This window comes from Zeus faber, assembly GCF_960531495.2.
Source record: "Zeus faber genome assembly, chromosome: 5".
Lineage (NCBI taxonomy): Eukaryota > Metazoa > Chordata > Actinopteri > Zeiformes > Zeidae > Zeus > Zeus faber.
Window position 1 is genome coordinate 8,619,356 of NC_137192.1, and position 70,585 is coordinate 8,689,940.

General features: G+C 45.4%; 6 protein-coding genes across 7 annotated transcripts; 3 read left to right on the plus strand and 3 right to left on the minus strand.

Moving 5' to 3' along the window:
- Window positions 1-1,544: 1,544 nt before the first annotated feature.
- mafbb (v-maf avian musculoaponeurotic fibrosarcoma oncogene homolog Bb) lies at window positions 1,545-3,866 on the minus strand. Its single transcript, XM_080000129.1, has one exon. The coding sequence runs from the start codon at window positions 3,578-3,580 to the stop codon at window positions 2,588-2,590; it is 993 nt and encodes a 330-aa protein (XP_079856255.1). The 5' UTR covers window positions 3,581-3,866; the 3' UTR covers window positions 1,545-2,587.
- Window positions 3,867-4,883: 1,017 nt separating this feature from the next.
- Window positions 4,884-7,305, plus strand: LOC307229979 (DEP domain-containing mTOR-interacting protein; the record flags this gene model as incomplete). The annotated part of the gene is made up of 9 exons (XM_080000128.1): window positions 4,884-4,966; window positions 5,054-5,232; window positions 5,329-5,452; window positions 5,660-5,838; window positions 6,024-6,236; window positions 6,421-6,558; window positions 6,694-6,764; window positions 6,884-6,988; window positions 7,180-7,305. The coding sequence occupies 9 exons, from the start codon at window positions 4,884-4,886 to the stop codon at window positions 7,303-7,305; spliced, it is 1,218 nt and encodes a 405-aa protein (XP_079856254.1).
- Window positions 7,306-9,930: 2,625 nt separating this feature from the next.
- Window positions 9,931-14,479, plus strand: adnpa (activity-dependent neuroprotector homeobox a). Its single transcript, XM_080000112.1, has 4 exons — window positions 9,931-10,261; window positions 11,030-11,142; window positions 11,438-11,530; window positions 11,616-14,479. Exons 2-4 carry the CDS (start codon window positions 11,035-11,037, stop codon window positions 13,968-13,970), a joined length of 2,556 nt encoding a protein of 851 aa, XP_079856238.1. The 5' UTR covers window positions 9,931-10,261; window positions 11,030-11,034; the 3' UTR covers window positions 13,971-14,479.
- Window positions 14,480-15,370: 891 nt separating this feature from the next.
- On the plus strand, window positions 15,371-17,537 carry LOC307229983 (bcl-2-like protein 1). The gene is made up of 3 exons (XM_080000133.1): window positions 15,371-15,449; window positions 16,307-16,918; window positions 17,067-17,537. Exons 2-3 carry the CDS (start codon window positions 16,400-16,402, stop codon window positions 17,214-17,216), a joined length of 669 nt encoding a protein of 222 aa, XP_079856259.1. The 5' UTR covers window positions 15,371-15,449; window positions 16,307-16,399; the 3' UTR covers window positions 17,217-17,537.
- A 7,386-nt stretch (window positions 17,538-24,923) lies between these two features.
- On the minus strand, window positions 24,924-28,448 carry gata1a (GATA binding protein 1a). 2 transcript variants are annotated; one of them, XM_080000127.1, is made up of 7 exons: window positions 28,366-28,374; window positions 27,671-27,683; window positions 26,578-26,814; window positions 25,920-26,450; window positions 25,682-25,827; window positions 25,470-25,595; window positions 24,924-25,370 (listed from the first exon to the last, which is right to left on the minus strand). In XM_080000127.1, exons 3-7 carry the CDS (start codon window positions 26,795-26,797, stop codon window positions 25,080-25,082), a joined length of 1,314 nt encoding a protein of 437 aa, XP_079856253.1. In that variant the 5' UTR covers window positions 26,798-26,814; window positions 27,671-27,683; window positions 28,366-28,374; the 3' UTR covers window positions 24,924-25,079. The 2 variants fall into 2 exon arrangements, with proteins under 2 accessions (XP_079856253.1, XP_079856252.1); XM_080000126.1 differs by lacking the exon at window positions 27,671-27,683 and having other exon boundaries at window positions 28,366-28,448.
- Window positions 28,449-35,779: 7,331 nt separating this feature from the next.
- Window positions 35,780-47,036, minus strand: hcfc1a (host cell factor C1a; the record flags this gene model as incomplete). The annotated part of the gene is made up of 27 exons (XM_080000107.1): window positions 35,780-36,117; window positions 36,238-36,301; window positions 36,391-36,688; window positions 36,781-36,966; window positions 37,055-37,189; window positions 37,278-37,384; window positions 37,471-37,746; window positions 38,588-38,795; window positions 38,920-39,042; window positions 39,281-39,429; window positions 40,176-41,001; window positions 41,089-41,309; window positions 41,396-41,543; window positions 41,674-41,807; window positions 42,177-42,393; window positions 42,508-42,612; window positions 42,939-43,163; window positions 43,265-43,444; window positions 43,540-43,688; window positions 43,781-44,023; window positions 44,131-44,310; window positions 44,444-44,550; window positions 44,658-44,742; window positions 44,891-45,099; window positions 45,240-45,400; window positions 46,119-46,267; window positions 46,841-47,036. 27 exons carry the CDS (start codon window positions 47,034-47,036, stop codon window positions 36,078-36,080), a joined length of 5,121 nt encoding a protein of 1,706 aa, XP_079856233.1. The 3' UTR covers window positions 35,780-36,077.
- Window positions 47,037-70,585: the final 23,549 nt, after the last annotated feature.

Below are 70,585 nucleotides of genomic sequence, written 5' to 3' on the forward strand. Positions count from 1 at the left end.
ACAATAATAATTTTGTCGAAGTACTCTACCTATCGTCCTTCTAAATTGTATCCTTAAAAAGAAATTGGTTATCGGCATACATTATATTTCAAAGTCTGCGGACGCTGTGGAGTGGACACCGATGAGAGAACAAATAGAGAAAATTATAAGAAGATTCTTTTTTTGGAAGGTTTTTTTTTTTTGTACATTTTCCCTCAATATGTCCTCGATGAACACCCACACAATTGTCTGTTTGACTCGCCCGCAGACCTCGGCTGGCCCAGTTCGACAACCTCTGGAGCGAGGCCCGCTGAAGCAGGAAAATTGCTTTTGCACCTGTGGTGTGTTTTCAGAGCTGTTTGCACCGAACAGAGGGACGAGGTTAAAAAACAAAACAAAAAAACCCATCAGAGGTCACACACATGAGAGGGGAGCCTGGTGTCACAGCTGGAGTAGGGAGCCTGCATGACACATAACTTTCTGAGGCCGGAACGCCGCAAAAAGGGCTTTGAGGGAAAACAACAGCAAAATGCCAATAATACGGCAAGAAAAACGCTATATTTCCATCATACTACATCCACGTACAGCACGGGGACAGAGGAAAGGCTGCACTGTCGGTTGGAGGATTTCAAAAGGGTCACCGGTCATAAAAAAAAATAAAAAAATAAAAAAACAGAACACAATCTCGTGAGAAAAGTATTCTGTGGACGTTTCACCAGAAAAGTGCCGAGCGATTGTGCTGCGGTTGTTGTTTCGCTCTTCCTCTGTTGGACGCAGGCAGAGGTGACCTGTTTGTCTGAGGAAGAGAGCGGAGGGGAAGCCTGATTTCCACACGTATTATCTGAGCATCCCAGTCCCTGGCCCGTCAGTCCAAAAAAACGGGACGTCCCTCAGGAAGCGGCTCCTCGGCAGAGGGCAAAGGTCCGACGAGAGACGAGAGGGCCGCTCCGCTCGCTGTCCTCGCATTTAACACCTCCGTCGCAGAAACAAACAGGAATAGCGCACGCTGGTGCCGCTGCTTGTGGCCCTTTGCCCTCTTAAATTGGAATTTAGTTTTGATTGAGCACGTCGATTGGAGAGCGGCCTCAGCTCATTTTACTGCAAGAGTGGCTAAATCAAGCCATATAATCACCAGGCGCAGTGTCAGATTGACCTGGTGCTGCTTGTGGTAATGTTTAAAAACCTGGATCTTGAAGGAAATGGTGTTGCTGCTCTTCTGTTTTTTCAGTATTATCCCTGAATTACCTGGACTCTAGACTTGCCCAATTAGGAAATTGTTTGTTATTGTTGTTGTTTTATTTGCTGTTGGTGGTTTATTTCAAAATCCTGTTTACGTGCATAAAAGAAGAAAAGTCAGCAAAATAAGCGCCTACATGGATCTTTTTCTCAAGCGTATCTCTTCGAAGTGACTCAAAATGGCTGACCAGATTGTTAAATAATATCAAAATATACTTTAATTAAATGGTTAAGGGATATTATATGATTATGTTATTTTAATCCTCCGGCGATAGCTGTGTGCTAAGAGAGTAGCGCTGCTATTTGATATACATGACACACAGACTTACAAAGTCACAATGGCTTTATTGATCCATAGTTGATGAAAAACAATTTAAATACAAAACAATGCTAGTCAATGCTGCAAAAATCCCTATTGTTTCTTTCTTGTGTATGTATCTGCTATTATAGAAAGAACACAACGAGAGGAACAAATCTGTCCAGCAGAACCAACTTTATAAAAATGGAAATATGATCTTCAGTAGCCTATATCGTTATATTCAGTACGTTGTATATTTTCAATAAGTGTGAGCACAATATGTACAACACTTGAGCGAACATAACTGTAATGCAAAAAATAAAATAAAAAAATAAAAATCACCATCGACCATGTGAAACAAAGGAGTAATTGAAACAGAGAGACTAAAAATCAAATAGCCTGCATTAAAAAAAGAAAGAAAGTGGATATTCTCTGAGTTATATTAATTTCAAGTAGTTTCATTCAGATAAAATGAAGATAGGAGTAGCCTTTATGGAATCAAAGGTCTCATACATGTCCTGCATGCATGCTTTCCTGTGATTTTTCAGATAAGATTCCTTTATAATTATAACAATTGGAGTGGCAACATCTCATAACAATTATAGCTTGTGGTCTATAGATAAAATGGGTTAATTGTATGAAGCAGATGACTGTACAGGATGCCTAAGAAGGAAAAGAGTAATACCATTAGTGCTGGGAGATCAATTGATTATATCAATTGATACTATTGATATTATTATTATTATGATGATGATATTATTATTACGTCATTGTCATATAGTGATACACAATTTGGCAGTCTAAATTAATGAGGGTGAGAACATATGAGCGAAAAATCTGTCCCAATATAAGGCCTAATACATCACAGGGAGTTTGAAAACAAAAATAGACTTTTGGTCTGATAACTTGTACGTTTCAATTCGAGGAGGCGCAGTTGGATTCCACAGCCCTGGGGTGCGGGTGGTGGGGGGGGGGGTTGAGATGAAGAAATCGCGATATGTCGCGATGTATCGTGCCAATGTCCGTCGCGGTAATAAAACTCTCCAGTGCCAGTGGCTGAAAAAATAGTTCCACTCACATGAGATACTCGGGCGAGGACGGGCTGTCGCTCGTGGAGCCCGTTTCGTGGTAACCGCGCGCGCCGGTCAGTTTCTCGCACTTGAGTTTGTAGGCGTCGCGCTCGCGCGCCAGGCGGCCGAGCTCGTGCTTCAGCTGCTCCACCTGCGACGCCAGGCTGGTCTTCTCGTGCTCCAGCACGTGCTTCTGCTGCACGCGCTTGTAGCGGCAGGACTGCGCGTAGCCGCGGTTCTTCAGCGTCCGCCGCTTCTGCTTCAGCCGCGCCACCTCGTCCTTGCTCAGCCCCCGCAGGTGCCGGTTGAGCTCCCGGACGGACATGGACACCAGCTGGTCGTCCGAGAAGTGGAGGTCGGCGCCGGAGCGTCGGTGGTGGTGCCCGCCGCCGGGGGTGTGCTGCGACTCCGGGGAGTGCGGGGCCGAGCTGTCGAGGTCGTCGTTGCCGTACGGGTCTTGGCAGTGCTCGGTCGGGACGCAGCCCTGCATCTCGGCGTGGCCCATCAGCGCGTCCGGCTGGCGGAGGAGCCCCGGATAGTCGCCCATCTGTCCGAACCCGCCCTGTCCGTAGTCCGCCGCCGGGAAGGCGCTGGGCGGGTGGCCGTGGGGTGCCGCCGGGGTCCCCTGCACCGTGGCTCCGATCAGGGCCTCCATCGCGTCCTCCGGTGTGAGACCGAAGGACTGAGGGTACATCTGCTGAGAGTAGCCGCCGGTGGCGTTAGACATCCAGAAGTGGTCGCCTCCGGGATTGGGCCTCTGCTCGCCGGGATGGAAGTTCGGTGACGAGGGCACCGAGTTGCAGGGCGTGCTGCCGGGGGTGGACGACACGGAGTCCGGTCTCTGGAGTTGACCGATGAACGAGCGATCGACCCCCTGCGCCGCCTCCTTCTTGACGCCGAACTTCATCGAAGTCGCTGACAAGTCGAAGTCGCCGACGAAATCCATTTGGCTTTTCTGAACTCCAAAATGTAAATGCGCCTCGGCTGACATATTCATCGCGCAGACGGTGAAAATGGCCACAAGACGCGAACGCGGTCAAATGAGGAGATGTTGTTAATAAGAATGAAGTGTCCCCACGCGGGACTACCACATTACAGCCGCAGAGAAATAAACACATGCACGGCGTAAAGCTGCGACACCTTATGAGCAGCTAGCGGGCCATCTGTGCGTAAAAGTTATTCCACAGAGATGTAAAAAAAAAACCAGATCTTGTGCGTGTGCCACCTCTGCCTTTTCGGGAGAAGCGCACTTTGTTCATAAAGCTGCATTGACGTGATGTCACGCGTGGTGGACTACACCTCCACGCTGCTCTCCAATGAGACGGCGGACTGGCGCATTTGCATAAAGGCTGATGCGAGAATTCACAAGCTAAACATGTGATGGTGATCATTCTTGATAAAAATCAAAGGTGAAATCTTACGCATTGTCTCTTTGTCCTCTATGTTCTTCGCTCGCCGACGGATCCTATTTCACATCGCCGTTTGATTTTAAACTGTCCGATTGTATATGGTTTCTATTCATGTTTTTATGTGGCCGAAAATAAATAAATAATTACGATTATTTCTCAGCGCCTTTCAAGCAACCCAATGAGACACAGTAAAACAACCCATAAATAAATACATAAATAATAATAATAATAATAATAATAATAATAAATACATCGAATATAATAATAATTAACATTACTAACGCCGAGATATTCCCAACTGTGTCTCTCTTTGCCATTGGCGTGGTTTAGCAATCACTCTGGTTTTTGTTTTGAATAATCACGTGAGTGAATATTTTGTTGTTTTGTTCGCTCAATTCTTTGACGATTTACCCGTAACAACGTGAAATTAAGACCCAACTCGCTGACACACCACAAATCCTTGGTTCCTTTTCAGTTTTGGATTAAAGAAGTCGACCATTGCTGACACCTTGTGGCCATCAGCCTAATCAGGGCTGCAACGTTGTCACAATTCTCTCCCCCTCTCCCTCTCCCTCTCTCCCACCACCCCCCCCCCCCTCTCTCTCTCTCCAGTTGTAAATGTCTTTGCTTGTTAAATATAGCCAAAGCAGTCAAACGATTGGGCGACAATTAAACACCTTTAAAGTTGTGTCTTTCCCCATGCATGTTGTGTGTTCCTGCAAGTCTCTCTCTAACCCTCTCTCTCTCTCTCTATCGCTCCCTCTCTCTCTCTCTGTATACACAACATTTCTCCAACATGGTATTGGCTTCAGCGTGTTTGGCAGAATATTTGGTAAACATAAAGGAGCCTAAAGAGCGGCTGTCTGACCAGTCAAATGGTAGAGAGCGGACATGGAGCATTCGATTAGTATTAGGAGTAAAACCCCGATCCGGCTCCATAAGGCCGAAGTTATGATTGCCGGAGAACAACTCAGGTAGGGAGAGAGGCCGAGTGGGTCGTCATTTGATGCGTTAATTGAAATTTCTCGATTCATTGCTGATGTGTTGTCCACCGGTCCAAGGCTCAGGCTCCACGATGGCAAGCTGATCAAGGAGCGACGGTACCACTTGCGAACGTATCCAAACTGCTTCGTGGCCCAGGAGCTTATCGACTGGCTGGTGGGCCACAAGGAGGCTCCAGACCGGGCCACCGCCGTCAGCCTCATGCAGCACCTCATGGACCACGACATCGTCCACCACGGTAAGCACGGAGCCTCAGCCGAGGACGAAGGTTAAGGTTACGGTGTAGGAAGACGCGTCAATTTGAAAGGCTAACTGGGTTTCGCCCCTTTTGTAGTTTGTGACAAGAGGCCTGTGTTCAAGGATGCAAAGCTGCTCTACCGCTTCCGCAAAGACGACGGCACGTTTCCCTTCAACAAAGAAGTGAAGGTGTTCATGCGGGGACAACACTTATACGAGCAGTAAGACCGACTTCATTTGTCTTCAGAAAAGTTGACCTTGACCAATGCTATGCCGGCTTGTGGAGGGAGTTGAGTGTAGAAATTGGTTCAATGGAGAATACAGGTGCTTGAATGTTTCCTGGTGTGAAGTGAGTTCCCCAATGGGACACGTCCAGATTCATGTGTGCGTGCATGTGTGTGTGTATGTGTATGTGTGTGCATCTGCAGTCTAATTGCAGGTAAGGACTCGATTCTGCAGCTGAGAGAGGAGCACAGCGTCGCATATCAGCGCTGCTTTCCAGGCTGCCAGCTGATCGACTGGCTGCTCAAGAATGGCGAGGTGGAAAGCCGGCGCCAGGGAGTGGAACTGTCCCGGGCGCTGCAGGAGCAAGGCATAATACGACATGGTGAGGTCCATCAGCTCCTCTTGCCACTCTTCACCGCTGCTGTTGGAAATGACCAAGGCTGTCAATGGCCTCTAGTAGTGGGGTAATGAGCTGTTACACAACCCAAACTCTGGTGTCTCTCTCTATCTCTCTCTCTCTCTCTCTCTCTCTCTGTCTCTCTCTCTCTCTTTCTCTCTAAACACCAGTGTCGAAAAAGCACAACTTTTTCGACAGCGGCTTGCTCTATCAGTTCTGCATCAACTTTCGCCGTCGCCGCCGTCTGTCTGAACTGTTGAACGAAAGTGAACAGGACAACCAAGAGGGGATTCCTGCGCCCACACCGGAGGACAGCAACCCGGACAGTCCTTTTGTCCTGCATAAAACCCCACACCAGGAGGGCAACACGGGGTTCCACTCTGGTAAAAAAAAATAAAATAAAATAAAAATAATCAAGTTGGTGTACTGATACGTGTGTGTGTCTGTGTCTCTGGTGTGTCTGGTGTGTGTGTGTGTGTGTGTGTGTGTGTGTGTGTGTGTGTGTCTTTGCTTATGTCTCATTAAATGTTTCTTTATGTTGTTGTTGTTGTTTTTTTTGCCTCATAGAAGAGCCAAGTAATGTCATGAAATGGACAGTGGGCGGTCGCCGGGGCAGTTTAAATTCCCTTCAGCTTCATTCTGCAGGATTATCACCCCTTGCCACTCTGTCTTCCACCCCGCTGGTGAGATGTAATCCAAAATCAGGCAAGTTGGGGGGGGTTCAAACATGTAGTTCTTCAAGTTCGGGCTGACGAATTCTCCTTTGCTTATCAAATATTTGATTATTAAACAGAAAACAAAGGACATAATTTGTCGTTTAATGTCTTATTGGTTTCGCAGTGCTGACAAGAAATTTTACCTGCGAAGAGCTATTATCCCCTGGGGCTCCATTCATCAAAAGAGTGTTGACAGTGAGTAGTTTATTTAAAACCACATGCACAGAAAGAAACAGTCAACATTTGAGTCGATGAAGCGTTATTGAAGACCTAAAGAGTGTTCTCACACAGCATTGATATTTACCATATTTGAGGTGATGGGGGACGCGCTGGGCTGGGGCTTTGTCGTCAGAGGAGCGGCTCCCTGTTATGTTCAGGCCGTCGACCCTGGAGGTCCTGCTGCGGCGGCTGGCGTGAAGGTGACCCCTGCCTTTAAGAAATGACAAAGTACTGTATCTTCATTAAACTGGGAAATATTCACGTCAAGGCACCCATCAGCCAAAGGCAATATGTGCTACGAGTGTTAATGTTTAATTATTTGGCACATTCTAAAACCTGCAAAATAATAACAAATAATCTCATGCAAATAAGACGATAAATCTGTTTCCAGGTCCGTCAGTTCATTTGCCAGGTGAACGGACAGTGTGTGCTCCACCTGGAATACAGGACGGTGTCGTGGCTGGTGATGACTGGACCTCCCACTGTGGAGCTGGAAGTCATGGTGCCCCTTGAATAAATGTATCCACTGATCAGCCACAACATTAAAACCAACACTATTAACCACTAATATGGTGTAGCCCCCCCCCATCCCGCCAAAACAGCTCTGACCTGTCGAGGCATGGACTCCACAAGACCTCTGAAGGTGTCCTGTGGTATCTGGCACCAAGACGTGAGCAGCAGATCCTTTAAGTCCTGTAAGTGGCGAGGTGGAGACCCCATGGATCGGGCTTGTTGTTCCAGCACATCCCACAGATGCTCCATCGGATCGGACCCTAACCCCAGCCATCCACATGATGTAGAAGAAAATGTGATTCATCAGACCAGGCCACCTTCTTCCATTGCTCCATGTTCTGTTTTGATGCTCACAAGCCCATTGTAGGCGCCTCCAGCAGTGGACAGGGGTCAGCATGGGCACTCTGACCGGTCTACAGCTACGCAGCCCCATATGCAGCAACCTGTGATGCACTGTGTGTTCTGACACCTTTCTATCATAGCAGCATTTACTTTTTCAGCAGTTGGTGCTACAGTAGCTCTTCTGTGGGATCGAACCAGACGGGCTAGACTTCACTCCCCACGCACATCAATGAGCCTTGGGAACTGATGACCCTGTCGCCGGTTCACCAGTTGTCCTTATTTTTGGTAGGTACTAACCGCTGCATACTGGGAACACCCCACAAGACCTGCTGTTTTGGAGATGCTCTGACCAAGTCGTTTAGCCATCACAATTTGGCCCTTGTCAAAGTCTCTCAGATCCTTACCCTTGACCATTTTTCCTGCTTCCAACACATCAACTTCAAGAACTGACTGTTCACTTGCTGCCTAATATTTCCCACCCCTTGACAGGTGCCAATGTAACGAGAAGATCAATGTTTTCACTGGTTTTAATGTTGTGGCTGATGGGTGTGTGTGTGTGTGTGTGTGTGTATATACAGTATATAAAGTATATATACAGTATTAACAGTGTATATATATATAAACTGTATATAAAATATACTGCATATAATCTTGTTGCATAAAAAACGTTAAAACTACCTATTCATGATCAAATAAACGAACATCAATGTAAATATGAGTCATGTTGCAGTACTTCTTCAATGATTACATTCAATTCAATTAGATCAAATGAAATAATATATCATTTGTTATTGTGCTGATGATTGATGTTTGGGGAACTCCAAAGTCTGTGCAAAACAAAGGAGGCAGAGTAACAATAAATACCAATGTAATGTAAATGACTATGATATTTATTATTATAGTGTAATGTAATGTAAATCACGATGATATTTATTATTATTGTGTAATGTAATGTAAATCACTATATTTATTATTATAGTGCAATTTAATGTAAATCACTATGATATTTATTATCATATTGTAATGTAACTCACTATGATATGTATTATCATAATGTAATGTACAATTCACAATTCACATGCCACTTTAAATGCACATATCTGTATATACATAGGCATATTCCTTCTACCTATTCCATTTTATTTCAATTATTTTTATTGTATTTTATTCTATATATTTTTATCTTATTCTATAAGTATTCCACTTACTGTATTACGTTTTAGGAGTCAGTTAGTTGGTCTATTAGAAAGGAATTTTCTACTTTTTATTTTATTTTATTTTTTATTTTTTCCTAGGACATATTGTGTGCTATCACCGGGTGCGTTGCATTACATTTCACTGCATATATGTATGAAAGTATGTATATGTATGTGACAAATAAAAATCTTGAATCTTGAATCTTGAATCTTGAATCTTGTAAGTCACTATGATATGTATTATCATAATGTAATGTAAATCACTATGATATTTATTATCATAATGTAATGTAACTCACAATCATATTTATTATCATAATGTAATGTAAATCACTATGATATGTCATATCATAATGTAATGTAAGTCACTATCATATTTATTATCATTATGTAATGTAACTCACAATCATATTTATTATCATAATGAAATGTAAATCACTATGATATGTATTATCATAATGTAATGTAAATCACTATGATATTTATTATAATAGTGTAATGTAATGTAAATCACTATATTTATTATTATAGTGCAATTTAATGTAAATCACTATGATATGTATTATCATAATGTAATGTAACTCACAATAATATTTATTATCATAATGTAATGTAAATCACTATGATATGTCATATCATAATGTAATGTAAATCACTATGATATTTATTATCATAGCGTATTGTTATGTAAACCACTACAATATGTATTATCATAATATAATGTAAATCACTATAATATGTATTATCATAATATAATGTAAATCACTATGCAATGTATTATCATAATATCATATAAATCACTACAAACACCGTGATAGTCTGTTTATTTGGACACGGTGCGTCTGCAGCGCCGACGTGAAACTGCTTTGTCTTGGTGAAGTTGAATGTGTAGATTGGGAATGCTGCGTTTCTGTCGTTAAACGTTGTGTTTTTATTGTTTCTCATCTGGATCAACCACTTCGTTCGCCAGGCACAGGAAGGAACGCAAGCGTTTAAACGTACCCCCACCCATCGAGAGCCCCCTCCCCTTACTTCCGTCTTTTTGTCGTCGCCATTTTGGATTGAGTGTTATCTCGGGTCGGTAGGGGAAGGTTAGCTGCTAGCTAGCAGGCTGGCTGGCTTGTTCACCAGTACCGATAGCCCGCATCGCGTTGGGCTGGGGAGGCGGTGTTGCTGTGTATCTGACCTCGCTATGGGTGGAATATGGTAGTATGCCGTCCCCATGATATACGCACAAGGTTTGTCTGTTCCTGCGCTTTTCCATGCAGCTAGTGCTGCCGGGGCTAATGCCAGTTAGCTGTTAGCTGTTAGCTTCTAGCTTCAGAGAGGACCGGCTCGGAGGAGTGCGAACATCGTTGTCCACCTGAGTTGGTCCAGGCCGGTCGGACCTCCCGCGGCCTTGTTGGGCTTTCAACGAGCCAGGTAATCTATATATACTCTACTGAGGTGAGTAACTAATACGTCTCCCGTAGTTACACGGGTCTTTGCCGGGTCTGGTGAACTAGAAGGGGCTTGGAGCCGAGCCGTCCAGAGCGGGCGCCGCATTGGATGTTGGCTAACATTGTAGCTCGTAAGCTGCCGTACTAGCCCGAACATCGCTTCTCAAAACGGCATCTATGACCTGACAGAGTCGGTCCGGGAACCGGGAGCACGGGACGGGGACGGGGGCGCTGAACTTATCATCTTTAGCCTCCTCCTTTACCGGCCACTTTCATTTAAAAATCAACTGAGGATAGTTGACACACAGGTTCATTGTTGTTCATGTTTAGGTCTGTTGCATATTGCTAATTGTCGGTGTTTTCTGTTTTTTGTTGTTTTTATGAATTTTGTATCTTGCCAGGTTTTTTTTCCTGTATTTGAGAATTTTCAGGTTAATTGTATGTCGCCAATTGCTGTAATTTAATTTCTTTAGGTTTATTGAATATTGCGACTTTCAAAAAAAACCATATGATCTTTTTTTATTATTGCCAATTATGTTGAGTGAGTTGCTGTAACAGCTTTCCACCGGGGATGAATTGAGTATCTCATGCACCGCTTATGATTTCAGACTTGGCTGATAAAACTATAGAATGAATTAAAAATGTGTCGAATAAGTCACTTCTGGGTAGTGCCGTATCTCGAGATACCATTTTATATATAGAAAAGGACAGAAATGAAATAATGCAAACATGTGGCCTTTCCTTGGTGTAGGAGCGATGTATCAGCTCCCAGTGAACAATCTGACCAGGATACGGAGAGCCAGGAGGCAGGTGAAGAAAGCCCTCGGTGACATCGGGCTGGAGTACTGCAAGGAGGCTGTGGACGTGAGTGGATAATTCTTTAAAAAACAGAATTCGCTCATAATTCAGTTCCTGTGACGAGTCGATCAGAAAATAACTTGACCGTTAAGAATTATTTAAAATAACTATGTCCTGGAAGTTCAAAAACTGAGTAATTGGATTGATACCAAGCTTAGCAAGAAATTTGGAGGATAAAACTGGCCTTGGCTCGATTTAACACGTTGGAATGAAGTTTTCACATTCATGCAGCCTCAAATATATTTTGTGTGAAGATTTAGTGTAAACCTTTTGACCTTAATGATTCTTCATCGTTATTCAGGACTTCAAAGAATTTGCTCCTAATGAGCAATATGTGAAGGGCACTCTTTGCCTTGACATCTGCTCATGGGATCCATCATACTCTAAGACACAGGTAAACCAAAGTCTCAATGTTTTAATTTAAAACCACATTTTACCGACTGGACTTAGTTAATTTTTGTGCTCTTTGTGTTTTTTAGGAATATCGATCTAAGCCATTTTGCTGCACAGAGTGTCCTTTTTCTTCCAAATACTACTCAGGCTACAAAAACCACTTCCGCAATGTACACAGACAGAAGTTCGAGAACAGCATCCTGCTCAACTGTCCATACTGTACATTCACTGCAAGCAAGAGAACTATGGAGACGCATGTCAAAATATTCCATATGCCCAGTTCAACACGGCACAATTATGGGACCGTTCAGGGCTCTGCGGTGGGGCAGAAGGACAAAGTGTTGCTTGACAGAGCCAGACAGGGAGATAACGTAGAGAGAGCGATGTACTTCTGTAAAAAATGCACTTACCGGGACCCTCTGTATAATGTTGTGAGAAGACATATTTACAGGGAACATTTTCAGCATGTCGTCTCTCCCTATCTTGGAATGGTTTCTGAATCATCAGTCAAAAACGGTGCCAATTCTGTTAATGGCAACAACATCCTCTGTAAGCGCTGCCAGTTTTCTACCCGAAGCTACGAGGCGCTAGTGCAGCATGTTATCGAGTACCATGAACGCATCGGTGCTCAAGTCACCACCATGATTGGACACGCTTATGTTATGGTGTCCAGGTTTCAGGCCTTGACTGGAATGTCACAGAAGACTACTTCTGGGGTGACGACCGGAAGCCGCAACTTTACCTCCGAGCAAATGGGTCACATGGTGCGTGGCACCGCAAAACAGGGTGCCCTGAAAATGCAATCTTCCATTGCTGGCCATTCAGTGCGTGTCTCTGTTCCTGGCAATAGCGCCTTGGCCGAAAGCACCTCTGCTGCTGGAAACACGGCCCAGACACAGAAGTGGAAGATATGCACTGTCTGCAATGAGCTTTTTCCTGAAAACCTATATAGCGCTCATTTTGAAAAGGCACACAAAGCGAAGAAAATCTGGGCAATGGCAAAATATATCATGAAGATCCACAACTTTACCAGCAAGTGTTTGCTTTGCAATCGCTATTTGCCTAGTGATACATTGCTTAACCACATGTTGATTCATGGGCTTACATGCCCCCAGTGCCACTCTGCTTTTCACAACGTAGAAAAAATGATTGAGCATGTTGCGCAGACTCATCCAGAGGACTACGCTGGCCTTCCGGCTTCATCCCCATTAACCTTCGACCTGACCATCAAAAATGATAAAGCCAATAACATTCAGCTGGTTGTTGTCACTTTCAACATGAAAGATTCCATCAACGGTCAAGATCAGACCGTATCAGGTCAGAACAGCATTCCACCTGCGGTAAAGGTTTCCGCTCCCAAGATGATTGACAAGAAAAGTGACACCAGTGGCTCCCTAATGAGAAGTTTGACTCCAGGATCTCTCTCTGGGAGGAGTGAGGTTGGGAAAACCCTTTGCCCATTGTGTTTCACCATCCTGAAGGGGCCCATCACTGATGCTCTGGCTCAGCATTTGAGAGAGCGACACCAGGTGCTCCAGACAATGCATCCGGTAGAAAAAAAGATGACGTACAAGTGCATACACTGTTTGGGAGTGTACACAAGTAACATGGTGGCCTCCACGATCACACTACACCTTGTACAGTGCAGGGCTGTGGGCAGGTCCCCGGCAGGCCAGGGCATGAAGTCTGCCTTGACTCTGAACTCCTCTGGGGCTGGTTTTCTCAAGAGGCAGCTACCCTCTAAGACCATTTCTGGCCCAAAGAGGATGAAGTTAAACAATGAGTCTAAGATCCCAAGTACCGCATTAGGGTATCTAGGAGACTCTGACAATCTAGTGCTGGATCCCAGGAGCTATGAACACAAGACGTATGAAGCTCGCAAGGCCTTCCTCACAGACTACTTCAACAAGCGTCCCTACCCGTCTCCACAAGAAGAGGAGAAGCTGTCTGCTAGTCTGTGGCTTTGGAAGTCTGACATTATGAGCCACTTTGCAAACAAGCGTAGGACATGTGAAAGGGAGTGTGAAAATAAGAAGGTAGCTGTGCTTCTTGGCTTTGACATGCAGGCTCTCAAGAAAATAAAGCACGACATGGAATTTGAGGAAATCAAACTTGCTGGCACCTCAGGGGGTAGATCAGGCTCTGGGGGGCTCAAGTCAGGTACACCATCCACAGAACAAAACAAACAATGTGCAGCAATTAACTGTACTCTGAAGCTCAGTACATACACCGAAACTGAAACAATATCCATCGACTCAGATAGTGAACCAGAAATGGATGGTGTTGGTGAGAATGGTGATGCTGACAAAGAACAAGAGTGTGCACAAAGCCAAGAGGCTGCAAACTTGACTAAAGAAATGAGCGACACTGATGGGCCTCCCGGAGGAGATACGGACACTTTACAAGACGGCGCGGCCAATTCGTGGGTGGCTTTCTGTTAGTGTCCTTCCTTTGAAGCGTGCCTTGGCTGACAAATAGTTTGAATCCAAGGCAGGATTCAAATGACACAGTTGTGACAACACTTTAATTTGCATAATGGATAGCTACCGGCATTTCTGAAGTATGGGCTTATGAAATCCAACATTTGGGCTAATAGCATGGTTCACAAAAATACAGGAATTCCAAATACTGACCCTAATAACAGTGTTTTAAAGAAGAAAAAAAATGAAATCCAGCTATATTGTGCAAAAGTGTATGGCTTCTGTAAACGGCATCATTTGTGACATTGTGTATATACTTTAGTCATTGTACTTTGTTAGATTTATGCATACAGTTTCTGTTACTCATTGGTTGACTGTCACGAGATTTGAAACATGACCATTTTCCCACTTTGATATATATATTTTTTGTCATTTTGTGAAATGTAACTGTATTGACATTTCACACCTAGAAGATGTAGGATATGCTAATTGCCTCTGTACACGTTGTTTAAATAAATGAGCTTGTTTCTTAAAAATGACAATGCTACTCTTTTTCAGCCAAGCAACCACACATTGACCGACTGCACACACAGAATCCATGAAATGCCACAGTGGAAGGCTTTACGGAGCGGAACGAGGAGCGGGTTGAACGTTCGCGTCATACTGTTCGTTCGAGCGCCGTCCTCTCCGCGTGACGCACGGGCCGGGATGTGGCGAGTTTCCTGTTCGGCGAGTGGTACCCGAACTTCCGGCCGTCTTGCGCCGCGGAAAGGAGGCGGGACTTCCGTCACGGCAGCCACCGTCAACCTGGCAGGGCGCGACGGCCGAGGAGGACGGCGACACCTGGCGGTGTGCGGGAGTCACAGCAGCCGCCGGATCTGACGGTCGCGTTCCCCTCCGTCGCTCCGCATCAGAACACGGACCGCGTCCGGTGAAAACGGTGCAAACACACAACGGCTGCTCCCACAGACCAGAACCGCGCCTATGAACACTGGGTGCATGCATTGTTATTACATGCGCGACAAGTATTTTATCTGAGTGTGATTGTGGAATAACAAACCGTTCCCTCCATCAGTGGTTTGGGAGTATGCATCATAGGGGGGTTGCTTGTGTAACAGGGCAAAGGAATGATCCCATTTCATTTATTGACAGGTTTATATTTAGAAAAGAAAGCATTTGTAAAGAGTGCGGATAGGGTGCTGGATTCAATACCCCCTGTTTCTTTATCTATCCAGGTCCATTCTGCTATTAATATTAATCGAATACAACAGTTATGGGTAACAATGCATGACGTCAAAACACAACAGGTCTGGTAATAACATAATGTGATAACTTACTATCAGGCCGGGCCGTCCGTCGGTGACGTTCGACCCATGTGACGTCACAACCACGTGGTCGTCGTAATTCGACAGAAGCTTTAACGCTCTGTGCGGGAAGCGCTGCGCTCCAGTTTGTCCGTTTAACGAGGACCGCACCGCCTGCTCCGTTGAGCTGTGATAAGTAAGTATGCCTGTCACGCAGGACCACCCCCCCCCCCCCCCCCCCCCAAAAAAAACCGTCGCCACGGTCACAGTGTCTTCGCCGTGGGTTCCTGCTGTAATGCAGCCACGGAGTTAGCTAGCATCCCATGCTACCGGGCGGGGGGCACGGGAAAGAGCTGTCATCCTAACAATCTGTGGGCTTCATCGTGGAATTGTGCGAGTGTGGAATTCACGCTAAGCTGCTGATGGTGGATCCGTGTCGGTGTTTTGGCTCACGATCACCACCAAAACACCCGCCGCGCACACCGCCAACCAAAGTGGGGAGAGTGATAGAAAGCCGTCACAGCATCTAAATCCCAAGTAATAGATGTGTACAATCAGATTGGGGTACAGGCGAGCGTGTACCTGCGCTGCTGCTTGTACAGTGACTGCGGTGAACTTGGCGCACTTCATCAACATGACCACGTCGCACGACTCCAAGCGTGGCCCTTGAACCGTGCACCTTCATTTGAAGGCGTTGTCGCCTTGCGGAGGCCGTGCCTTGGTCCTCGACACCACCATTCCGCCGTGACACCTTGACGCCCGCGTGTGTTTGTCAGCAGCGTTGCCTGCAGCAGTGGGGATTTCCCTTATTTATCTCCGGTAATTGCAGACGGCGGCGATGGATCAGCTCTTCCAGCCTGCTAGAGCAACATCTCGGGGAAGAGCATATACTGAGAGCATTGCTTTATTGGAAAGATGACCCCCCTAACCCCCATCCCCTAATTCCATCATCCTGACTTAATAGCGACCAGAAGTTTACAAGTCGTTGTGTTTCCTGCCTGTCGATTCGTCTGGAAGTGACGGGTCCCTGTGTGGTGTCTCTCCATTTTCCAGGTGGCGAGATACCGCACGACTTCTTCAGCCGAGACGCGAGGCGCCATGAGCTCTGACTAGGCCGGCGGGTTCCGTCGCGCGTGCGGAGCTGGGATGGAGGAATGGAGGGAGTACAGTAACAGGGACCTGGTGGTCTTTTTCATCAAACACAAACTGTCGCAGGTGAACCGGCAGGCGCTGCAGCTGGGGCTGGAGGGCGCCAGCGACAAAAGCAGCCCGGCCGGTAACGCTCGGCCGTCCGGGAACGACAGGAGCTGCGGCGGCCAAGCGGCGACGGCCTCCCCGCCGCACTTCTCGGAGTCCGTGAAGGCGGCGCTCCAGGAGTCGGCGGACGAGTTCGAGCTGCGCTACACGAAAGCCTTCAGCGACATGTCGTCCCAGCTCCACATCACTCCCACCACGGCCTACAACAGCTTCGAGAACGTGATGGACGAGGTGTTTCGGGACGGGATCAACTGGGGACGCATCGTGGGCCTGTTTGCCTTCGGAGGTGCCCTCTGCGTGGATTGCGTGCAGAAGGACATGAACCACATGGTGCCCCGCATCGTAGACTGGATGACCATATACCTGGACCACCACCTTGATCCATGGATCCAGAGACAGGGAGGATGGGTGAGTGAGTGGGCGGGCGGGCGGGCGGGTGAGGAGAGACAGCTTGTAGTGCGAGACCGTATTTCTTCATGATCTTTTTTTTTTTTTTTTTTTTTTTTTTTCTTTTTTTTTTTCCCTTCTCCGTTTGTCTCCCGGTGCTCATCGACAGAACCGCTTCGCCGAGATCTTCGGCGGGGGCGCGGCCGCCGAAGCCAGGGCGTCTCAGACCAGCGCCAGGAGGTGGCTGCTGGTCGGGGTGGTGCTACTCGCCGGCACGCTGGTCGGCGTGCTCATCCTGAAAAAAAGCCGGAAACAGTGACTCGGCTCTTCGTTACACTGTAAAACACTACACCAACAACAAATGGAACAAAATAGTTAAAATGTTTACAAAAGCCCGGTCTCGATGGGAGTCTCTGGCAGTTGGAGTGTCCAAATGTAGCTCTGTGGGTGGTTTCACCCCTCGCCATGCCCGTCCTCGGTTCTTTTTATCTGTTTGTGTAAAAGGGTGTCGTGTATTTAAAAAATAAAAAATAAAATACAAAAGTAGAAATGTCCTAAATGGACCGGATGGGAGGTCGGGGTTGGAGGGGTGTGAGACTGCCTATTTGGTTTTTTATTTCTTTGCCTTTTTGTGTTATTACCCAATGACCAATTTTAAGTCATTGCAAAACAGACTATTGAAAGATAACAGATTATATTTCTTTTTTCTATTTTGTAATGCCTTGTTCTTTTTTTGTTGGCTGTACAGTTTTTTTTGCATGCTTTAAAAAAAATAATAAATATATTTATGTTTTTGATATGCTGTTGCTTCTGTGGCACTTTCTGTTGCACGGGAGGTGGACATTTGGTAGTGAGGCGGTGCCTCTGAACTACCACTATCCACAGCCATTCGAATAAACGCGACTAATGTAGATTTAACCCAACATTTTACATGGGACGGTAATGGATTTTGGTATTTATATGCAGGGATTTGTTTTCATTTTGGCTTCCGTGCTGCAGTCTTTATGTCTTCCCATTGGGGGGAGCTTTTGCATCACACCTTCCTAATTCTCAGCATTAGGACGCTTTGAGCAACTGCCGCTGCATGAAGATGATTTCACAGCATCTCTTGCTGTAGAGGGCCTTAGAGGAGGTTATTTTATGCAACTGATGAGCGCAAATCAATAAATTTGCCACAGGGATACTCTTATCAGATGTCAGATCTTATCAAATTTGGAGGCAGACTGAGTAGGCCTATCAAATGCTACTTCGGCGTAAAGCACAGTTCTCATTCCAGAAAGCCATGAAATGACCCCCCCCCCAAAAAAAAAGAAAAAGAAACGACACTGTTGAACTAAGGAAAGAATTGTTGCAAAAGAAAAGGGGAAAAAAAATGTAAACAGAACGGGCACCAACGGATGAGCTAGCCAGTGAGCTGCAGCAGGCGTGTGGTTGCTAATCTTTCCCTGTCATTCGTCGCCATTTCCCCAGAGCCCTGCCGGCAGCAGCAGCAGATAAAGCCCGTCAAGGAAACGAGAATAAATGACGAACTTAACAAACTTCTGAAATATCTAAATAAGATCACTTCTTTTCTACACTTCCTTTTTTTCTTTTTTTTTTTTGTAAATCTCGCAGGCTTAGTTTATTATTATTTTTTAAGGCGGTGGCCTTTTCACCCCCGAGTCAATGTTAGATAATGAAGCATGGTCAACGGGTCCCCCTCCGTGATTTCAAAAGGCGTCCACACCTCAAACCCTGTCGTCGATGAAGTAGAGAATCAGTTGGATTGTCGATTAAAGTTAAAAAAGACGGCTCCAATCGTAAACTTTTAAGTTGTACATCAGTACTTCCGCACATGTATTTGGAGATAGATGAAGGCATGGGCGGCACATACAGGAAAAAAAAATCAGTTATTTGAAAAAAAAAAAAGACATGAAAACATTGCCAATCATGTAAAACACTTTTCAAATATAGAGGTGGGTCTTTATATTTATCATTAAGTGAAATTAGGGATAAGTGGAAAAGACCTGATCACAGGTCCGTAAAGGTCGCAAGGATCAGGATCCAGGCGGTGATCACCCACGACAGATGTGAGCGGCAACTGGCGGCGAGATTGGACGTGCGCACTCTCTGTATTTAAAGGATCGACTGATCAGACCAATACAGGATCAATACAGAACGTGACATTTCCTTCACATCGACAGAGCAGGAATGAGTGATGGAACAATATTTAAACAATAATTAAATATTTAAACACGTGACTACTAAAACGGGCGGTGCTGCAGATATTAATAAAGGCAGAAAAGCATCCCGGCAATCAACTGCAACAGTTGCCTTCCCACTCAAACTGATCTTAAGTAAATGATCTGCACGTTTCTTCCCTTTTCGTAGCCTATAATATAAAATGCTCTCAATATACAGTAGAAAATTAGATCGTAACATATTGTGTAAAATTTGACAAAAATAACACTTGTTTGATATGCCTCTCACGTGGGGGGTGCAGGAATATAATAAATACAGTACATCTCCAACACTATAAACTGCCGTTCGTTAAAGGTGCAGTGTGTAGAATTTAGTGGCATCTAGCAGTAAGGTCGCAGATCGTCACCATTTGAATTCCCCTCCCCATGGCGGTGCAACATGGCGGCCTCCGTGGAAGAGACGCTGGCGGCGAAACCCATGAAAAATGTGAAAGGCCCTCTCTAGAGCCAGCGTTTGGTTTGGCGGCCTCCGTGAGGCGTACCCGCTCCGTATGCAGATAAAAACGTCTCATTCTATGGTGATTAAAACACAATTCTTATTTTTATGGGATTATACACTAATTAAAACACACTTCTGAATATTAAATTCCATTTCTGCCAAGTCTGTTCCGTAAATTCTACGCGTTGCACCTTTAAAAAGCGTGATCCATGCATTTTCGGCAACATAGGGCTAGACAGTTTATTTGGAAAGGTGATTCTATACCTTTCATACAGAGGTTATTTGGGACTAGTCTAGTGGTCTGAGCCTCCATTTACCAGGACCAGCGCCATTGAGAGTGTATCTTTACTCCTATTGGCTCAACGTCCCTTGTCGCAGAACGAGCACGTTCACAGGATGAAGGAAACACGTCACGTCCGCGGCGGAAGTTTGCGTGAACATCTGCATTGCGCACGTGCGTGAGTCCACATTGGCCAATATTAAGCTAATTTGATAAGTCTTTAAAAAGTCTGCAATTATTTAAAATATGCATTTCATGTTTAAATCAAATGTATTTATTAAACAATTTCTTCATTTTCTTCAATGTCTGAATAGGCACTGGAAGACCCTGTGAGCTACTGATGAAAGCCGTGACCCTTAGTACTTTTATTGCATCCTCTGTTGACAAAATCAAAATTAACCCATTTCAGGAGCGCCGGATTCCCCCCCCCATTTTCAGGTATTACGGTAATAGAACATTGGCGACAGTGGTGTTGTTAGGGGTGGAGATTGCTCTCTCACGGTACCGACTGTGCCCGCGGCGCGCCAGCGATGCTGCCCCCGTGATCGGTGCCCCAAAACGTTATTTGAACAGCCTCTCCATCTCTCCACCAGCCGGAAATATAATTTGGTGCCAGGCCAGTGAGAGCTTAGTAAACCATCATAGATATTATTAGTGGATAAGTAGTAGTGTAATTGTTTGTGAACTGTCATTTCAAGAATTCTACTGAGAAATGGGAGGTTATTATAGGGTTAGTGTGGTCAATCTTTTGCCCCTCTGGAAAAAAAGTGTGCTACATATAACAGCACAAGGAATGATTGGTTCGTTTGCAAACTGTTTTTCAGATCATCATCAAAATCCTGGAGGCCCAAGGTCAATCCCGGTACCAAGCAGAGGTCACCTGGCCAGAGGGAGAGAGTTTTAACCCTCGAAGAAAGGAAGAGATCAGAAACATACAGAATATAGTAATTGCACTGCACGTAATTTGTTCAAATGAATAAATAAATGGATAACAGTGGGTTGTGGTGATGTGTGATGATCGTCGTGTAAGGTGATGGGGGGGTGACGGAGAACGTGTCCTCATCATGCATGATGCTTGTTTCATTCCATAAGGGATAAGGGAACTGAGTAAAATAAAATCACCTACATCTACAATAAAAACACTTTAGGCGCAACGATCACTGGGCCCCTATCGCTGGGGCACGATGGGCACAGTCGGTGCATTCGGAGAGGAAGTGATCAGGGCCCCACAGAGCTGGCTCTGTGGGGCTATTTTAGTTTGGCTATTCCTAACACATTTGTGGTTGAAGCACTGGACACCCACCCCTATCAACGCCACTCTCCGACGTTCTATTACTGTAATAGCTGAAAGCGGGGGGGCAAAAAATCCTGTTGCCCCCCTGTCTAATCAGCCGTCGTGTGGCAGCAGTGCAAGGCATCATCATGCAGATACGGGTCAGCAGTTTCAGTTAATGTTGACATCAACCATCGCAATGGAAAAAATGTCATCATAGTATTTTTGACCGTGGCATAATTGTTGGTGGCAGACGGGCTAGTTTGAGCTTCTGTAACTGCTGATCTCCTGGGATTTTCATACATAACAGTCTCTAAAGTTGACTCGTAGAATGGTGCAAAAAACAAAAAAACATCCAGTGAGCGGCAGTTCTGTGGACGGAAACGCCTTCAACGAATGTCAACGGAGAACGGCCAGACTGGTTGGAGGTGACAGAAAGACTACGGTAACTCAGATAACCACTCTGTACAATTGTGTTGGGCAGAAAAACATCTCAGAATGCACAACGCGTCAAACCTCTGTCCGCCAACAACAGACAGCTGAGGCTGCAGTGGGCACAGGCTCACTAAAACTGGACAGTTGACTGGAAAAACGTAGCCTGGTCTGATGAATCTCGTTTTCTGCCGAGGCACACAGATGATTGGGTCAGAATTTGGCAGCAACAGCATGAATCCATGGACCCAACCTGCCTTGTGTCTACAGTCCAGGCTAGTGGCGGTGGTGTAATAGTGTGGGTATTTTTTCTTGGCACACTTTGGGCCCGGTAATACCAATCAATCATAGCTTGAATGCCACAGCCTATTTGAGTATTGTTGCTGACCATGTGCAGCCCTTGATGGCCACAACTGACCCATCTTCTAATGGCTACTTCCAGCAAGACAATGCACCATGTCACACAGAAAAAGTCGTCTCAAACTGCTCTTGTGAACATGACGATGAGTTCAATGTTCTTCGGTGGCCTCCCCAGTCACCGGATCTGAATCCAGGAGAACACCTTTGGGATGTGATAGAACGGGAGATCGCAGCATGAATGTGCAGCTCACAAATCTGCAGGAATGATGCAATCATGTCAACATGGACCACAATCTTAAAGCAATGTTTCCAACATCTTGTAGCTCCATGCCAAAGGAATTGAGGCTGTTTTGAGAGAAAAGGGAGACCCTACCCAGTATTAGTATAGTGTTCCTAGTAAATTAAGTGCTTGTCGACTTCATTGTGTTCATTCATCTTTTTTTTCATTTATTTACACGCACTCAATTGAATGGGAAAACCGGCATGTTTCAATTTCAATGAGGCATATAGCAATGAACACATATATTCAGACAAGATAATAAAAATATATACATTTAGATGTATTTTTTTCACTTTCACAATATAATTACAATGATGAAGTTACCATGCAAAACTAAGCTCAAGGCTTTCATTTTGGAGCGCTGAACAGTGACACTCAGTGAGTCCTCCAACTAGCCAGCCCCGACCAGGTGAGCTCCAAGTCATTCTGTTGCCGTGGTCTTAACCTGCTCGGAACCCGCTTATACAGGAAGTTATTCGGGCTAGTGTAAGCGGCCATTAGTGAATGCCCCTCTGAGAATTTACCCGTACGTGTTTGTACGTGTTGTATTGAGTTTTTAACCTTATATATATATAACCTGATATAATTTGATGAACTCTGACTGGCTTGTGGCTTCGAATAATGAAAATCCTGGAAAACATGATGGAATTTTCCCTTGACACCAGTCCTCACTTACACATATGGAAGAAGAACAACATACATAAACAAATAATAGAATTAACTAAATAATACGATGATAATAATAATAATAATAATAATAATAATAATAACAACAATAAACATGAATAGAAAATGATAATACTACTATTAATAACAATAATTCTTATTAATATAAATAATAATTAAATTTTTATTATTCTTATTCATCGTAATATAAGATAAAGTAGACCAAAAAATTTATAAATATAAGAATAAAGAATAAGTGTATATATATGGTTATTAGCCAGTACATCCTGGTTATTGGCTGTGACATTTGGTATTATTAAAATAATAATAATAATAATAATAATAATAATAATAATAATACATTATTATTATTATTATTATTATTATTATTATTTTTATTATTATTATTATTATTATTATTATTATTGTTATTTATTTATTTATTTATTTATTTATTTATTTATTTATTTATTTATTTATTTATTTGTTTGTTTGTTTGTTTATTTATTTATTTATTTATTTATGTATTTATTATTATTATTATTATTATTATTATTATTATTATAACAATAATAATTATATATATATATATATCTGGATACACATGCATATATACATGATCAATACGTGATCTAAATGATCAACCTCATTTTTATTTATTTGGAATTTTATATCCCCTCCCACAAAAAAACTCACGTTATTTAGTTGGATGTAACGTTTATAAAGCTGGGGCTGAGCAGCTCAGCTCGGCAGTTACTAACGGAGAATATGTGTGAACTTGTAGCAGCGTCAGGTGGATGGCTTGTGGTCTGTGGCCTCAGTGATAAGTTATCAGTCCTGCTGCACCAGTCCCAAGTGAGCGACCCCAGCCCTCCTTATTAAAATGAAACCCTCAGCACCCACATGCTACACAGAGCTTTAATACACTTCTGCTTTTGACTATATTAATTTACAAATACATAAAAAACACCATTTCCAGTCGAAGAATGCCACATGTCGTACTTTTTACGCCAGATTTCTTACTATATTGCATATTACCACTTCAGAGAAGAAGCATATTACCACTTAAGGAACTTTACCGAAATTGTTCTTACTTATCCGCGTTGATGTTTTCATATATATTTGTGGTTACTATGGGTTTAAATCCACCACTTTAAGCTTTTGCGAACCTGCTGGCTGCTGAGCCATCGGGCATTTAAAAAAGACAAAAACTCGATGCAAACCACCTTTAGGCTTATTCTATTAACTTTGGATTTATTCAATTTCGATTTGTTTTAAGGCTGTATTTCCAGCGTTTACAATCCTCAAACTTTTCAATGTTTCTCGCCGTGTACACCAGGGAACTGATCATCTTGTTTTCAAGACTTTTTTCAGTTGACTGTGGGTGGGAAAATTGGCAAACCCACCCTTTAAATGAGGGAAGACATCTTGGAACCTGAATCGCTCATAATGATATGGCACACAGTAAGTGTGACAAAGTTCCAGTTTCTTTTTGCCCTCCAACTGACAGCATCAGTCTAAACATAGACCTGCATCTGAATAAGTGTTGTGGTCTCGTCAAGTGTTTTGTTGCCTCAGCCCCATGGATGATTTGCATGGCCGGTGAACCAGATCAATTCTAATGTCAAAGTCATGCAGGCTTTACAAAGGCCGGTATTATACCTGGGCACAGGAGCACAATGCTCTAAATCTACTTCCTCCATAGAATGAAAAAAAATAAACAAACTGTCATTGGCAAACCACACTGGTCAAACATTCACCTTCATTCCTCTCTGTAGAGTTCTTCTTAATCGTGTTTTCGCACTTACAATAGATCAACACATTGTTATGTGTTGATCTATACAGGATGAACATGTAATCAAAAGAAGTTGCAAAACACACTTTGGTTTGTATTTAAAAATACAGCAAAAACCTTGTGCAGCAATCTCAGAATGAACATAACCAGACTTTTTTTCCCCCTCAAAAAGCCTTTAGAAAACACACGCTTGGCCTTTGCTTCCGATACAGTGAAAAACCAAGCGAACACGAAAACCAACACTTTTTTTTACAAATGCATCACATTTACTTCAAACATATGGACAAATCTGTACAAATACCAGGCAGAAAAGGCAGGTATCGATTCCCTGGATTCCCTCGCGGCCTGTCGTATCCACGAGACTAGATCCTCCATGGGAGGTCAAGGCCCGACCGGTGCCCACCCCCCCCCCTCCCGTCACACCAGTGCAGGCACCATGCCGACGCTGGGGTGGTGTGCGTAGGGCAGCGTGGCGGAGGGGTGCAGGGCGGGCGGCGCGGGGATCAGATGCGGCGCATGGCCGTAGGACAGCAGAGGCCCGGGGCTGAAGGAGAAGGGCCCGACGTTGTCCTCCAGTGGCAGCGGGGCCGGGCACATGTCGGTGTACGGCCCCAACAACGCGCTCTTCTTGCTCTTCTTGTTCTTGTTGGACACCTTGCGGTTCCGTGTCTGGATGCCGTCCTTCTTCATTGTCAGCGGCCTGTTAACCTGCAGTGGGGGAGAAAGCAGTGACATTTAGAAAGCAGTGACATTTGGCGGCTGCTGCGCGGCTTGACATGCTTGCACCGTTGAAGCTGAATGTCTCACGTTGTGCAGCTTGAAGTAGAGGCCGCAGGCGTTGCACACGGGCTCCCCGCTGGCGTTGCGCCGCCACAGTGTTGTGGTGCTCGTGTGACAGTTGGCGCACAGCGTGCCCGCTCGTTTGCTGACGATCTGAAACGCAGAGACCATCAAATATGCATCACTTCTGCCTTTTCTGACGAATAAACTCATTCAGGAAAGGGAATCTGGTGTCATACCAATCTTTTCTTGGGGCGGATCAAGGGTCTGTTTTGGCCGTTCATCTTGTGGTACAGGCCGCAGGCGTTGCACAGGTAGTGGCCCGTACCATCCCGGCGCCACAGAGGGGTAGCTGTGGCACCGCAGTTGACGCACTCTCTGGCCTCTGTTGAGAAATTTCAAAATTTCACTGATAAGTACATATTGATTATTATGAATATGACCACCTTGAAATAGCAGGATTCAGTGGAGGTTCACCTGGTGGGGAGAGCTTCATCTTGTTGCGAAGTTTGGGGGAGTAGGCGGACGGGCCGAGCCATGCCCCAGGGTTGGAGTACAGCGTGGGCGTGCCGTAGTCCTGCGGGGAGGTCATGTAGGAGCCGTAGGGCCCCAGCGAGTGCGACGAAGGGGTGTACATGCCCCCCGACACAGAGGTCAGGTTCAGAAAACTGCTGCCTGCCCCGGAACCCCCCAGGGGACTCAAGCGCTCGACCTTCATGGCCTCCTGAGGCTGGGGACTCTCCTTGCCCTCCCTGTCCGGAGAGGGGTAGCCGTCTCTGGAAGCGGGGAAGGAGGCGGCGGCGGCGGTGGGGCTGGAGGTGTAGAGGGACGTGGGGTTGTGGGAGAAAGAATGGGAATAGGAGTGGGAGTGGAGAGGAGTCTTGGCCAGGGGGTTGCTGCTCCAGCTGGAGGCCGGCGGGTTGTAGGGGGAGCTCAGCGACTGGCTAGTGGTCCCATCCAGCCACTGCAAGTTGCTGAGGAGGGACGGCGTGGTGTACACCTGACGCACTGTCGGAGAGAGATGGCAGAGAACACAGTCTCAAATATGTCTTTACGTAGTGGATTTCAAGGCTTTAACGGGAAGATTTTTGAACACACAGCTTTAGGATGGACGATTGCTGGGGGCTGCGCTGACCTGAGCTATGCCTGTAGGTGGAGGGCGCCCGGCTGTGGCTGGGGCTGGGGCTGGAGAAGTAGGAGTGCAGGCTGCTGTAGTCGGTTTCAGGGTTGGAGAAGAAGGACTCCCCTTCTTCTCCTGGAGGTAAGAGCTCCGAGGGGAAGCCGCCCAGAGGGTCGGAGCCGATCAGGGCAGGAGAGACCCACTGGGACTGCTCTGAGGAATCCTCCATTCTCATCGGGGAGCAAGCGCAAACTGTAGGCAAATGGAAAAGCATAGAGAGGCGTCAGCGGAGACATGTTTCATTTTGGACCGGCACCTCAGCAGGTTGAGGTGTTGAACTTTGTCTGCTACCCAATTGTTTCGTTGGAAAAAGAGGTCTCTCGACATCAGGCCTCCTCAAACTTCCTTTTCTGGGATCCTCATTTGATTGTGGCTGAAAGTAAGGTCTAAAAATAATTGGGCCTATAAATGTAATAGCACAAACACTGGCCTTTATTCGATAATTGCGCTCGTATAGAAGAATACCAGAGAAATACCTCTAGGGACGTTCTATTACGGCTGAAAAACACCACACGACTCCTTCCTTCAGCTAATTCAACATAAACAGTGCTTGGCCCAACTTCTAATTTAAGAATAGAGAAATGTCTGTGGATTTTTTTGCAGTTGTGTGTTATATTGTAGTGTAGCCTGATTATCTGCTGTAGTTCTTAACCTTGAAATGCTAAGATGAGTGCAATTGTATATAGTTCATCATAGAGTTCATGTATATATATTTTTTTAAATAAAGTTATCAATAAAGTAATAAAATCCAGTATTGATTTTATTACTTTATTACTTTATTAGAAAATCTGAAAAAATGTTACCTTTGCTTGATATTTGTACATACTGGTGATAGGAGGATAGAGGATAGAGTTAGAGACGGAAAGTGCCAAAAAAGAGCCATCCATAAATCATATAGACAATATTGTTATTAGTATGCTAAATAAATACATACTATATACTATAGTAAATATATACAGCTTCACTGATTCAACCCAACACACGCCTTATCACATCAGATTAATAGAAATCCGTCACAATATATGTAAAGGGAAAAAGTACAGCTCACCTGCAATGTCATCCTAAAAAGAGCAGGCAAAATGGTTCAGCTCTTTGAAAATAAAATGACACTAATCAACAATAATCCATATTTTCTATTTCTTGACTGGACGGAAGAAATAAATTGCCTCACAGAGCGGTTTTATCCTGGATGAGGCAGCAGCCGAACAACTGGCCAGGTGAATTCGTGGAACCAGGAATGTTTTTAGTCTAACACCGCTTACTGTACTTATGTATGGTCATTTACTATGTCTTTGTATTTATTTAATTATTTTCTGTTTACACTTATGCTTCGGCAACATGTTTTTATTGAATAAAAGGCCGGCAGCGCTAGTTTGACTGAATTCAATGAAAACATCAAAATGGACTAAAAATTGGTTTGGAGATTTCCGCGTAAGTGCCTATTAGGTGCCATTTCTCAGTCGAATTTCATACTATTACTGACTACACAATGGAAAAAGATGTAAATAAATAAAAGACATCAAGAGAAGCAGCCACCTCCTCTGATGGGAAGCAGAGCCTGGGTCACCTTAACGCACTCGGCGCCTCTGGTTCCTCTGAAGGGTCGCGGTCAGGGCTGGCAGGGTGCAGTTTTTTCAAAATGTAAACGGAGCGCACGTGCTCTCCAAAGCCCTTCTTCTCACTAAAGCGAAGCGTGTGATGCGTCGAGGCCATCCGCGAGGGGGACGAGGCGGCGGGACCTACCTGAGGCGTCGGGGGCGAAGCCAAGGAGCGATTCCGGGAGGAGGATTGAGGCTGTCTGTCACCTCCGTCGGGGTCGATGGCACAGGAGAGAAAGTTTTGCCCCGTCAGCCCTCCTGACAAGCCACCAAGTTTTGGGCGAGCAGACAGGGCCGTGGGAGGGGTCGGTGGGGGACAGCGTTTTCACAAGACACACCTCTCTCCTCGGCTAGACAGTTAGTAATGACACTAAATGTTGTGTAAATGTTAAGGTTACCACTGCCGCTACTACGAGCTTATAAAGTGTGTCTTCTTTTGCAGAGTTTGAGTAAAGGTTGAGGCCCCCGGCTTCAAAGCCTTGTTCCACTACTACTCAGTTATTACTGTGTTGCTGATACAGCCGTGATAACGCTGCTATCTCTGCTCATTTCTAGAGAGGAAGCGAGCAGAAGAAACAGAAAAAAGATGTCATGGAATTAATGAGATAATGATTTGCCGATAGATTGTGCATTGTTGTGTATGGCACGATGTGTTCTCACATTAGGATTAGGACGAGTGCAGGATGGATCCCTTTGTCTGTTGATGAATGTGCGTACAGTAAAGCCCCTGATAAGAGCGGACTGACATGGAAAAAAAGCTTTAACAGGCGTTTGACAAAGCAAATATAAAATGCAAAGACCCAATTTCTCTCGCGGTCGGACGACGCTTAGAACAGTGTACAGTAATGCAAATGTGGGTGGCGGACGCAATCATAGGGAAAGATATGGTCCAGGCACGAGCGGGCCCTCTCACAAACCCAACTCTGTCCCCGTTTATTTGGTAGTCAAAGCGGCTCGCTGCTTTTCCCCCTTATTTGTGCATTTACAGTTTTCAGGGAAATTAGCAGAGAGTAACAGCAGCTTAGGGCTGAGGCCGACAAGCCTTTTCTTGGCATTTAAGACCTGTTACTGGCCTCGTGCAGAGCGCCTGGACCTCAATGGGCAGCTGATTAATTGAAGTGATTGATTCAAATTGATTATGTCGGAGGTGCCAGAGAGCCTGTCAGAGGAACAAGACTCTCTCTCTCTCTCTCCCTCTCTCTCTCTCTCTCTCTCTCGCTCTCTCTCTCTCTCACTGTGCGTTGGGCTGGTGGACGGCCCGGGCAGGGATGTGGCTGGTGGCGCTGTGAGGGAGCTGCTTTGCCCTGATAAGAGCTTATCAAGATGACAGGAGGAGGCCAGGAATTACGGGCCTGCCGCTGTCACGCTGCACCAGCGACAGACAGGACATTGCAGCACGACTGTGGTCCTGCGCGAGGACGGGGCACAGACGCGGCATGAGTGTGATGTGTGCGATGTGTGTGATGTGTGCGATGTGTGACGCGTGTGATGTGCGTGATGTGCGTGATGTGCGTGTGCACACCGGGAGACACGCACATGCACATCCCCAACACCGACACGCATGCAAGGCTGTGTCAAACAGCATCTCAACGGTATCTCAACAGCAGCCCGGCGCTACGGTTAAGTGTCACTTCCGGCGCTGAGGTATGGTGTGAGCTGCAGTGGTGAGCGGGTGATGGAGGGTGAAACTCTGCTGCGGCTGGAGTTTGGGGGTCAGCTCATCAATTCCCAAGAAACAAGCTTCTGTGTAGACAAGCCGCCTTATCTCTGCCCCGCAGGGCGTGCTGCTGGGCCATTCTTAGCGCCATATACACCCGGGAGTTCTCTCTCTCTCTCTCTCTCTCTCTCTCTCTCTCTCTCTCCCTTTTGCTCTTTGTCACTCTCTGACCACGATGACGCTCTCTGGCTGTCACTCGGCCTTTCTCCTCCTTCTGAGCTGTGGCCTGCGCGGTGAACAAACACAGGGTAAGGCGTTAGTAATTGTGTTGTCGCTCGCATTTGTCAGCGACCCGCACGCCCCGTGACTTGTGGCGAAGCTGAAGCGGCCGCGGATGAGCTCGTCCCGATCGCTAATGAAGCAGGGCAATTACGATCCAATAAAAAGAAGCTTTACACGCAGGTCACTCAGATTCGAGGGATTTTGTTTTGCGGACTCGCGGAGGAAAACATGTATGTGTGACACCACATGTGTCCAAATGTTATTTATCGCTTTGACTTTGACATTTGTTCATTGCATTTCGTTCAGGAGCGTATTCCTTTGTATATTGGAGTTTTGGTTAATTATTGAATATCATGTTAAGTCATCTACAGTCGGATTTTCTGCTTAAGTTGTCAATGGGGATGCACGGGAATAAAGGCTTCTGAGCCATTGATGTGTTGTTTGTGTATCACATACGGTCTTGAGCATATTTTTATTTTTTTCCGAATCATTTATTAAAAGACTTTCTCCCCCTGAATGTTGAGTAATTTACTGACTCATCTCCCCTTCCCATAATGGTCCTTGAGTACCACCCTGACTCTTTCAAGGCAGGGAAACCATCACAGGGACAATACACTGCCCTCTGGTGGCAATAAAGTAAATCGGTCACAATTATTAATGTTATTTGAATTGGTGTTGGAGTTGCTCGATAACTTGTATCAGCGTGTGCGACAAATTAAAAACGTGATTCTGTAATAAGTACAACATCCAAATACGGGGGACGTACAATAGATGGTGCGTTCAAGGCCGCACTGTGAAATTGTTATTTTCTGTTACCTACTTCCCCACCTACCCTTAAAGAAAGAAATGAAGAAAACAAGCCGATACAGAGAGTGATCAATTTCATCACACCTTCCGCAACAGTCGTTTTTGTTGCGGAAGACAATCGTTGCTGTTTGTCTGAAACCGGAGGGTTCGAGGCTCGTCATGACGACCTGGAACTGGCCCTCATTCCTGGTCATGACCCTTTTCCTCTCTTGTAATCGATTGCATGGCTGCCAACCATAGTGCCATTGTGAGCAGGAAGTGATTTATGTCTTGTTCAGATACCTTTAGAGATAGTTGTTGCCAAGGCAGATCTTTATTATTTAGACTTCTCAGTAGCACTGACAGTTCTTTGCTGATCACGTTCATTGATTTGGGGAAGGCTTAAGGCTCTCTCCAGCGGGCGCCTATTAAAAAAAAAATGTGTGCGCGCAAATTTTCCAATGTTTAAGGTAAATATCAGGAACTTAAGTACGATTTCAAATACTAGGTAAAATATATACAAAAACACAACATAGAAAGCATTAAACGAAGAACTAGACAGCTCAACAAATATTCAGTGTAGATTCATTCACATTGAAGTAAAAATAAAATATAAAAAATAAATTTAAAAAAAAGTATAAATAAATAAATAAATAAATAAATAAATAAATCATAATAATAAAGAACAGTGATTCATCTGACAAAAACAGAGACAATTTCTGATTTCAAGTTGATATAATATGAAGACATGTCGCTTTCTACTAGTCATTGTAAATATAACTAGATTTCTTTTTTCTTATTTTAATGATGTGGCAGAGGGGTTGGGGAAAACCATCATTTTAGCACTATGCACCGAGCAGCCGGTGGAGACATGTGACTAGTTCAAGTTCAAGTTCAAGTTCAAGAGATTATTTGTCACATACATATACATACGGTCATACATTATGCAGTGAAATGTCATGACACCCGGTGATTACGCACAATAAGCTCTATAAGCTGTAAAAATACTAAAAATACTAAAATGTGCGTAGTCTACACAAGTAAATCGGTACAGTCATATAGACAGCATTTTAACTCCATAAACTAAAAGTTAACCAGGAAGTTAATTGGGTAAACTGGGCTCGGAAAAGTTGAGAGACTGAAAAAAAATAAAAAAATAAAAAAATAAAAAATAGTGAACAATGAATAAAGATAGCAGAGGCTCTTTGGGGCCCCTCTCACCCCTTACAAAAGGCGCAAAATGGTTTAGTCCGCCCCTGCACTGTGCATTTGGTTTACACACTAGTTTACACACTGGTTTACACACTGGTTTAGACACGGACGCGGCTCTCCAAGCAGGAAGCGATGCTGCATTCAGGGGAAACCCGGAAAACTAATTTGTTTCGGAATGATGATGTGTTCATCCGAGCCCGGAAAAAAACCCATATATATATATATATATATAAATATATAGTTGTTTTTTTTGTTTTTTTTTTGTTTGATGTTAAATGTTCACAAATATAGAAACTTTAATAAAATACAATGGTTTCAAATTGATTCGAAAAATTTGCACTGAATGTTTTGCTTTGAGGCCTACATGCTTTTTGAACGACTACACTCTGGGCTTTTGGATAGATTGAATGTACTGAAATTGTACATACTGCTAGCGCTGGAGCGCCGATTGTTTTTTTCTTCTTGTTTGTGCAATTAAAACACAACTCCAGTGAAGTCTTCTTCAGTTGTATTATTTTGCAATACAGTACTAAGCATTTTGTCAATGTAGGGAGTATGTTGAAAAAGGAGGGTTGAAATGCGGTGAGATTTCAAACTGTGCATACTTAAGCATATGGTATGAACAGTTCATTAGTGACTACCCTAATAACCTCTACAGAATAGCCAGGACTTCTATTATGTGAGGTAAGTGCTGGGGGTAAGTTAAGTTTAATTTAGGAGGATCTAAATGTATATTTAATACAACACAGACAATTAATTTTATCATATGATAAAAGGACCCAGAATCACGATTGTGGCCCCTTGCGGCCGCCTGCGCGAGCACCTTGTGTCGATTACGCACATTTTAATATTTTTAGAGCTTGTAATCACCGGGTGTCATGACATTTCACTGCATATATGTATGACGGTATATATATGTATGTGACAAATAATCTCCTGAACTTGAACTTGAGATTCATGTATACAGACTAGTTGTTCTAGTATAAAAAAATCTCAAAAGATCGGTGAGAGGCATGGATCAAGAGAGGTATAGGGCCCAGAATATAATTTTTTGCTTCACCCCTGACAGGTCTAGTATGCAAAATATAGTATGTTATTCATACCCATGTTGACAATGGGGAGGGGGGTTATGGATATTCCTCTACAGACTTTTTCTTATGTTGTGTTATTGTGATTTCCCTGCTATTTTACTACTTAAAATTAAAAAACAATATTGACCGTTCTCGCAGGTGACATGCAAGCAGGCAATGCAATGGCGTGAGGAGATAGGAGCATTGAACTATGAAGGGAGTGCGCACATGGACGGGCCGTTCCTCAGAACCGCTCGGGCCGACTTACAGGTGATTCACCTACAGTAGCACTCACAAGAAATGACGCCAAAGTCCCACTATGTTTAACATGTTTATTTTTTTGATGATAAAAGATACATTACTCCCTACAGTACAAAAAACACACATTGGAAAATACAGGACATTTCCAGATAACCTGCAAACAGCCGTGGGAAACTCGCGACAACTGTCAGTGCTTAGAGCAGCACGTGTCCCAGTGTGGGAGGAAATGTTCCGAAAGACCCTGGCACTGCTGATGATGACCTATCTAACAAGGGGTGCAAAAAGTGACCCGGCAAAGGTACTGTGGAAGGAAAGGACACAATTGTATACCACATGGAAAGAGGAACAAACTCATCTTTTTTTTTTTTCTCCTTTTTGTTTTTTTGAGAACCTTCAGCTTATGGTCTAACTTAAGGCATCACTACTAAAATACACTGCTTTTAGCATGCATGTCTAGTTTTTGTTCAGACACACCGATACGCACAAAATCATGAATGCATATGAAGAGAAAACGTCATTATAGAAAGAAACCAGGAGAAACCGCAAACGGAAACTGAGGCGGAGGACCTGCGAGTCGTAGAAAGGCGGCAAAGTGGAGCTGGGCTCCGCTCTTCCCTGGTCCAAACCATCACAACTGAAATTGTCTTTGCGAATGGCTGATTTACACTCACGGCCAGTCAGAACCCTCCTCCTCGTACAAAGGTTTGTATTGTAATGAACCTAGCAGTGATTCAAACTACAGTGAATCAGCTCAACAGAAGCAAATCAGACCAAACAAGGAGACTGTATATATTTATATATATATTTGTTTCTTTTATAAGTAAAGACACAAAAGGCAATCAAGAGATGACCAACATGTAAAAAGTTTGTTACAGGTAACTATATAAAAGGCCAAGATGTTTGTTTTTAGTTTTTTTTCTTTTTCCTTTGTTTAATTCTTGCTATATGAATGAACTAATTTACAAGTGACAACTCTGGCTATGTAAGCTTTCTTCCCCAGATATCCCCATTCAAAAAACATACAGGTACACGTCAGTGAGCTTGCACACCATCTGCAATCCGAAATACAAAGCCGTGGAAGAAAAAAAATTAAAATTTATTAAATGGATTTCACATACATCAATAGGATAGGGAAAATAAGTCTAATAGAATTTGCCATTCTATAAAAAAAAAAAAAAAGAAGAAAAAAACAACAAAAAACGAACAAAGTAAAGAAAAGGGTAGGACACTACGTTCATGGTCATGAAAGTGTAACACAAATGACTGGGATATGGGGCGGGGGCAGGGTGATCATATATTCCTTATTACACTTCTTAGTTTTCCATGTTTGGCAAACAAAGAAATACAATTACTGAGCAAGTAGTAGTACAAACAAAAAAACAAAACGGAAAAAAAAAACAAAAAAAAAAAAAAACAGCTCTTCTCCGGGTCGATTTCAAAGTTCCCTTCAGCCGTTACATCTGCATCCTAGTTGGAACAAATACAAAAGTCCGTCTCTCTTTCCACACCTTCCATTAGAACAAGAACGTACGACCAACTGATTCATATTAAAAATACAGCGGTCACCTCAACACAGCCACCCCTCTTCCCACAAAGACTATGGGGATGAACAACAGTTAAAAAAAGTGAGGTTTTAAAAAAATGCACACTTGACATACACACAGGAAAAAAGCTTAAAAATACAAAAATAAACTACATAAAGAGGTCTTCTGCATCATTGCTTGCTAATTTTTTGGGAAGGTTTTGCAAGTTTTTTCTCTTTTTCTTTTTTCCGTGTATGCCGCAAGTCTCAGTCCTAGCAAGTCTATGTCATTCATTCTCTACAAATCTCATCTTTCTCCATTCATTTAGTCCACTTCATGTCCACCACCAGTCCTCATCTTGGGGTAAAAAGCGCACAGTGATGACATTACCAGGAAACTGGAGTCCAGTATGATGTCTGTACAGGTTGGATTCTTGGAGCACATTTTTTTTGGAGCACAAAAAGATAAAGAAAAAAAGAAAGATGTCCCCTCGCTGTGAGGACAAGTGCTTTATTTGTTTCCATACTGATTTTTTCCTCTCGTCTAAACTAATGCCACTGCATTTCCAGCACTGTACATCATCGCATGTAGTCTCTCTCGACAAACCCCCTCCTTCTGAAAAAATTCACATAAAAAAGAAGAAAAACCTAACATTACGCACAGGCTGGCTTCCGGGTTGCAGAAGCCGTAAATGCATCTCTAAGCTGCTCAACTACAGAAACTATCCAAAAAAAAAAAAAAGAAAAAAAAGAAAAAAAAGATGGTATATGATCAGACTGAAATAGCTCTAATGTGCTTCTAACTTTGTGATTTTTAAAAAACAAAAAAAGTACAACCGACAAAAGAGGGGCTTATCTACAGGGAAATCGCTCAGGTTGACTTTCAATTCGGCCGCATGATGTGTTCTGCCTCCATCTGTTGGATCTGAGTCAAACTTGAGGATGGAGGATGAAATTAGGATGAGGATGAAGAGGTGAAGGGGTCAGTCTTCCTGGTGAAAAGACAGCAAGTGAAAAGGGGACAAGAGACTGGGGGTGGGGGGGGGTGGGGGGGGTTCTGGGCCACCTCACTGATCCGTCCTTGCTTTCTTTGGACCAGTAGCCTTACTGCGGGGGGGCAGATGAAAACCACAGTAAGTTTTGGAGTGCAGCATTCATCAGTAGCAAACTTTTCAATCTACAGTCTGGTGTGCACTGAGCCAGTGGTCACTTGAGTGTGGTACTTACGTATCGGGGGAGGTGCCTGGTCTTTTGGGAGCAGGTTTTGCAGAGGTCGCGTCTTTGCCAGACTCTATATAGTGGAGAGATGAATACACATCGATCAGTTATGCGATCACAGATGAGGAGTATGTTAAACTGACTAGGGGCGAAGGGGTTCACCTTGCAGCCATCGGACTTGGGTCGCGGGACCGTAGCCCTTCTCGTTGCGGGCGGCAATGCGGAAGATGATGGCTGGCTTGGTGGTGTAGTCGATGTGGGCGTTGGAGAGGCTGGAGGACTGCACTAGGCAGGAGGGGTTGGGCCCGCAGTACACCCGCATGAACGCCAGCTGGGCGGGGGTGGAGGCCTTGGCCTCGGCTGTCTGGTTGCTCTGGATAGCCAGGTAGACAGAGTACTCTATGATCTTCCCCGAGGTCACCGAGGGGGGCTCCCAGGTCAGGTGGGCGCCGTCTGGGCTCTGTGCAAGGGAACACCGGTTTAAGGGGAGAACCACCAGGGGGCAATAAAGACACCTCGCACGGCACCACAAGGCTTCGCTTGCTCGCTCACCTTGCTGATCTTGATGGCACAAGGTGCCCCTGGGAACCCTGGTAGGCATGTCTTGAAAGCAGAGATTTCCGAAAAGGTCCCACGACCACACGCATTAATTCCGGCAACCCGAAACTTGTAGGCTGTGCCGGGCTGCAGCTCCATTTTCTTCATCTGGTTGTAGTCCGGCACGAGGCCCGAGTCATCCTGCAACACAAAACAAAAAGAGGGCTTACAGACGTGCTGGAAACCGAGATGTAATGAAGAAGTGGAAGCGGCGACCTGAGAGACTCACATCTCCTTGCGAATCGTCTGCTGGCATGTAGAAGTGGGTGACAACCATATTCGTCACCTTGACAATTCCAACGTCAAACCACTGGTTCTCCTTCTTCACAACAGCCTTCACCGGAGCCGGCTGTGGAGTTTGTTTCTGTCAGAAATCAAACCAAGATTAGCGGCTGACTAATTTCAAATAATTAAACGGAGGCTGACGTTGACAAGGATGGCCCAGAGCTTACCCCTCCTTCGATGCCATTGGCCACCTCGGCCAGAGCAGCTGCAGCCTGCAGCTTGGCCGGGCTGGCAACTGAAACGGAGGGTGCGAATGTACTCGATGGGGCCAGAGCTGTTGAGTGGAGAGGGCAGAGGTCATTATGGGGTCATGCCCAGACACCGGCCCGCTAAATTCTAGGTCTTAGGTTATGGCCTTACTCTCTGCGGTGGTGCGTGGCAGCAACGATGCGACGGCGCTAGTGACTCCAGCGGCCATCTCGTTGTGTCCATTGCTCTCCACCGACGGGTCGTTGAGGCTGTCGGCGGGGGCAAGCCCCTCGGTGGGCAGGCTGGCGTCGACGGTGCCCTGCTGGGCCGCCGCCTGAGCTTCCTGGAGCTGTTGCTGCTGCTGGACCAGAGCAACCAGGTCCTGCTGGGTCAGCACGATAGGGATGCTGGCCTGCTGCTGGCTCTCTCCGCTGGAATCCCCCTCATCTGGGAAAGGTTAATACAGCCCATTAATCCATTGATGATATTTAAAAACACACGTACAGACTAGGGATGTTAAAATGTGCTGACTAAATGAATGACTGTGTTAACAGTAAAATCGAAAATCTTTTATTTTGTAATGGCCTATTAAAATGTTCCAAAATAGCCTATTCAAATGGTAAAAAATAAACTAACTGTTCTGTTTTCCAAATGGGAGAGCGTGTGTACAAGTGTCTGTGGTGGACCTGCACCACCGCCACGTTGTACGCTGCAGGGGTTTCGCTTTCCTATTTTGCTTGCTTGAAAATGGCAACTTTGCATAAGATTCAGAGGGGCTCATGAAATCCTGCGGTGCAATGAAAGTGATGAACGATCCCATGAATTGGAATGAAAGATCCCCAACCTCGGCCGCACTTGTGCTGGTTACTCATTATTTCCATTTATTGCCTTGTTAATTTATTTCATAGGCATATTTATTTGCGTGCTATGTCTATATACATCCTCTTTGTACATGCAAGTGAATGAGCTGTATTCGCCGTTGCTCCGTCTGTGGCTCTCTGGCACAGGGGGACTGCATCGGGTGACTTCTGCTGGACTGTCCCTTGCCCCATCTATTGTCATTATCATGACATGTGTGAAAAGGCGCAAGACGGAAATGTTCCTGAATGTAGCCTCATATGTGAATAGTGAAACTCACTGGCGGTGCCGGAAAGGTTATCTCTATTCATCCATCTATCTATAAATCGTGACCTTAAAATCGAAAGTCAAATGGAATCGGATTGAATCGATTGCGATCCTGCATAATACCCAGCCCCAGTTTATTCCTCCAGAACAAGCGTTGACTCACTCAGGACGGCCTGCTGAGCAGCCTGGAGAACAGCCTGGATGGCCAGGGCTTGGGCTTCCTCCGTGGCTGCAGCCTGGGCGGCTGCCTCTGCCGCTGCGGTCACGGCCAGCTCTTCGTCGGACAGCCCTGTCACCATGAGTGTGGCTCCCTGGCCCTCGGACATCAGCTCTGCAGGCAGGTTCAGGGCGCTGGCCGCTGTCGCCTCACCCTGCAGGGATGAGAAACACAAGTTCAATGACCGGGCTGCTTACAGTTGGAAATCTTACAAAGTATATATTAAAAAAAAAACCCCAATAATCTAAGGTCTTGAGAACTAGTAGCGGGCCGCACACCTCTGATTGGGCCTCCATGGCAGTCACTCCCTCCTCAGCAGGTGCAGCATCTGCCGCCGCACTCACGTCCGTCTGCATGGGCTCGGCTGCGGAACCAGCTCCCTCTGTGATCGATGAGATTGACTGGGGGAGGGAGGAGAAAAGACACTGATTGGACCAGGACGCAGGCAGGGAGGTTCTCCAGCGGCCATCCAGCATTAGTTCTTTATACATGGATCATGTGAAATGTTCACGTTTGCTTCATCAGGGGTTTCGTTTCCCCGGCCAAATCAAGAGGAAATGAAACCTGGTTGCTTTGTGGTTGACAGCAATGCATAGTAGTGTTAGGAAATTGCTGCTGGTGAATTAATGGCATTCTTACAGGTACAGAGGGTCCGGGGACCGGAGTAGACTGGGTGACTGTGGTGATGGCTCGGCTCTGGATGGTGGTGGTTGGGCTGGTTCCAGATGCGGTGCTGGAAGCCACTTCTGCACTGCTGGCACCGTCCGCTCCCTCCTCAGTCTGCTGGGCTGCAGACGGATTCAAAAGGAGTTAAGAGTTTTGCTTCCTGGATCTCACAATTTGATGTTAAAATGGTGGGATACGATTTTATATCGCTATATTAACATTTTATAGATAATGGAAATTGCTACCATCTTGTCAATACACCAACTGATGTGCATAATATTTCACAGAACAAATTCAGTAGAATACAGAAATAAAAATAAATTCCTCTTCATATTTCTGTATATTAGACTTGGGCAGATTTATGATTAAATTGTCAATTGGTGATCGACTATCGATTGCAATTGACATTGATGACAGACTATTTATGCATGTCTTTTAATTTTACATCTATTTATTTCCTACAGCTATGTATTTTTTTCTTTTCCTTTTTTAAACACAACTGTGTTAAAGGACTTTCCCGTTTCGCACAAAACCTGGAATGAAAAAAATAAAAATAAAATAAAAATATAAATGTCGAGACAGTGGGGACGCACTGTTTTTGTGTAAATACTTGTAATAATAAATCATGCACTTCTGAAACGGGAAACCGTATTTGTCACATGCAATTACATTCTAAGCTCTACGTTCCTAATGTAAATAAGATAAACATTGCTTTACTGAACCTTTGTAGTCCAGTAAAGCATTTCATGGAAGTATTTTACAAAACTTAAACCATAGAATTGAATGGTATTGGTAGATTATCAGCAGTGCTGGGTGGGGAAAAAAATAAAATACATTTTTAGGGCTCTTTGGATGTTTAGCTGAGTACCTGTGCCCTCGCCTGTCTCCATGCTGCAGGTGGCGGTGGTGGCCGTGTTGGTGGTCCCGGTTTCGTGGGTTTCACAGGGGGGGTTGGAGCACACTCTCTGGACAGTCCCGGACCCTGTGCTGGTCTGGTCGCCTCCCATGCTGGAGGTGGCAGTGGACGGGGTGTTGGTGGTTCCCGTCTCATGGGTTTCGCAGGGTGGGTTAGAGCACACCCTCTGCACCGTGCTCGTCTGACCCGTGCCCATGCCGGATGAGGCCTGCGTGGAGGTGTTGGTTGTGCCGGTCACATGCGTCTCGCATGGAGGGTTGGAGCACACCTGCTGGACCCCGCCCATGCTGGCTGAGGCGGTGGTCGCCGTGTTTGTCGTCCCGGTTTCATGGGTCTCGCAGCGGGGATTGGAGCACATGCGCAGTGCAGACATGTTTGATGATGCAGTTGTAGCTGTGTTGGTAGTGCCCGTCTCGTGCGTCTCGCAGGGGGGGTTGGAGCACACCTGTCCTGCACCCATGGCGGCAGAGGAGGTGGTGGCAGTGTTGGTGGTGCCTGTCTCGTGCGTCTCGCAGGGGGGGTTTGAGCACACCTGTCCTGCACCCATGGTGGCAGAGGAGGTGGTGGCGGTGTTGGTGGTGCCCGTCTCGTGCGTTTCGCAGGGCGGGTTTGAGCACACCAGCGTGACAGTACCAGAGCCGTCTCCACCTCCACCTGCTTCAGTGGAGCTGGGCTGCTCAGAGGTTGGCGAGGCCAGTATGGAGACGGGCAGGTCCTGCACCGGCTGGGCCTCTACCCCACTGGGGGTAGTGATCAGCGTCACTTGGGTGGGCTGGTTCTGTGGAGGCAAGACAGGAACACACAGTCAGCGTCTAACAAACAAACCTTGAGAGATCTACCACCAGGTCACAGAAGTAGGCTGTACCTGCACGGTGATGGTAGAGGAGGGCAGTGAGGACACAGAGGTCAGGCTGGTCTGCGCTGCTGACACAGTAATAGAGGTGGGGTTGATGACCTGGCTGGACAGGTTGGCGATGGTGCCCAACGTGGTGATGGGCGTCGCCAACGACGCGTCGGCACTGGCCACACTGCCGCCTGCCAGGCTGGTAGATACCGTGCCGGTGACTGTCCCCAGAGTAGTGACACCTACAGGGGGTAGGACAAGGACTTAAACACACATCCAAGAACATGTGAATAGTAAAGGTGCCCAACAATGGGATTGTGATGCCTACCGGTCGTTCCCTTGACAACCAGTGTGGTAACAGCGGGCTTGACGGCAGACACTGACACTGGCGTGACAAGTCGAACTCCACCCACTGTGCTCATGGGCACAGTTCGCAGGAAGGTGCCTGGCTGCCCAGGAGCACCCTTCAAAACCACCTGGTGACAAAGGATTGAAGTTCAGAGAACAACTACGCCAAGAGGGGTGAACATGCAACAACCACTGTTCTGAGCAGGGTCGGGTAACCAAGCAACCAACACTTAAAAGAAAGAAAAAAAACACATGTACCTGTGTTAATCCCTGCTGGCCGGCTGCAGTGCCAAGTTTGGGCACCGCAGTGATGATTTTGCCAGGGGTTCCGGTAGTCATCATCTTTGTGGTGAGGATTGTGATTGGTGTCTTCATGCCACTGCTTGTCACACCTGCATAGAGATGTGTAGTCGGCATGTCTGGCTAACAATCATCTGTATTCTCTTTACCATAAACACAAAAAAAGCTACAGGAGCCACAACATCCTTAATGTATGCCAAACATGGAGAAAATTTAATAAAAACAACATGCTGATTAGTTCCTAGAACTTTGACTTTTACTTGTGGCAGTCCAACAGTGTTGTTGCAATGATTAAATTACACTTTGCTAAAAACACAATCCACATTATTTAAATGCAGTCAATTATTGTATTCTAAAATGTTTGAACAAGAACTAGGAATAATTTTCAGTAATACCTTCAGAGATGGCGCTATGTTTTCTTGGTACTATGCGGTTAAAGGGACAATGCAGTGAACTCAGACCTGTAGCTCCAGGCTGGGTCATGATGGCCGAGACAGGGATGGTCTTAATGATGGTGGTGCCTTGCTTGGTAGTGGTGGGAGACATGCCACTGATGTTGAGAATAGTGGGCTTGTTGCCTGTGCCACCGGCCTGTGAGCTGGTGATGATGGTGGTGGGCTTGCCATCCGCAGAGGTGACCAGCTTCAGGATGGTGCCGGCAGGGAGAGGACCCTTGGTCTGCAGAGAAATGGGTGCAGGTTATGGAAAACCATAGGATGAAAGGCACCTGTTGTCCGTCTCTGGAGTCTTAAGATACCTCCCGCATTTCCAGCGCTCATGCAGATAGCTGACCTGTATGATCTGTGTGAGAGGGTTTGTGGAACCCTGGCCTGTAACACCTGATGTCTGCCCTGGTTTTGTTTGTACAACAGACATCATCTTGCCGAGGTTGGAGATCTGCCAACAGGAGGAAGACTCGAGTTACACTGGACAGCATGGCGAAACAGTGGCTCTGCATCATTGAAGCCTTAGCCGACCGTAAGTCGTGCAGTTCAATACTCTCTTGCTTTGTTTTCTTTTGGTAAATTTTCCCACAGTTACTTTTCCCCTTTGATCTGAAAATGAGAAACTTCAGAGCACACCATGAATGTCTTGTGACAAGAGCGAAAAACAAATACAACCCACCCGACACTATGAATAAGCAATTATCTAGACCTTGAAGTTACAACATGCATGAGAGCCATTGGAATCAAAAGCGTTCTCCCTGATGGTGGTCATCTTACCAGAGTGCCGCCGCTGCCCATAGCGAGGGGGCTCTTGACCAGGGTTATGGTCTTGGTGACTCCTCCCACCACAGTGGTGACCACCTGGGCCTGCTGAGCCACTGTGACTGTGCCCGACTTATGCACAGTGATGATGGGTCTGGTGGGAGTGGTGGGAGAGGATGCTGTGGCTGTGCCCAACTGGGCTGCTGCAGTCTTCAGCATTCGGGTGGCCGGGTTACTCACCTGCAAGAACATTTCTTTAAGCATCTGTACGTTTCACTTCATTCTAAAGCGCAGCTAATGATAGTGACTAAAGGGGGAGGGAATTTGCTGGACATCTGTACCATGACTGGAGAGGCCACTTTAACTGTGGTTGTGCCGGGGGAAACAGCTACCGTTTTGAGAATGGTGGCCCCGGCGGGGACATTGAGCACTGTGCCTGAGGAGGGCGGCATCTTCTGTGTAGCCGCTGCTGCTGCGGCTAAAGCTGCCATACCACTCATCTGAGGGCTACTGCCGATTGGCTGCGCAAAATAAGGGGGAATATGTTAAGCCTCATTAGGATTCGATTTTTCTACCAAGTTATTCAATAATAAAAAGCAGGCTCTTGTTCACTTACAGATCCTTGTGTGGTCTGGGCAGGCACTACCATGCGGACACCTGGAGGAAGTGTTGTCACAGTGAGAGGGGATTTCCCAGCCTGGTTGGGGCGGACGGTGACAATAGAGGTACCAGTAGCAGACTGGGGAGCTGCAACCTTCAAGATAGCTGCCAAAAGAACAGTACACAAACATTAGGCACTCAAGAGTTTTTACAACACATGGCTGGCATGAAGGGGGTCGTGGAGGTGGAGGGGCTACCTGTCTGTGGTAGGGTCTGAGCGGAGGGCGCTGCAGCGGCCGGGGCGGGGCTCTTGGGAGAGTTCCCGGGCAGCGAGGACGTGGCACTCAGGGAAGGTGAGGTGGCAGCCGTGGCTGCTGGGATGTCATATTTCTGCAGCTGCAGCAGGTAGGTGTCTGCCGTCGAGACGGCGCCCCAGCTCACCTCCAGTGAGTTGGTGTTGGCACGAACTAGCTGCACTCTTGCAGGGGCATGTGGTCGCTCTGGAGAGAAATTAGATAATCAGTGGCCACCTAGTCAAGCATTCGCTTAAGAACCACAGGTCATAATGAGCGCAGCTGATTGAGACGTCCCGTGGCAGCACACCTACCAGTTTCGAGGTACCAGAGGTCCTTGCAACAGACCTGGTTGTTCCAAGCTTTACGATAACCATCACGGCCACTCCAAACGTAGAGTCTGGAGTTGATGGCCACAGAGCAGTGGCCAGCACGGGCCCGTGGGATGTTATCCTCAAGGGTGTCCATCAAAACTGTCTCCCAACACATGGAGTCTGGAGACAGATTAAAATGTGCAACAATTTAAGAAACATGCTTCCCCTCAACCGGTTGCTCTAGGTAATACCTAGCAGCATATAGTGCCTAGTAATATGCATCAGGTAAAAACAAATAACAAAAAACACAGACCTAGATTTAGGCAGGCAAGAGTGTTTGTGCATTTCCATTCCTTCTCATGGGTTGCCACCTTAACATCATCCATGACCAGAGGAACCCATCCGCCAAACACATACATCCTGAAAATTAAAAGACGGAAATTACCACAAAGAACGGTGTGGAAATTGCATAATGTAAACCTCCTACATTCCTGACACAATTCACCAAAAATTGCCACGGCCCTTACTTGTTAGTGATGGTTGTGGCAGAGTGCAGGCTCCTGGGAAGGGGAGCTGTGCCACTCACTGACGGCTTGTTCCAGGTAAGAGTATCTACAAAAGATGACAAGTAGGGTTTACATAGTCTGCAAGTAATTCAGGGAAATACAAATCAATATCTTTTTGCATCTATCCATGTCCTGCAATGTTTTTCTATCGGATGCAGAGAAAATAAAAAGACAAAAAAGGAAATAACCCCTACCAATATCAAGTGTCCACAGATCTCCAAGCCGACAGCCACTCATCCCACCGTAGATTATCAGGCGGGATTTCCTGCTTGTCTTTTCTGTGTACACCACAGCGGTGTGGCTCTCCCGTGGTGGAGGCAGGACTCCATATGTGATTGGGATGTCCCATCCAACCACCGTGGAGCCCGCACGCAGCTCCAGAGTGTACAGGTCATTCAAATACCTAGGAGCCAAGACAGCATGGACTTGGGTGAAACTGCTTTGAAACGCACATATCTGAAACTTGAAATTGTAGTGTTTAAGATTGACCGATGAAGCTCAATGTCTGCCCTCGTGGGCCATCTTAAGGCGGAGCCTTTTTACCTGGGAATGTTGTTTTTGGGATCTTCGCTGTCATTGGCTAAGCCACCAAACAGGTAGCATTTGTTGCCGACCAGAGAAAAACTGTGGCCAAGACGCGGACAAGGAGGCGGCCCATTCTTTGGGTTCTTTGCCTTTAACTTTTTCCACTCCCATCTGCTCGCCTGTAACAACAACAACAAATGATCTATTCAGGGGGGTTAGGTCATGGATGTCAATAACAACAATACCATGTTGCCTGAATTCAGCGTTTACAGAGGTATTAAGGGTGATTAAATGTGTCTGGAAAGGTACAGCACTTGACAAGCTAACAGCCCCAGACTGCTTGTTTCCTTTGCAGGACACCGTATTTTTACAGTCCGCAAAGTAGATGTGAGGGTGGTCAGACAGGGTACTCAGCGGGTGTATTCTAGACCAGTCACCGTTTGTTTGATTATGCTCCAATCTTATCAAATGAACATTGTACTCAGTGTCACAACAACATGTATGTCACACACTTTACTAACAGAATGTAAAGGTTATCAATAAATATGCCGCCCCGCCCCCCTCCATCCTACACACACACACAAAATACTTCTAAAAATAGGATACTTTTATCAATCATGATCGTCATGCGTTAAATCTCTGACACAGCCCTGAAGCTAGACGCCGAGTCAGAAAAGGTTTAAGTTTTGAACTGAAAAACTCAATGTATAAAAGCCTCCTTTTAATTATAATAAAAATACAGTTAATGTGTGTTGTTTCAACAGTATCTTGTCTACCTTTCCAACACATACCACAAACTAAAACAATGCGGTTCAGAAGTTATAGGAGTCACTGTTTTCACAACAACAACAACAACAACAACAACATCAACAACATCAACAAAGAGGCCTGTAGTACCTGTAGTTCATAGAGATCGTTGCTGTACTTCCCATACTCGACCATTCCCCCAAACACCAAAAGCCGCGTTCCATCACAAACAAAACCGTACGCGGCACAACCGGGAGGGATGTCGCCACGGACTGCCGGGATGAACCACTGGTTTGTTGCTGAAAAATAAATAATAAAAATAAATAACAGGATTAAAGAGAACGCCCCGCAGCGGGAATACCAGGCTGTCAGCGCGTCTGATGGGGAACATACATTTGCATGTGTGCATTGCATTGTGGGTGAACAGAGCCAATCATCCGTTTGGGTCCTACGCCCAGTCGGCGTACTTTACCATAACCACCAGCTGCTGAACATGGTCCCTAACCTGTAATATTTATTTTCACTAACTGGAGCGCACGCACGCACACACACTTTTACTTATAATTGTTTGGTATTGCTTTGAAGTGTGTATTCCTACGTTGTCGTTCTCTTTGGGTCTGTTCCCTGATCGTTTCACTACATGTTCCACGTTATTATTGTCTCAGGGAAGCAAACGTCACTTGACGGATCATCCATTTTATTTTATCGCGCCATTTTTCTCCCGCAGTACCCAGCGCGTCCGGCAGATGGCGCTGCACTGGATGTGTTTAGAGACCCGTAAACAATAACAATAATAACAACAATAACAATAATAATAACAGTAACAATAACAGTAATAATAATAATAGTACATAAACAACCAGTCGACCGACCCGTGTTGTAGACGTGCAGCTCGTCCACGATGCCCTCGTTCCCTCCTCCGAACACCACCATCAGCTCCTTGATGGCCACCGCTCGGTGTCCGTGCCGGGGCCGGGGCACCGGGCCGGACCAGCCCAGGACCCGCTTCCACCGCGGCTGCAGCACAGACCCTGTGGCCCCGGATCCCGTGGAACCAGGAGCGGACATGTCTCCTGGAAAGTGGACGGAACACGGAGTTTGGGGTTTAACGCGCAACGCCTCATACCAAAAACTAAAAACGGCGACATTTAATTTTCGCGCGGGGAAACGCGTCGCCGCACCGCGGACGCGCGCTGGGAAGCGTCCCAGCGCGGAGCTTGGCGTCGTGTCCGGTGTTGTTCCCGGTGGAAGGCGCCATCTTGCAACCAAACAAACCTCCGCTGCGGCCGAGCCGAAAAATGGCGGAAGCGCTGGAAGCCGACGGATCCCTGCGAAACGCAGCGGGAAAAAAAACCCGAAACGGACACGGTCACATAAAAACACTGCCGCCGCGTACTCTCCACCCGGTTAACCACACCACGTCCCCCCCGAGGGAACCGATTCAGAGCGTAGCCGCACACAAGAGGCGGCTTTTCATGCTGCCGTGGGAGCCGCCATCTTGCGGCTAACGCGCGTAGCATCCCGGGCTCCGGTTCCCAAGCAGAAAACCTCCCGCGCGGTTTCAACGCCAACCTGCACCGAGGCAACGCTCCCATTGATGCCTTCTGTCGAACGTGTTCGCGGGGTCAAGAAATAACCCGCTCGCACTCGCACCATTCAATAAAATCCACTCCTACCTTTCGTTAGCACTAGCCGTTAGTCGGTCAGCCCAGTTTAGCCGTGCTAACAATGTTAGCCGTGTAGTGAATGCTAACAATGTTAGCAGTATGGATAATGCTACCGGCGCCGGTTGTGTGGCTAATGCTAACCGCGTTAGCTGTGTGGCTAATGCTAACAGCGCTAGTTGCGTGGCTAACGCTAACAATGTTAGCTGTGTAGCTAGCATCTGTCAAAGCTGCACTGCGTTCTACAAGTGAATGCAACGCAACCTGCTTGTATTTCCACATGCATTCTATACCTAATGCAAACACAGATGCAAATCTCCCGACGCGGGGCTCTCAGACCGCGGCGAGCGGCATAAAGACGCCGTTTTTCCGCTTCATGCCGCCTCTGGAAGCGGCCATCTTTTCCAACAATCGGCCTAACTCTCAGCCCGAAAAGAAAAATGGCCGAGCGGTTCGCCACAACAAAACACAGAGACGGAGCGAACGCGCCGCCGCTCGAACGCGAAACCTACTTGTTTGGATGCGTGAATTGCCCAAAAAGCTGCGGCGGACGGCGCTGTCTCAAAGCCAAGTTCCAGGTTGATCCGATCGGCGGAGGAGCGCTCCCTCTCATGCCTGCCTGGAAGCTGCCATGTTCTGAGCGGAGGAAGGAGGAGGAAGATGGAGGCGGCGCCGGCACCGCCACGCACCGCCACACGCGGCGCCGCGACACCGTGTCGCGGCGCCGCGTGTGACCGCGCACGGACGTGATCACGGCGCCTATTTCAACTTAGTTAAAAAAAAAAAATGTTTATTAATGTTTATTCGTGGGTTTTTTTAATGTTTTTTTTTCTTCCTAATGTCCATTCAAGTTTTGGATGTTTTTTTTTTTAATCTTTTTTTTTAATGTTTATTCAAGATTCAAGATACATGGTAGGTACAAGCATACACATGTGAAATATGTACGCAATGAAATGACGTTGCAACGCACCGAGAGATTATGCATAATAACTAACTAACTGGTCAAGAACTAAGCGATTAACTAACTAACTAAACTAACTGATTCCTAAAACGCAATTCAATTCGGAAAATAGAATAAAATAAGAGTAAAAAGGGTAATACACAAAGAAGGAATAGCAAATAGAAATATCCCCTTAGAGGATGTATATACAGATATGTGCAGTTAAGTGGCATGTGAATAGAGTGAGGTAGTGTGTGTGGAGATATACAGTACAGTATACAACAGTACAACACAGCAATACAGTAACACCGAACAGAACAGCAATACAGCGCAGTATGCAGTAACCCAGTACAGTGATACAGTATACAATACAGTATGCTACATACAGCACAGTATGCAGTAACCCAGTACAGCGATACAGTATACAATACAGTATTCTACATACAGTACAGTATGCAGTAACCCAGTACAGCGATACAGTATGCAATACAGTATTCTACATACAGTACAGTATGCAGTAACCCAGTACAGTGACACAGTATGCAGTACAGTATGCTACATACAGCACAGTATGCAGTAACCCAGTACCGTGACACAGTATGCAGTACAGTATGCTACATACAGCACAGTATGCAGTAACCCAGTACCGTGACACAGTATGCAGTACAGTATGCTACATACAGCACAGTATGCAGTAACCCAGTACCGTGACACAGTATGCAGTACAGTATGCTACATACACTTACGTACAGTAAGTGACTGTGGCCTATGTGTGTGTCTCAGTGAGGACCCCTGGTGAGTTCAGCGTTGACAGTCCTTATGGCTTGTGGGAAGAAACTCCCGCAAACTTCGGTGTTCTTTTATTTATTTGTAATGTTTATTCAGTGATTGGATTTTTTGTTTTTATGTTTATTCAGTGTTTGTTTATTTTTTTACGCTTATTCAGTGTTTTTGGTTTTGTTGTTTCTAAAAAGCGCAGTTGGATTTAGCGCCAAAGTCAGAGCGTCTGGAAGAGGCCACGCCCACTCAGTTTAGGCGCTCAACACGATTACATTATTATTATTATTATTATTATTATTATACATGGATATTATACATGGATATTATTATAATAATTATTATTATTATTATTATTATTATTATACATTAATATTATTATTATTATTATACATGGGCATTATTATTATTTTATATGGGCGTTATTATTATTATATATGAATATTATTATTATACATGAATATCATTATTATTCTTCTTGTACATGAAAACTATTATTATTATATAGTATTTATTATTATTTATAGTACAGGGGTATAGTGCAGGGCTTATTATTATTATAAATTATTATTTTTATACATTTACATTGTTGGTATTATTATTATTATTATACATTAACATTATTATTAGGATCAAACAGGAAACTCAGAGCTTTTAATGCCATTATCTTTATATTAAACATAAACTAAAATCTAATAGTTATATTGAGAAATAGTCTGTTTGTAAATGGACTAGATTCACCGCTCTACATATCCATAGAGAGGTGTGTGTCTGTGTTTGTGAAAAGTAACAAAATACAAGTACTTAATTCCCACACTTTATGTACATTTTTCGGACTGTACACTTGTTCTTTTGTTTATAAACTGTCTCATCAGATGCACCTTGTAAACGTTTAGACACAGAACTTGCTCTCATGGTTTTACATGTAACACAGTGTAAACATCACCTTCCAGAGCTACCAGGCAACACAAGCTGGCCATGTTTGGCTTTTTTTGTGCAAAAATAAATACAACTAGACTTATATAAAGTGTTATGTACAGAATTAAATATTTAAGTGAAGGTTAATTGATCCTCCTGGGAACTTTTAAGCCCTCAAATCAAATCCCAATAACACCTTTCAAAGAGGAAATAGTAGCACTGGCCAATGGACTATATCAGTTGTACATTTCATGCAGAAATACACCAATGTACAGGGGCTCATATGCACACCCCGCTTCTTTTTGATAGTTGATTTCACTGTGGCCAGTGAAATGGGTTCGCTGCATTTGACCCATCCTGGCTTGTCCTTCCTCTGGGGGGGCAGCCAGGAGCAGTGGGCAGCATTCAATGATGTGCCCAGGTCACATATGTCCATCGTTGGTCAAATGATAATGAGCACGGGGAGAACATGCAAACTCCACACAGAAAGGATCCTAATTGGGAGATTGCCAACCTTTTTGCTGTGAAGCAGCAGTGCAATGCACTGTGCCACATAAGACGTTTAGACACCATGAATATGATACACAATATCAGTCAATACATAAAATATATACAAACCCCTAAAAATATTAAGTAAAAAATGTATGACAAAAAGAAAAAGAGTTCACTTTTCATGATAGAGGCCACTGTAAATCATGATAAAAATCTAAATAGTACGACAAAATGTAATAGGTAGTTAGAATTGGTGACAGGGATTAAACAACAACAACAACAACAACAACAACCAAACAATATTCTTCCGGTTTTCCAAAAGGTCATAACCAAAGGTCACAATACGACAGCTAAAGGGAGGTTCATAAATGTATTAATTTATGAATACATGACTTGAAGAACATTATGCAGTTATGGCCAACAAACATGAGTAAAATATACAGAGCATGATTAAAAAAAGAATTGTATTGAATATAAAAAACAGCTGACTGAAGGTCCTGTGTCTTTTTAGCGCTTATTTTACAGGTTCTTATTTTAATAGTGCCTTTTTCCTATGCATTCAGAATGTATTCTTTTCTCTACTTTGATTTATTTACCAACATATGATTGTAAACCTTTGGGTGAACTGCAGAAGGAAATCAATAAATATTGATTAATTACTGATTTCCAGATGGTTTTGGAATTCAGGAATATTCTATTGATTCATTCAAATGTGTGATCAGTATCTGAAAACTGCATTGATGTGATTTCGAAAAACATAAAGGCCTACGTCTCGAGCCATTTCCAGAGTCCAGACCATATTAGGTTTGTTAAGTGATAAAGACTAATGAATTACTTTAATATTTACTACCTGATCTATTTTATTTGGCTCAGTCTAACTACACGTTGTCCTGGACGCTGTCGCGCTCCCGCCGCTAGATGGCGCTGCCCGACGTTTTCCCACCCCCTCCAAGATGTCGCACACTTGCGACTTTGGGTTTTTTTTTTTGTTGTTGTTGTTTTTACTTTGTGACAAAGTGGAACCGCTTCATTTAATTTTTTTAAATTTTTTAATTTTTGGAAACTTTTTGTAACGTGGAGACTTCTTATCGATGAGGGATTTAACAAAACACACTAAACGCACCATCACATCCACATGTTATTGTAAGATTCTCAATGGTAAATAAATAATAGCTCATGGATTAAGTATTAAAATCAGTTAGAAATGTTTTATAGTAGTATTATGGTATTTAATTATTTAAGTATAAAAATAAATATATAGTGGTGGTATAAAATGTCATAATTAGGGCCCTACCAAATTTACTGCCAATTTTGTTCAAACATGGATTCTAAAAAATAACAGATTTGATGTATTTTAATAGAAAAACACGCAACATTTCACTTTCTTAATTAAAACAATTTTTTTTAACTGCACAGTCAGGCTAAACTGTTCTCACCGTAGGGAGCAGCTTCAAGTCTTCTCTTCACAGTTGAAACTAAGACTTGTTTACTTGGACCGGTGTTAAGCAGTGCTTGAAGCTGTTGTCCTGCTGTGGACTCTCAGAAACTTGTCTTCTGATTCTGTTGTGGCTTTGGGTCTGCCAGACCTCTTCCCGTCAGAGTTTCCTCCAGTTTTCTTTCTCTGCGATTTCTCTAAAGGAAAGGCCGACACGTTGAAGGGTTAGAATGGTCTGTCTGCCTTCTTTTGTTAATTGCCTTGTTCTCGCCATTAAGACAGCAATACACGACTTCCTGCAGTACAATATTGTCCAAATAGTGCTTCAGAGGGTGAAATAACACAGTCTGTTCCAACGCTGCTTTTATTCAGACAGGGGCTTTGTAAGTAATCATCAAATGTTGGGACACCTGTAGGAATTGTTTGCATTATCTTTCAAGGCTTAATTTACTTCCATTGCTGCAGAACTGCTGTACATTGTTAAACCATTACTTGTTTACGTTCCGCTTACTTAATATCAGCTGGGATGAAAAAAAAAGAGGAATAAAATAAAATGAAATTAAAAAAGTACAATAAACCATACTGTTTGTTCTATTGCTCAAGGATGGAACACATATTGGGCAGATACATAAACAATGCCTACAGTGTTTCCAGTCCAGCCTATAGATAGATAGATACCCCTGGAGGGAAATTGCAGTGTCAGCAGTGTACATAAAAAGGCAATAATAAAGCAATGGAATAAAAAAATAAAAGAAGAAAATGGTTATCTATGGAAAATGTGAAAATATACAATAAAACCGGTTGACTGTACACAATTAAATATGACAATTTACACAAAACCTAATCATAATAAAATATACAACAAAATCATTTACAGAAAAAATATATATTTAAGTGACAAACAGAAAAAAGAGAATCAAAAAATGTGGTCATATACAATAACTAAAAAAAAAAAAGAATTTAAAATAAAGCTTGCAGTGAACCAGAAAGCGGAATTCTCCCTAAACCTGTAAGACAAAACATTAAATATAAGCCAAAAGAAATGGACAAAAATCAATGGAAAAATGAACCTAAAATTAGAAAGGAAAGAGAGCGGCACTAAATCGAAACAAATGAGCAATAAGAATACACCACTGTGTCACCAAAATGACATTATAGTTGTGCAATTTTTGCAAATGTTTTTATTACGTACACAAACATTTCCCCTTGAATTCAATCTTTTTAAACTCATTATTTTCTACTTTTTGTAATTTGTAAAATGATTCCTTCACCAAAGTAGGACACACAGTTGGTCCTTTTTAATGACAATAATAATAATAAATAAGTATCAGGGTTTGTAATATTAGGCAATATTGATCACTTTTTTCTATCTTTTAGAATTATGTTTGTAACGGGTGTGGTTAGGACCCAATTGCAGCACAAAGACAGGAAGGGATATTTGGTAATGTATTTTATTTGTAGAGCAGCCGGAAGACAGGCAGGGGGCAGGCAGGATACGTGGTCGGAGCGAGGCAGAGTCGGTAGCGGGGAATCAGTCTGGAGAGTCTGGTGCAAGCATTGAAGACAAACTGGCAATGGGTGACTGGTGAGAGAGGCATATATAGTGGTTAGATTTCAGATCGGGAACAGCTGTGTGCGCAGGTGAATGGAGTTGGATTAATGAGACAGGTAAGGGGGGGGGGGGGGAAGGTAGATGAAGGCGGAGATCATGACAGAACCCCCCCCCCCCCCTCAAGGGACGGCTCCTGACGTCCCAAACACTAAAAAAAATAAAAAATGAAACCAAAAGTCCATGCAGGGTGGGAGGAGAGAGTCCGGAGGAGGGCTAGTACTCGTCGGAGACCCCGTCCATCTCCTGGTCTTTCGTTAAATGGGCCACGTGATCCTCATCGGAGTACTCGTCGGAGACCCCGTCCATCTCCTCGTCCTCCGCTGAATGGGCCTCGTCCTCCTCGTTGGAGGAGGGACCCACAGGGTCAACTTCGTCCGCCTCTGAACCGTCGCTGAAGGGTCCAGACAAGAGAGGTGGTGGGGTCTGCGGTCGGGAGGGTTGACCCGGTCTGGAGGGCTGGTCAGGATGGCGCTGATGGAACCTCCTGATGAGGATGTGGTCCAGAATGTGTCTCGCAGGGACCCAGGACCTCTCCTCCGGACCGTAACCCTCCCAATCCACCAGGTACTGCAGGCCTCTCCCACGCCGGCGGGAACGTAGGAGACGGCGGACAGAAAAGGCAGGACCCCTGTCAATGAAGCGGGGAGGAGGCAGGGGAGGCACCAAGGGGACCAGAGCACTCTCCCGGACCGGCTTAAGTTTGGACACATGTTAAGGTGGGATGGACGCGCATGGACCTGGGGAGCTTGAGCCGCACTGCCACCGGGTTGACGACCTTCTCGATCATGAATGGGCCGATGAACCGAGGAGCCAGCTTCTTGGATTCCACCTTCAGGGGGAGGTCCAGGTGGAGAGCCAGACCTTCTGGCCCGGCTGCAACTCCGGGGCCTGGGAGCGGCGACAGTTGGCGGAAGAGGCGTTGCGGCCAGCGGCTCGGAGGAGGGCGGCCTGGGCCCGGGTCCAGGTCCTGTGGCAGCGGTGAATGAAGGCCTGGACGGAGGGGCAGGAAGCCTCCTTCTCAAGGGCCGGGAACGGAGGCGGTTGGAAGCCGTAGGCGCACTGGAAGGGGGAGAGGCCTGTGGCTGAGCTGGTCAGGGTGTTGTGGGCATATTCCACCCACAATAGCTGCTCGGACCAGGACGACGGGTGTTGTGACGTCATGCAGCGATGGGCCGTCTCCATCTCCTGGTTCTTCCGCTCCGTTTGGCCGTTGGACTGGGGGTGGTACCCTGAGGACAGGCTGACGGTGGCCCCCAGGAGCGCACAGAACTCCCTCCAGAAGACAGAGGCGAACTGGGGACCCCGATCGGATACAACATCTACCGGGATGCCATGGAGGCGGACGACGTGGTACAATAATAGCTCGGTGGTGCCCGTGGCTGACGGGAGCTTCCATCGAGGCACGAAGTGAGCCATCTTGCTAAACCGGTCCACCACGGTCCGGATGGTAGTGTTGCCGCTAGACGGTGGCAGACCGGTGACGAAGTCCACGGAGATGTGAGACCAGGGGCGATGAGGAACCGGCAGTGGGTGTAGGAGACCGGCAGGAGCAAGAAGAGAGGGTTTGTGCTGGTTACAGGTGGGGCAGGCATTGACGAACCCTCGAACGTCCTCACCCAGGGAGGGCCACCAGAAGCGACGCTGGACGACCTCCTTCGTCCGCTGGATCCCCGGGTGGCAGGTGAGTCAGGAGTTGTGGGCCCACTGGAGAACCTCGGACCGGAGGTCAGGCAGGACGAACAGACGGTCGGGCGGACATGCGCTGGGTCCAGGTTGGTGCCGGGCGGCGGCTCTGACCTTCTCTTCCACCTCCCAGGTGAGTGTGGCAACTAGACAGGAGGACAGTAGAAGGTGTCAGGGTCAGCAGCGTCTTCCTCCTTCTCCTGGAACTGCCGGGACAGGGCATCGGGTTTGACATTGCATGACCCCGGCCGATAGGAGAGGGAGAAATTAAATCTGGTTAGGAAGAGCGCCCAACGGGCCTGACGGGAGTTCAGTCTCCTGGCGGACTGGATATACTCCAGGTTCTTGTGGTCAGTCCACACCAGGAACGGCAGCTGGGTTCCCTCTAGCCAGTGTCGCCACTCCTCCAGGGCCAATTTGACGGCGAGAAGCTCCCTATTCCCGATACCGTAGTTCCTCTCGGCCGGGGTTAAACGCCTGGAGAAGAAGGCGCAGGGATGAAGCTTCTGGTCGGAGGGGGTTCTCTGGGACAGAACAGCTCCGACTCCCACGTCAGAGGCGTCCACTTCAACCACGAACTGCCATTCGGGGTCAGGCAATACCAGAATGGGGGCTGAAGTGAACTGTGCCCTTAGGGCCAGGAAGGCGTCGTTGGACCACCGAAACGGCACCTTAGAGGAGGTTAGGGCTGCGAGGGGGGCAGCCACCGTGCTGTAGCCTCGGATGAACCTCCGATAGAAGTTGGCAAAACAGAGGAAGCACTGGAGTTGTTTGCGGGTGTCTGGGGCGGGCCAGGTGGTGACGGCGGAGACCTTGGTGGAGTCCATCTGGATGGTCCCCTTCCCTACGACGTACCCCAGGAAGAATACGGATGGGATGTGAAACTCACACTTCCCGCCTTCACAAAGAGTGAGTTCTCCAGGAGGCGCTGCAGGACTGTCTGGACGTGGTGGATGTGCTCAGCTTGGGATCTGGAGAAGATCAGGATGTCGTAGAGGTACACAAAGACAAATTTGTTGAGCATGTCCCTGAGCACGTCACTGACCAGGGCCAGGAAGACAGCGGGGGCGTTGGTGAGACCAAAGGGCATCACCAGATATTTGTAGTGACTGGAGTGAGTGTTGAATGCCGTCTTCCATTCGTCCCCCTCTCAAACTCGACCAGATGGTAGGCGTTGAGTAGGTCGAGCTTGGTCAACACCGTGGCCCCCTCCAGGAGTTCGAAGGCTGATGAGATGAGGGGCAGGGGATAGCGGTTCTTGACCGTAATGTCGTTGAGACCGCGATAGTCAATACAGGGGCGAAGCGACTTGTCCTTCTTCTCCACGAAGAAGAAGCCCGCCCCCACCGGGGATGAGGAGGGACGGAGGATGCCCGCCGCCAGGGCATCGTTAATATAGGTGTCCATGGCCTCTCTCTCCGGGGCGGACAGGGAGTACAGGCGGCCTCTGCGGGGGTGTGGAGCCGGTCTGGAGGTCGATGGCAATATCGTACGGCCTGTGCGAGGGAAGGGATGTCGCCTTGGCCTTGCTGAAGACCTCCCTGAAGTCGAGGTACTCGGCGAGGACCCCCAACATGTTGGGTGCGGAGCTGGAGCTGGTGGGTGGCTGAGGTGCGGCGGCTTGCTTCAGGCAGACCTGATGGCACGCAGGACTCCATCCCAGAATAGCCCCTGTGGTCCAGTTGAGGTGGGGGTTGTGACGCCGGAGCCAGGGGAACCCCAGGAGGAGAGGGTGACGAGGTGAGTGCAGGATGCAGAACTGTATCGTCTCGTGGTGGTTTCCGGACAGGAGCATGTGGATGGGCACTCTCTGATGGGTGACTTTCCCCAGGAGGCAGCCATCCAGGGCAGTGGCAGGTACCGGAGAAGGCAGGAGAACTCGACCAACACCCAGCTGCCGTGCTAGGTTATCGTCGATGATGTTAACATCGGAACCAGAGTCAATAAGTATGGCAAGGGAATGTGAGCCTTGGAGCAGCAGCAGCTGAACCTGGCACAGGGGACGTAGGTTGGAGGGGGATTTGGAGGTGTGGCTCACCAGGACCTCCTCCCTCACTGGTGAGCCCGGCCCTTTTACCGGACACCCGGAAATGTAATGTCCAGCTAGACCGCAGTAGAGGCAAAGGTTCCCCAACCGGCGTCTCTCCTTCTTCTCTGGGGTGAGGCTGGCCCGGCCAACCCGCATGGGAGAGGCCTCACTCATGGGTTGACGGGCCGGAAGAGCTGGCGGCCCGGAGGAACCTGGAAGACGGGTTGCTGGGCGGCGCTCCACTTGCCTCTGACGCCTCCCTCACTGCCGGACCTGGATGCGTTGGTCGATACGGGAAGCAAGCTCAATGATGCCATTGAGAGAGGTGGGCAGGTCGTGGGAAACTAGCTCATCCTTCACGTACTCTGCTAATCCCATCAGGAATGCATCAATCTGGGCTGCCGGATTCCACTCGCTCAGTCGAGCCTGGGTGCGGAAGTCGATCGCGTAATCGACCACGGAGCGGACCCTTGACTGAGACCCAGGAGACCACCAGCAGCATCGGGACCTCGTGATGTCACCCCGAACACCTTGTGGAGCTCGGCGGCGAAGGCGTGGAAGGAGGAGCAGGGTGGTGTGCGTCGTTCCCACTCGGCCGTTCCCCCACAGTCGAGCGCCGCCCGTCAGGTGATTTACGGTGAACGCCACCCTGCAGAGCGAAGAGGATGGAACAGTTCGTGATGAACGGACTACAGCCGTCTGCGTCTCCGGCGTAGCGTTCTGGAACCCCCACCCGGGGCTCCAGGGAGTACCCAGGCTGGGCCGGTGCTGGTGGAGGTGGGTCCGTGGAAGCAGGCTGCTGGACCTTGGCAGCTAGCGTGGCAAGCCCTTGCTCCTGGCTAGCCGCTGCTAGCCGAACGTCTGCTGAGGTGGAGGCTCGGACAGCCTCCTGGTGTTGGAGCTGTGACTCCACCCTTCCCAGGCGTGCCAGCAACTCGGGGTTGTGTGCTGGGTCCATGATTGGCCAGATTGTACCGTAACAGGTGTGGTTAGGACCCAATTGCAGCACAAAGACAGGCAGGGATATTTGGTAATGTCTTTTATTTGTAGAGCAGACGGAAGACGGGCAGGATACATCGTCGGGGACAGGCAGGTTTGATAATGAGGAGTGCAGACAGAAGACAGGCGGAGGGGCAGGCAGGATACGTGGTCGGAGCGAGGCAGAGTCGGTAGCGGGGAATCAGTCCGGAGAACGCTGGAGAGTCTGGTGCAAGCATCGAAGACAATCTGGCAATGGGTGACTGGTGAGAGAGGCATATATAGTGGTTAGATTTCAGATCGGGAACAGCTGTGTGCGCAGGTGAATGGAGTTGGATTAATGAGACAGGTAACGAGGGGGAGGGGAAGGTAGATGAAGGCGGAGATCATGACAATGTTTGGGTGTATTTCGACCCATCAATCCAGTTGGCCTTCGTTACCAAATAGACACTACTGCTCTGTGGTTGGTTTATCTTATCCTGTAAAGTTCACTGTAATCTATCTGACTATCTGTCTATCTGTTTATCTGTCTATCTATCTATCTGTGTATCTATCTATCTATCTATCTATCTATCTATCTATCTATCTATCTATCTATCTATCTATCTATCTATCTATCTATCTATCTATCTATTTATAGTGAGGGATGGCGAAAGCAAAGGCGTGTGACAGAGTTCAAAATGCATTACCCCCGCACTCCTCTCTGTACCCTTTAACCGTCTGCGAGTACTAAGAGCCTCAGGGAACATCGGAAAATTACCCTGAGGACCTAAAGAGATCACGATGCGGAGCCTCATGGGAGAAGTGGATCAGGAATTAGGGCCACAGGAGGTGGAGGAGACAGACGAGAGGATTAAAAAACAAAACAAATCAACTATCAAGAACATATCATGACAGCCAGACATACAGACAGACAGACAGACAGACAGATGGATAGACAGATAGACATAGTGTTATCCAAAGCCATTCTACCAAAAGCAGGTTACCTGAGGACAAAATGCATGCGATTTGCTGTCTTGTTTATGAGATTTAATTGGATTACATGGGACTTTCGCAATCTCAAATGAGATTTAAATGTGAAAGTGGATTGTTGCTGCAATAGTACTTTGTAGTGGAGGAAAAAAAAAGTTTGAGCATTTGTGTGTTTTATGTGCACATCAAAGTTTTCTGCAGTTATAGAAATTGTGTGTTGTATTTAAAGTAAAACACATTTGCAAGGTAAAAATCAAACAAGTTAAAAATAGATTGCTGAACAGATCAGAGAATGCGCAATTTTTTTATTTCAACATTGTTAGACCCAGTTCCAACAATAATTATATTGTCTCTTTTACATTTGTTGTTAACTAAATTAAAATAATTAAGACCAATTTCAATATATATATGTTCAGTCTTCCAAAGAAAATTATTATTATTATTATTATTATTATTATTATAATAATAATAATAATATTCGGAACGGCCGAATAATTTCCAAACAGTTACTGTGTGTTGAATAGCCAACGACAGTCTCTCTACCAAAATATATGCATGCACACTAGTGTAACAACCGAATAATATCACAAAGGCTAATATGTAGGAGATAATGTCTCCAAAATAACTGACAGTGTGTAAAACATGCAGGGTTTTCCCATCTACACAATCCATTAATTTAATAAAATCTAAAAGTGATGAATACCAACTGGACAATCTGATCACTACTGGTTAATGTGATGTAATTCATATGTAGCTTTTGTCGGCAGAAGACAGACCTAACCGCATTGGTCTCCCGGTCAGCACTTCATGTGGAGACAGTCCGGTCACACCATGTTATCGTCCTTGCATTCCCGTTATCAATAATGGCAGTAATGAAACTCAGTCTAGCTTACCTTCACTGGGATTCCTTAAGAAAAAAATGTCAATTATCACAAAACAATATTTTAACCCTGACAAGGTGTCAGCTTGATAAGTCCATCATGAGGTGTTTAAGAAGAGCACTTGGATTAGCATGCAGAAAATTGGCGGTTGAAACGCTTCTTTCTGCACTGTCCAGAGCACAATCATAATGTTCACTTAATTATTTAACTATCCCTCCTTTTTGACAAATGGTTTTTACCATATGTCAAACAAGCAAAACAATGAAAAGCTAGCGGGAGAGATACGGCTCAGTACATACCATGTGGCTCTGCCACTACAACTTTGGCTTGCCACAACAATTGTTCAACGCGGAATGCCTTTTGAGTAGAGGAAAAACAAGGTTTAGTGAGGAATCCTGTGTCCTCATTTGTGGAGGAGACAACCATCATATGACAAGAGCAATATCAGGTACGGAGGCTTTGTTGGCTGTGTTGGCTTCAACATTTCCTATAGAGATGGGGTTAAGTACAGTAATGTAAACGACACAAATAGGAAGATCAGAATGACTGGTTATGACATCAAAACATTAAACGGATGTTTTGTATGCCTCATCTATCAGCTACACGCCACTATCACATTTGCCTGTACATATTCATGCAATCAAAATAAAACAAAAGACAATTCACAGCAGATAGAAACACAAACACAAAATTAATCTCCATAAGATTGCAACAACACAACTAACATAAAACTGATCTCCTTCATCCACAGCTAAAGTAATCCAGCAAACCCAACATAGAGCAGGTGCGATAGCTTGTTTAATAGCAACAAAAATGTTCTCCCGTCTAATGGCTTGGAAAGCGTTGCATCATTCCACAATCCGAAAACAACAATTACCACAACAGCCCAGAAAGGCCACGCCAGGGTGCCACCGTGATGAGAAAAGAAAAATAATAAAATAAATGTCATGACTCAAATAGTGAACGTTCTTTTGTGCCGGCTGGAGTTATAAGAAAAAAAGAAACTATGTGACCATCTTGTTCTAAGTATTTTAGGGAGTCCTGTGTATCCATGACACCAGCAGATTAATAAACCATCAACATTCAAATTAATGTGCTGCCATTAATAAAAATCGAAATCAGCCAAAATAAATTTCCGTAATTTGGCAGAAGAAACATTGCTGGAGGCTCCACATAACTTCCACAATGAGTTAAGCAACTACAGATGGTAAGGAAAAAATGCAATTCAGATAGCAAACGTTTTTAAATTTTGCGCCGAATACTATATTCCTAAGTTTTATATAATTTTTACTTATACCCTTAAAAATATAATTAATAACTGCAACCAATTAGCCTGAGATCCTAAGCAGTCATCAAGCTAACAAAAGCCTGACTGGCATTGATCAATAACATTTGATCAACAATCCATTATCTCATGGTCAATTTATTTTACCGCCTAACGCCTAATAAATCACATGAATTATGTGTGAAGCTTTGAACTGCTAGTCTTACCTTCTGGCCAGGGAGTACTCAACTATAAGTTACATCATTCTGCAGAAAAATTGATAGGTTATTTGACATTTCCAATCAAGGGAACACCTTTACTTGAAAAATGATCAAACAAAGAAACAAATAAATAAATAAATAATAATAATAATCATAATAATAATAATAATAAATAACTTATATAACAAGAAAGGCTATTATTAACATAGTAAATATAATCAATGAAACAAAATATTTTGTTTATAATCTGTGCCTAATTCTGTTTCTACTTAATAATTTAGTTTACTAATTATTCAAACCATTTCCTAAAATAAAAAAAAATTAAAAAAACTGCCAATAATTACTACAATGTAGTTTTTCTTAGAGAACATTTAATAATCTGCGCACTATCAGGATAGACAGATTGATAAAACAACAGCTGCAAACACACACAAAAGCACAAAAGCAGGTGATCGCACATATCATTTCCAGCAGGACTTCAGGTGATCAATCATTCCACAGCTCCTAGTTGGTGCAGAAAAACATTCAGATTGCAGTCATTCAGTTTGGTGATTTGTCTGAAGGAGGGACATCACCAAATGCAAGTCCAGAGGAGCACAGTTGATTACGGTCATCAACTGTGCACAACACCTTTTTTCAAAATTGAGGTTTTGTGATTCTTGGAGGCCAAACACTTCATGTTCGTCAGTGGAGAGGAGGAGCAGCACAAGTCAACACTTGCATTTAATTTGACATAACAGAACTTTGTTTGTTGTCCCAAGTTATTCAGTCTGATGTTGGCCAAATTGGAGTTATTCAGCCTGATGTTGGCCAAATTGAAGTTATTCAGCCTGATGTTGGCCAAATTGGATCTCTGTACACAAGGTCTCCACAGACCTTCTCTGTTACAGACATTGTCAGAAAATGAAAGAAGAGGTCTACCACAGTAACAGGCAGTGTCACAGAGAAAATCACTCCAGATACACTGAAAAGTGATAACAGTGTCCCTAAGTGATAACACAGTAATCATTAATCCAGCTTCTGAACATTGCTTCAACAACTGGTGAATTTAGGAGAATGTCACATTTAAATAAGAACTAAGAATTAATCTAAATTATTCTGGTTTTATAGGGCACTCTTTATCATCCGACAATATTTGTAGTAATTGTATGGTCTCCCAATCAGAGGCAGTCACATCTACACTGGTCAAACTGGAGCCAAGTGGATTCCTATTCAAATGCATAAAACTGCGGAAATAAAACACTGAATAGACAGGTTGGTTAATATCGATCAATACACAATTACAACATTGGTCAATTCAAAAGATATTTAAAAAATTTTACTTTCAATTTTGGAATGCCCAATTTAAAAGCTATTGAAACGGCCAACGTATTTCTCATTTGTTTTAATGTTAAAATTTTTAGTCAGCAAATGTACACATTCTATTACATCTCTAGTGTACAAAACAAAACAGTTATTCCTTTTTGTTAAACTACTTGCTAGCTTATTGTGCATAATATTCGGGTGCGTTGCGATGACATTTCACTGCATATATGTACGTATATGTATGTGACAAGTAAACCTCTTGAATCTTGAATCTTAAAGTTTTATACTGTATATCAACAGCTACCTTATTAAATGTCAAGTCGAGATAACTTCTAGAGTAAAAATTAAAAAATTATAATGCTGTTCGATTATACTTAAACAATTACCAGCCTTTCCGAAAAAAGTAACCGGTAAGGATTTGAACACAAACACTACTGTACAGTGTATCACACCAAAACTGACAATTCACTCATGCAATATGACTATTTAATGTATAGTGTCTAATCTATACTGTTTACTTATTTATCATATCCTTTCATTTAGAATTACCAATTTACTAATGCTTCATGCTATTTTGCCAATCTGATACTGCAAACTACCCCACCGTGGGATTGATAAAGGATAAGCTTATCTCAACCAGCAGATCACTTTGACACAAGAACACAAAATAAAAAATTCAAAAAGAGAAAATAAGTAACTCCAACTTTATAAACCAAAACAAATGCATTTTTGCTGCTGTTTTGCTTCACATCTGCTCTCGGCCACGTCGCGAAAATATAAATTGTAAGCAATTATTCCCATTTTATATTGATCAATTTAGTTTTATCAATTTGGAATGCTTTGCAATAAAATCCATTAACAAAGCACAAAGTACAATTATGAAAACAAACACTCATCGTACTCCTCACCTTTACCAAAGTTGCGTTAATAAACCAACACTAAACCAACTGACACTTTTTCCCAGCAACTTAATACCTGCTACTGCCTGCAACGCTGTTGGCACCATGCGGCGGGTTATCTTCCAATTAGGAGCCTTTCTGTTTGGAGTTTGCATGTTCTCCCTGTGCTCACATGGGGTTTCCTGCACCTAACGTCAGTAAGGAGCAGGAAACTGACCAGCGATGGACACCTGGTACCAGATCCCCGGGCGCGTCCACGAATGATGCCCACTGCTCCTGGCTGCCCTCCCGGGGGAAGGACAAGCCAAGATGGGTTAAATGCAGAGGCCACATTTCACCGGCCCCCATCCAAAGCATGTGCATGTATGTGTGTGTGTGCGTGTGTGTGTGTGTGTGTGTGTGTATGCATGTGTTGTAGTGTGGTGTGTCGCGTGACAATTAAAGATTCTTCTTCTTCTACTCACCACACCAATATGATCAATATCACAATCATCTTTCTAAACACAAACCAACAGTTCAAACCATTCAATATCTATTCATACTACCTTAGCATTTCACTGCATATTTGTATGACGATATGTATATGTATGTGACAAATGAACCTCTTGACTCTTGACTCTTATCATAGACTACTGTTGTCAACTGGCGCTTAAATTAGATTTGATTTTCATTTAGTCTGCTAAACACTACTAGTTAATCATAATCACACAGTGCACCTTTTGACTTTTAGTTAAATCACTCAGTCCTGCAGCTTACTCTGCTGAACCAATATCTTACTAAAATGACTTTTAAAACTCTCTTTGCTCCAAGTTCTATCCCAAACAAAGAATCCTAAATGCATCGTGTGCTAAATTTTCTACTTTTATTGCCTTTCTCATAAACTTCTATAATCTTTTAAGTCTATCAACTAGCTTTACATTTTTTTTCAAATTAAATTTAAGCCTTGCAGTATTCTTACCAGCAATCCCACCAGATATTTTGATTATAACGCTACTGTTACACTAAAGATTCATGTGTGAAGCTAATTTAATATGTTATGTACAACACACATACCATGCTAGCCAGGCAGCCAGGCTCAGCCAGGTAGATGACATACCCCAAGAAACTGATAACATCGCCCCGAACTCATCTCTATGTGCTCCAGTGTGATCCATCGGCCAAGCGGTCACACGCCCCAGATACCAATAAGATCACCCAGGATTCATGTGAAGTGTATCACTGCAAAAACAGTAAATACTGTAGTTTCTTGATGAAATTGATGTGTTGATGAAGAAGGAGAGACGGCTGATGCTGACTTGAGTAAATTAATAGATTTATTACAAAAGAACAGCATCAGACTGGACTTGCCTAGGATGCCCAGGAGAGAACCAAGCCGGATGGATTCTCTGTCGAATGACACTCAGGCAGGTGCTTTTATGCTAAGCCAGATACAATGTTGACCATCTGATTCCCCTACATAGGTCACCGTTCACGTTTTCACCTTCCTTATCACGGGGACCCCTGACAATGGGCTCTGTCTCTCTCTTGAGACCCCTGACATCGTCTGTTAATAATTATTATTTTATACAATGGGCACTGTCTAGTGTTTATTTTATTAGTATTTTTTTTCTTTTTAATCACATGAGAGAGTCTTTATTCCCAAACCTGTGTCCCAATACAACGCACGTCCGACAGGAATGGATGCCAATCAGTGTCCCAATACACCGCACGACAAACAGGTGGCTTTATTTCTTATTAGTATCAATTTTACTTGAGTTTTGATTTTCTGACAATACTTTTCTGATATTCTGACAATACCAGAAGTATCTCACCTACCCTCATCACTTTGCTACAGAGGGAACAAGAGTACTATTCTGCTTTCTTGCCAACAACGCTTTGCTACAGAGGGGTCAAGAGTAATCTATGTACCTATAGTTTTATAATTATATATTCAATAATGTTGACTTCATTATTAACATAAAAAATCAAAATAAAAAATAAACGAACAAAAACCACCATCTCCCTTGATCGATGAAAAATGGGCACTTCATCCACAGTCCTCCAGACGGATATATCCACTATCCACTTCCTAACGTGAGCGGCTGGTGACACCTCTATCTGAGGGGGTGATTTCTGCGCTTAACAAAAGCTTCGGCAATGATGCTCGAGATCGATACAATATCTAAGCTTTCTCAAAGCTTTTTTCTACTGTAATTGAAAAATACCAACCAAGATGATGAAACATGCTGAAACAATTGCAAATGCTTTTGTGACCTATGCATATGACTACACCCTCAGCCACGGTCTATGTGACATACGTGATAAAAACCTCCAAGCTCCTGTTTCGGGGGAGATGCGGTTTATTTTTCTATGTGATTTGCTAAGTGCTCCCAGCTGATCGATCTTCTATGCAATAAACTTTGACTAAGTGACAGTTGTTGTATTCTCTGTTTAACCTGAACCATCTCACCCAACACAACTAACTGAGTGGCTAGAATCTCCACCATAATTCTTGGCGTTGTCGGCAGGATCTCTAACTCCAGATAGCTGACCCGATCTCCTTTACAGGTTGAACCGTATGGCCGTGGTCGGGGACCAGGGAAGCCTGAACGCGCCCATGACGTCATCGAAATGGGAGGAGAAGCAGGCACCTGAGTCAAGCTAATCGGACAGAATCTAGGACCCGAGATCCACAAACAAACTACGCGTGCAAAGGTGAGATTGCAACAATTAAACATACGTTGGGGACGCATTTAAGGTATCGGTGTCTCGGACACGAGACGGCTTAAAGGTTGTTTAACACCAATTGTCTTTTAGACAAGTTAAACTTCCCCCTGTCAGAGTCCTGAATTTCATTATTTAGATAGCAAAGGTTTCGGTGTCTGGGACACAAAACGGCAAGTAGAATCAACACAGGGAAGCGCTGTAAGTGTGTAACGGTAAACGGACAGTATGGGAAAGTCGGGGTTGAAATTAAAGAGCGAAATGGACGGATCCAGAAAAAACAATTGTTGATAAACATGGTGGGACAGTGGGCACGCCGTACATGCCGAAAAACAGCTGAGGGAGAAAGACCAAACCGATAGGAAGCGGCGAACAGCCCAACGGGACTGATTGGAACCACTCCAAATGGCCCAGCTGCAATCTCCCTCCCTAAACCCTTACCTGTTGGTAGAGATGGCCACAAGTGGTACCTGAGAGGGACCTGGGATGGGCATGGTGCAGAGTAAAAGGCACCCCAGAGCCCATCCGCTGGCTGCAGAAACGCCTCGCAGACCTGGAAGAGGAGTGGGACTACCTCTCCTGCCAGCTTGAGCACGTCCTGACCAGTGTGAGCTCTGGACTGACGGCGCAGACGCTGTGTTTGATGACCTGAAAAAGGCCCACAGCAAGGTGCCGACATTGGGTTAACCAAACCCAGACCAACTGTACACTATGACTGTGGATTAGAAGGGGGGGGGTTATTTCAGTGGTCCTTATGCAACCCCATGGAGATCAATTAAGGCCGTTGGCTTATTACTCTCAACGAATGGATTCAGTAGCACAAGTTCTGCCTGCCTGTATGCACTGTGTTGCCGCTACAGCAGCAGCGGTCACAGCATCTGCTGGCCTTGTGGCTTACAGCCCTCTGCGGCTATTAGTTCCGCATGTGGTAGCAACCAGACTACAACAAAAAACAGTCCATCTGCATCCGGCCAGACAGCTCAACTATTCTTACATACTATGCAGACTACGTAGTAGTCGATGATAACGGCCTACTAGAGTCAAACCCACTCTCACCTCACATCTCTGTCAAACAGGCACAACTGTATGCCCTGACACGAGCCTGCACCATGGCGGCAGGACATTCTCTTAGTGTCTATGGTCCTGCCCTTGAAGCGTTAGCTTCAAGTGTTGGCCCATTTGTAGTCGCTCTCGTGTGAAGGCGCTCTGTGTAAAGACACACGTCTACCTCTGCACGTCAACCGAAGCAAGGACACCGAACAAGGCAAACCTGCCTTCTTTTTCTCACTCCATACAAAATGTGCTACTACCTCATCCCTACAACTTCAAGGTCACCCAGAAAGCCTCGTTATACCATCGCCGATGCAATCCGGGTAACCTTAGGTCCCTGCAGCAAACATCTTCTGCAAAGACCTCCTTCTCTGTTGGCTTGTGGAATTGTCGATCTGAAGTTAACAAGGCAGACTTCATTTCTGGTCATGCCAACTACCTCTCCTTGGAGCTCCTTGCTCTCAATGAGACATGGATTAAACCGGAAGATAGCGCAACCCCGGCTGCACTCTCCACAAACTACACATTCTCCCACACATCCAGACCATCTGGCCGTGGTGGTGGGACTGGCCTGCTAATTTCCAACACATGGAAATTTAATCCACTGCTGCCTTTAAACAACTTTGCCTCCTTTGAATATCACGCCGTCTTGGTGACTGCTCCGGTGAAAGCCTATGTGGTCGTCATCTACCGTCCACCAGGACAACTAGGTGACTTCCTACATGAGCTTGACACCCTGCTGTCATCAATTCCTGAGCACGAGTGTCCCATGCTCATCCTTGGAGACATGAACATCCACTTGGACAGTGCGAGCTCGGCTGACTTCCTGTCTTTGGTTCACTCATTCGACCTAAGACAGGTCCCGACTCCACCGACTCACAAGGCTGGCAAAGAGCTTGATCTCATTCTTGCCCGGAGCTGCACCACGGACAACCTAAGGGTCACTCCTCTTCATTTCTTTGACCACTTCTTCATCCACTTCAATGTCCAGCTACCAAAACAACCCCCCACCTCCCCACCCATGGTTACTATCCGCCGCAATCTCCGCAACCTGTCTCCCACCCACTTCTCCTCTGTGCTCTCCTCTTCTCTTCCGCCCCACGGCACTTTCTCCTCTCTGCAGGTAAATGATGCCACTGACTCCCTCTGCTCTACCTTGAGCTCATGTCTGGATAGCCTGTGTCCACTATCCACCAGACCTGCTCGATCAACCCAGTCGCACCCTTGGCTGACTGACACCCTCCGGACAACACGCACTGACCTCAGAGCAGCCGAGAGGAAATGGCACAAATCCAAAACAATTGAGGATCTTGCAAGTTACCAGACACTGCTGTCCTCCTTCTCTACCAGCATCGCTGCTAAGAAGGCCTTCTTCAACGATAGGATCAACGGTGCTTCAGACAGACGTAAGTTATTCGCCACCTTCAAGTCTCTGCTTTACCCTCCACCACCTCCCCCAGCTACTAACCTCACTGCTGACTGCCTTGCCTCCTTTTTTACTAACAAAGTGGCAGCCATCAGCAGCCAATTCACTAAACAACTTACTCACAACCTGTCTTCTCCAGCCCTAGGCTCATCGTTCCCTGGTTTTACCCCCCTCGCTGAAAGTGAGGTATCTAAACTACTAACATGTAGCCGTCCTACTACCTGTCCGCTAGATCCGATCCCATCTAACCTCCTTCAAGCCATATCACCGACTATCACCCCGGCAATCACACATATGATTAATTCTTCCCTTACTTCCGGCACTTTCCCTTCCGCTTTCAAAGCAGCTCAGGTCGCACCACTGCTCAAAAAACCCTCACTCGATCCCAATCAAGTAGAAAACTATCGGCCGGTCTCTCTCCTCCCATTCCTTTCCAAAACCTTAGAGAGGGCGGTCTCTAGACAGGTTCAGAATACCTGTCAAGAAACAACCTTGTCGATACACTTCAATCTGGCTTCAAAAGTGGTCACTCCACCGAAACAGCCCTGTTGTCTGTGACAGAGGCCTTAAAAACTGCTAGAGCTGCTGCCAAATCCTCGGTTCTCATTCTGCTAGACTTATCAGCTGCTTTTGACACTGTCGATCACAGCATACTCCTGTCCATACTCTCAAGTATGGGCATAACGGGCAGTGCACTTTCCTGGTTCGAATCTTACCTTACTCGGCGCTCGTTCAGTGTGACATGGCAAGGCCAGCTGTCTGTGCCTCACAACCTCACCACAGGGGTGCCCCAAGGCTTGGTGCGAGGACCCCTCCTCTTTGCCATATACACCACCTCACTGGGCCCAATCATCCGCTCACATGGCTTTTCATATCACTGCTATATGCGGATGATACTCAACTCTATCTGTCCTTCCCGCCCGACGACCCCACTGTCTCGACGCGGATCTCGGATTGTCTCGCTGACATATTCACGTGGATGAAGGATTATCATCTTCAACTAAATCTGGCGAAAACGGAACTGCTGGTCTTGTCGGCCAAACAAGGTATTTATCACAACATTGATATTAAAATCGACTCTCTATCTCTTGTTCCTACCAAGGCTGCAAGGAATCTTGGTGTCATTATTGATGACCAACTGACATTCTCGGACCATGTTGCCGCCGTCTCCCGGTCCTGCCGCTTCGCACTACTCAACATCCGAAAAGTCAAGCCGTACCTGACCCAATATGCCACTCAACTGCTGGTACAAACCTTGGTGATGTCCCGTCTCGACTACTGCAACGCCCTCTTAACAGGCTTGCCGGCCTGTGCGGTGAAGCCACTACAGATGATACAGAATACGGCGGCGCGACTGGTGTTCAACCA

What these genes read in the sequence shown, in the direction of transcription:
- mafbb (XM_080000129.1), bottom strand. Translation starts at nt 3,580, where the DNA reads ATGAATATGTCAGCCGAGGCGCATTTACATTTTGGAGTTCAGAAAAGC.
- adnpa (XM_080000112.1), top strand. Translation starts at nt 11,035, where the DNA reads ATGTATCAGCTCCCAGTGAACAATCTGACCAGGATACGGAGAGCCAGG. An exon ending in ACTGCAAGGAGGCTGTGGAC is followed by an intron (nt 11,143 to 11,437) that starts GTGAGTGGATAA and finishes ATCGTTATTCAG; the next exon opens with GACTTCAAAGAATTTGCTCC. An exon ending in CATCATACTCTAAGACACAG is followed by an intron (nt 11,531 to 11,615) that starts GTAAACCAAAGT and finishes TGTGTTTTTTAG; the next exon opens with GAATATCGATCTAAGCCATT.
- gata1a (XM_080000126.1), bottom strand. Translation starts at nt 26,797, where the DNA reads ATGAGAATGGAGGATTCCTCAGAGCAGTCCCAGTGGGTCTCTCCTGCC. An exon ending in CACCTACAGGCATAGCTCAG is followed by an intron (nt 26,451 to 26,577) that starts GTCAGCGCAGCC and finishes TCTCTCCGACAG; the next exon opens with TGCGTCAGGTGTACACCACG. An exon ending in TCTACTTCAAGCTGCACAAC is followed by an intron (nt 25,371 to 25,469) that starts GTGAGACATTCA and finishes CCCCCACTGCAG; the next exon opens with GTTAACAGGCCGCTGACAAT.
- LOC307229983 (XM_080000133.1), top strand. Translation starts at nt 16,400, where the DNA reads ATGGAGGAATGGAGGGAGTACAGTAACAGGGACCTGGTGGTCTTTTTC. An exon ending in TCCAGAGACAGGGAGGATGG is followed by an intron (nt 16,919 to 17,066) that starts GTGAGTGAGTGG and finishes GCTCATCGACAG; the next exon opens with AACCGCTTCGCCGAGATCTT.